This window comes from Nicotiana sylvestris, chromosome 9, assembly GCF_000393655.2.
Source record: "Nicotiana sylvestris chromosome 9, ASM39365v2, whole genome shotgun sequence".
Lineage (NCBI taxonomy): Eukaryota > Viridiplantae > Streptophyta > Magnoliopsida > Solanales > Solanaceae > Nicotiana > Nicotiana sylvestris.
In genome coordinates, this window is record NC_091065.1 from 114,626,841 (window position 1) to 114,698,929 (window position 72,089).

The following is a 72,089-nucleotide window of genomic DNA, read 5'->3' on the forward strand; positions in this document are numbered from 1 at the left end:
AGTATTCAGTGAAGTTGCTTAAGCCTAAAACCCTGAATTGTGCCATTGAACAGGCTAGAATGCAGGAGAAAGTTATTGAGGCTGCCTTGAAGAAGAACCAACTAGTAGCAAGAGTGACCACTGCTGCTAAGGCTTCAGTTCCAACAGTGGTGCAAAGACCAACTGCAGCTGCTCCTTCCAAACCAAGTCCCTCGAGGCTAACTCCAGAGGTGTATGAGTACAGAAAGGATAACCAACTATGCTTCAGGTGTGGAGAAAAGTTTGGTCCTGGTCACAGGTGCCAATTCAAACAGTTGTAATGCTTGACTGGAGAAGTGAGGGAAGTAGCTACTATACAGGAAGAGCCCCCACCTGAGATAGAGATTGAGTTAGACTTAGGGCCAGAAATACAAGAGGTTGTTTGCTTTAATGCTTTGTCTGGTACTATTATGGGAGTCAATACCATACTAGTCAGAGGAGTGTTTAGAAGAAAAGAGCTAACTATCTTGGTGGATTCAGGTAGCACTCACGGCTTTATTAATGAGATTACTGTCAAGGAGACTAGTTATGCACCAATGTTTTCTAATACCTTGAGAGTAACAGTAGTTGATGGCAATTACATGTATACCAACTCTGTTTTTCCCAAGTTCAGCTGGAAGATGGGTGGAAAATTATTTGAAGAAAACTTGTGAATACTACAGTTAGGAGGTTGTGACATAGTCTTTGGCAATGATTGGATGAAGAAGTTCAATCCAACAAAATTTGACCATGAAAAGAACTGTGTGACCATTGGGAAAAGGGCAATAAGGTTGTGTTACAGGGCATCAACCAACAAGGGCAATTAGGATGGACTAGTGGAAGCACTATAGGAAAACTAATAAAGAAGGGCCAAACTCTCATGGCACACTTGTTCTTGGTGCAAGCAGTAGCAACAAAGGAGGTAGAGCCTATTGATCCCTCCATCCAGACAGTATTGATCACCTATCAAGATGTGTTTGCTGAGCCTAAATCCCTACCTCATACAAGGGCCCTAAATCATGGAATTCCACTCAAACCAGGATATGCTCATGTCAGCTTGAGACCCTACAGGTATAATTCTTTCAAAAAGAAGAACTAGAGAAACAAGTAAGGGAATGATGCTTAATGGGATCATTAGAGATAGTCAGTCACCTTTTTCTTCACCAGCTTTACAAGTAAAGAAGAAAGATGGGACTTGGAGGTTTTGTATGGATTATAGAGGACTTAATGAGATAACCATCAAAGATAAGTATGAAATTGCAATCGTGGATGACTTGTTAGATGAGTTATTTAGGTCAGTTATTTTCTCAAAAATTGACCTGAGGTCTGGGTACCACCAAATCCGGATGAAGAGTGAAGACATTTACAAAACTGCTTTTAGGACACATTTGGGACACTATGAATTCCAGGTAATGCCATTTGGGCTAACAAATGCTCCAACTACATTTCAAGCATTGATTAATCAAGTTTTCCAGCCTCTGCTCAGAAAATTCGTGTTGGTATTTTTTGATGACATCCTCATCTATAGTAAGTCTCTACCTGAACACCTGACACATCTGGAGGCAATGCTCAAAATCCTAAGAGCTCAGACCTTGTATGCAAATAAATCTAAGTGTTCTTTTGGGCAATCAAAGGTGGAGTACTTAGGCCATGCGATCTCTAATGAAGGAGTCTCTACTGACCCTGAGAAGGTCAAGGCTATGGTAGACTGACCCACTCCTACTACCTTGAGAGGTTTGAGAGGCTTTCTGGGATTAATAGGCTATTACAGAAAATATGTGCTTAATTATGGAGTTATTGCTAAACCCCTGACTGATTTGCTTAAGAAGGAAGCCTTCAAGTGGAATGAGGAAGCTACAGCTGCCTTTGAAGCTCTGAAACAAGCCATGATCAACACCCTAGTCTTGGACTTGCCTGATTATTCTCAAGATTTTATAGTAGAGACTGATGCTAGCCAGAATGGTATAGGTGTTGTGTTATTACAAAGGGGAAAACCATTACTTATTTAAGTAAAGTACTTGCTCCTAGACACATAGGAAGGTCTATTTATGAGAAAGAATATATGGCTCTTTTAATTGCAGTAGAAAAATGGAGGCACTACTTGCAATATAAATATTTTATAGTGAGAACTGATCATTACAACCTCAAATTCCTACTGGAACAAAGCGTGACCATTGCCATTCAGCAGAAGGGGTTAACTAAACTACTGGGACTTGATTATGAAGTTCAGTATAAGAAAGGGGCAAAAAACAGAGTTGATGATGCACTCTCCAGACAGTTTGAGGGTCAAGAAGGTGAAATCTTGTCTGATCCAGCTGAGTTCATGGCCATTAGTGTAACCATTCCTACTTGGATTCAAGAAGTCAGTAATAGCTATGAAGGGGATACCTATGCAGCTGCCTTGATCTCTGAGGTAACAGTGGCTACTCAAGGACCTCATATATACCATTACACACCTGGAGTATTGAGAAAGAAGGGTAAGATTTACATAGGGGATCATGGTCCACTCAGACAACAGTTATTGACAACCTTTCATGACTCACCAATTAGAGGGCATTCAGGCTAACTTGGCACTCTAAAAAGGCTTTCACAATTATTATATTGGCCTGTTATGAAACAGATGGTGATTGACTATGTATCTGCTTGTGATGTGTGCCAAAGAAACAAGGAAGAAAATGTTCATTACCCAGGCCTACTGCAACCTCTACCCATTCCAGACCAGGTTTGGAAACATATCACTATGGATTTCATTGAAGGGCTACCAAAGTCCAAAGGCAAGGAAGTGATTTTTGTGGTAGTTGATAGGAGGTCAAAATTTGCTCACTTTATGACTCTTACTCACCTTTACACTGCAGTGAATGTGGCTATCAAGTTTTTCAAGCACATGCATACCCTGCATGGATTACCTGACTCTATAGTTTCTGATAGGGATAGGGTGTTCTTAAGCAACTTCTGGCAGGCACTATTTAGGTTGTTGGTCACTCAACTTCATTATAGTACTGCCTATCACCCTCAGAGTGATGGCCAAAGTGAAAGGGTGAATAAATGGATTGAGAATTATCTTAGGTGCATGACTTCTCATAGGCAAGTACAATGGAAGCAATGGTTACCCCTAGCTGAGTGGTGGTACAATACAAATTTTCACACCAGCTTAGGGTGCACTCTATTTAAAGTCTTGTATGGCTTTACTCCACCACAGTTATCAGTTGGGCCATTGTTAGATACTATTGTCCAAGCTACTAGTGATGCTGTTATGAGAAGGTCGCAGGTTCAACAACTGTTGCAGGATAATTTGATAAAGGCTCAAGAGAGGATGAAGTTATATGCAGATCAGAGAAGAACTGAAAGGGAATTTCAGGTGGGCGACATGGTTTTTCTAAAGCTCCAGCCTTATAGACAAACATCCTTAGCTCTTAGAAGGAACCTCAAACTTAGCTCCAAGTTCTATAGGCCATACAAGGTCATTGCCAAGGTGGGGCAAGTCGCTTACAAACTAGAACTACCTCCTACCTCCAAGGTACACCCTGTATTTCATGTTTCTCTATTGAAAAAGAAGGTGGGATCCAAGGTCACTACTCAGACTACACTGCTACAGACTGGAGAGGATGGAAAGTTTTGGGTTGCTCCAGTTGCTATTTTACAAAGGCAAATGGTTAAGAAGGGAAATGCAGCTGTTGTTAAGGTCTTAGTACAGTGGTCGAACTTAGCTCCTGAGGATGCCACTTGGGAAGATTATGGAGATTTGAAATCTAAATTCCCTCATTTTGATCCTTGAGGTCAAAGATCCTTTCAAGAGGAAGGGAATGTCATGGTCTGTAGAGTCGTTATAATTAAAAATGGGGCAGAGTTCAATTACAAAAGGCGGAAGGACCTCCTTGTAAAACACGGAAAATTTAGATGGTTGAAATTTGTTTAGCAGGTATAGATCAAGGGCTCAGATTAATTCACAAGGCATCAAAATAATGACTGCATGGAGAAGGGAAGGCAACGAACTTCTGGTAACTGAATCCTTCTCTCTCTTCTGATTTCTCTTCCCTCAATCCAAATTCTCTTCTCACCTAAATCTATTCTTCTTCTATTGTAGATTTGAGCTCACCATCTATGGCGTTCATAACTTAGTTTGTTTATCAGTTCATTTTCTTTATTTTTAGTTGTAATACTTTCATTTCAGTCAATAAATCGAAAATTGTCCCAAAATTACTTGTTGTTAAATTTCCTATAATTGTGGTTTTGGTTTGAAATCGAGCTAGAGCTTGACATATCCTTACCAGATGCACCAGGTTTTGGACAATTAGTGTCACTAGTTGATTTTCCAGGGTAAAATTGTAAGCTAGGCCCTATCCTTGTAGCACCACCTCCAGCCAGGATGTCGGGGAGTGGTCTGGTGGTAGTGGCAGCGATGTCACAATGGTGGGTTGTGGTTGATTTTTTGTCATTTTTTTGCTTTTTTATTTTTCTACTTTGGGTAATTGGGGGGAGGGGGGTTATGTTAATGAGCCGGTTCATAATTTCTTCTTTTGGTGTCAAATTTGGGTCAGTTGAAAGGTCGTCGGTTAGTGTATTTGCAAAATAGATTCATAATTAATGTGATATCTATTTGAGTGGACGAAGGGTGTCATGTCACCTGAGATTGGGTGGGTTCTCGGGTGAGGTATTTGAGTGTCCATGGAGTGTGGTAATTTTTCCCCATTAGAGTAGTCCGCTGAGAGAGAGGTTGGGACACGTAGGTGTTTGGATATGGGTAATTATTTGGGCTGGGTGTTTCCAATTGGGTGTGGACCCTAATTACTTGTTTAGTACCAGCTTGGTAGTCCAATGCCATAACTTCAGCATTATTTATGTCTGAGGTTGGGCAATGGGTAGGGGCCTCCTTGTAGGCATCCTTAAGTGGCCCAGAACACATTGGTGTCAGCTTCATCCGGCCCCATTCCCGCCTTGCATTTGGTGTTATACTTGGGTTGGGGCTGCGTGTATTGGGTTAATGGGAAGTGGGGGATGGGCTTTTATTTATTGACAGGGCCGCTGCGCCTATTGTAATTTTTGGACAGGGTATTAGTGGACTTAGAATTGTATTGAGCAATTTTGATTTCCAGAAACTTACTTGAATTTGCATCAAACATTTTTACCTGGATCTTTTGTGCTTTTGATGCATGATGCTGATTGTTTCCATTTCCATCGTTCCTTTCCTTCATTTTTTGTTGACCTCTTTTCTTTCGCCTGGGGTAGGATACTGTCTTCCATCCATCCTCCTCCCCTTCCTTGATGTTTACCCCTGAGTTTTTCGGTACCTTTTGTGACAGTGGTGGTTGGAATTTTTTGAAGTTGCAATTTTTGGTTGTGTGACTAATTCTTCTACATGTTGTACATAACGTACCTTCGCCTTCGTAAATCACTGCTTGCTTGTGGTCTCCAATTATTACTGATATTTTCACTGGGGTTTCCAGGGGTACTTGAATATTGATGCGTGCGTATCTTCCTCTAAATGTAGAGGAGGTGCATGAGTCAATTTTGAGTAATTTGCTAGTTTCTTGCCAACTTTTTCCAGTATTTCTTTGTCGTAAAAGTCTGTTGGTAGTTGGGGTAGACGAATCTTTATGGTTATGGTAGAGAGGGTGGCTTCTTGTGGCACAAATTTTGTTCCCATTTATGTACTGATAGGAAGTTCCCAGAGACCAACCATGGCCCTAGATGTAGTTCTTTAGCCATATTTTCTTCTAGACTAAATTTGACAATAAAGAAATCTCATCCTAGGTTAATCAAGATTAACTGTTCAGATGGTTTTCATAAGTCAATTAGTTTAGAACGAAGATAATGGTGAGGCATTCTACGCCCAAAGACCTTTATGATAATAGAGAAGCGCCATGAAAGATATAGGCGGTTCTTGTCTCCTTGGAAAAGGGCGATTGAGCCTTCAATGTTTTTTCCTTTATTATCTTTGATGTTTGTGGTGGAATCCTCGTCGTAATATTCCGTTTGGCTAACTGCCGGTTTGTCGAGAAGCATTTCTTTATAGGAATGTGGTGTTGTTTCTTCCACGTCCATTTGGTTGTTCTTATCCAGCGATTCCGGTGGTATGATTGGTGATATAGTGGTTGCATTCATGTGGGTATTTTTGAGAGAGAGTTTGTTACCTCTCAATGGAATTAGTACTTAGCAAAACCCTCGCTTTGTCTTGCTTGTTCTCACACTTATGTTATGACCTATGCAGGGAAAGCCGGATTATTACAATTTGAGATGAGGAGTTGAGCTATTCCCTGAAAGATGGACAAAGATAATTCGTGTAATGCATAGCTTATCATACTCTTTTTGAAAGGTAATTCGTGCAAAATGACTTATTTATTTTAAGGGCGAGTTTGCTCAGAATATATTATTATAGGGAAAGTTAAATTAAAATTTCTAGTGATCAGTTAAGCGCTAGGACGGGTAGGTCACGCCAATGCATCGGCCATGGCTATAATCATGCCATAACGCACAATTCCTTTTTATTGACGAATTATATTTGAGTAGAAATAGCAAGGATTGACCATAATAACAATTTAGTGGCTAGATCACATTGACATGTTCTTTTCTCGTTACACTCTATTATTAGTTATTGGTCGATGGAGATGAGTTAATTTTTATATCTATAGATTGATTTTTTATTAATAAATTAAATAGTAATGTAAAATTGCTATGATTATGCAAAAATTCATGATGGAAAGCGTTTTCTCCTTTAATTGGCCATATACAATATGAATTCGTGTGGATTCCAGATACGGATGCTTAACTTTTTTCTAAAGAAAACTTGTATGGGGTAAAATCGGTTAGCAACACGTAGATGAATGACGAGGTTACACGTGAAACTGAAGATACATAATATGTGAGCCAGTAAATAGTGGCCGTCGGATACAAATATGTGTTCGGTGCTGTATAAATTCCGAAGATATAGGAACCGACAGTGAAGATTTGAAAGGAAGACATCGGTTGAATAAGGCAGCATCAATGAACAACCGTTACAAAGAATCTCTGTATTAAAGACCAACCGTTATACAATTATCTGTGGGGTTTTATTCTCATTCAGGGAGGGCTTGATTTTAGGATCTTGTCTCCCTTAATAGAGCTACAAATAGAAGAATTTGTATCCACTAAGGGACATGAAAATTCTATCCGCAAAAGCTAAAATCAGTTCTTATTCTATAAAATTGCTCTCTTTATTTTATTCTTAAGATTGTTCTTCTTACTGCTATCGGAGAAGCTAAACTCATAGCCAGACTTGTATTTTCTTTTAAGTTATTTTTATAATCTTATTTCTGTTCTTATTTATTTCATATTTCTGGATCAAATTAATTCGTGTGTCTATAAATCACGTTATAAATTTAACTGTACCATTTACGGGTAAACAAAACTAAACAATATAGAAGAGAAAATAAAAACAAGTTAGTCTCCAATAATGTAAAAGAAAGAAAATCCAACTAGTAAACCAGTGCACTTGAAAATATCTAGTAGCCACAAAGTATATCTACGGCAGCCTCTGGCGCTTAATCAAAGAGGAAAAAATTATTTTAACTTTGACATTTCTATGGCCATGGCTGCATGGTCATGTTCAAACCAATCTCCAGCTTCACTCTTTCCTTATCCTTCAAATTTCTATACTAAACCCCTCATTCATTATCACCCTCTAGCAATTCTCTATTGCCCCAAAAATGGTTCTTTTTTGGACGCAAGTTATGCATTGGCAATTGAAAGAGCTAATGAGGTACTGAGAATTGAAGCAAAATCTTTGGTTTTTGAAACCAATATTGAGGAGGAGAGTAGCAATAAGATTGAGATAATAAATGAGAAGATTGAGTTAGCATTGAGAAGAAAGAAGAGGAGGAAAAGAAGAAGGTGTTATTCAGAATGTTTGGACATGGATAAAGGAGATAAGATTTCCATTTCTAAACCTGTAAAGACAGGTCTCTACTTAACCCTCAAAGAAGAGTCAGAGTATTCTTGGTACCTCAAGGTGCGACTCTGAAAATCATCAATTACACTAATTCCTGCTTCATAGAACTATACAATTGATTTAGTTCGTTTACGTAAAAACTGTCTTTTTGTAGTATTATTTTCTAATAGCTTAAACTTCATAGAAATCAACTTTGTAATAGAGCAATTTGATTGGCCAGTTGAAAATAAATACTACTACATGTCCTATCCTTAGAACATGTTTAACTACTACATGGCTTTTTAGTTCATAATTTTTTTCCCCTTAAATGTTGTGGTAGGAAGAAGCAAGAATGGAGACATTGAGAAAGAGGGTTGAAGAAACAAGTGAGATTGAAGTAAATCCAAATCAATTAGCTAAGGCTGCAGGAATGAGCAGAAGAAGGCTAGATAAGGTCTTGATTAATGCTAAGATATCACAAAAGAAGATAATTAAATGCTATACAGGGCTTGTTGTATCTGTTGCAGCTTCATATCAAGGCAAAGGATTAAGCTTACAAGATCTAATTCAGGTTTCATAACTGTAATTTGGTTTCATTGGCATTGGATATTCGGTTTTCCTTAATTTCTTCACTGCCAATTAATTACAGGAAGGAAGCATAGGTCTACTTCATGGTGCTAAAAAGTTCAATCCTAACAAGGGGTATAAGCTTTCTACTTATGCTTATTGGTGGATTAGGCAAGCTATTACTAGAGCCATAGCAAACAAGTCTCGAGTTATTAGATTACCGGTAAGCTAATGCATTATTAATTAAGGTCTTCTGTTACTAGTATTAATTTTCGCCATTGTGATGAGTGTCAAATTTTGTGATGGTTCTGGGCAATGGCCATCAACTTCTGCAGGCAATGAAATACTGTTAATTCAGGCTCATTTAGTCTATTAACAATATGCACATTAGGCCAACTTCTTCATGGACTTTTCCGGTTAAGTAGATATATGTAACTGCCTTTCTCCTTTCTTTAAGTACATGACTGCAAGATAAAACTTGTAATTAGTGAAATGCATTGGTTAGTCTGTTATATGCAGGGGAGTATATCTGAGCTTGTGCCAAAGATTTGCAACGCCAACACTGAGTTAAGCAGAAAGCTACAGCGAATGCCTTCCTACGATGAAATTGCAGAAGCTCTTGATATGGATGTTTCAACTGTTAGACTAGTTATTGAGAGAAACCGAGCACCAATTTCCATTGATCAAATAGTAACTAGCCAAGGATACATGTCACTGCAGGTTTGCCGCAAGCCTTTGTTGTTTCTACAATTGTTTTTCTTTGATTAGCGTCGTTAATGAGAATTATTTGCTTATAAGCTGCTGGAAAATATTAGTCTTGCCTACATGGATTAACTTGTCTGCACTTCATACCTGTAGTACTTGCAATGAAAAGAAATGAACTACTAGTAAGTGAAATATAAAAGGTAGCATTTTTCCTCAAAAAGGAAAATAATCATAATAATAGAAATTTCCTTTTAACTAGTAACTAGTAATAGATAGAGTAGGAGGAACTAATGCAATATAGTTGAGGAAAACACATAAACATGCTACTAGACACCTTTCATTTATTTTCTTATTGCTCCAATTCTTATAGGGGATGATTGTTCTCAAGAAAATTGGGAGGAAACAGAGAGGACTAATTCACTACGTGCGAATAGATGGAAAGAAATGAAGGGGAGAGGATAGGAAAGACATACTTTTTAATCTTTTTGCTAAAAGATAGAGCATATTTCTCCTTTCTTTGTCAACTATTTAACCACATTAATATTAACTTTATTATTCCTTGTCCTTCCATTATTTCATACTTGGTTTTTCCACCTATTTCCTTTCCTTCATATTTTAATCAGTTGACTTAATCCAAATATATGAAGGGGAGACTTGGAGCAACGGAAACTTGTCTCTGTGTGACCTATAGGTCACGGGTTCGACTATCTGTTATTTTTTGCATTTCGATCATCTTACTATCTTATTATTTATGTTGTTTTTACATTGTTTCTCGGTGTTGTCCCATCTTTTTTTCTTTTTATTATTGTGGTGCATATGTTTTTCTGAGTCGACGGTCTATTAGAAACAACCTCTCCACCTCCACAAGGTAGGGCTAAGGTCTGCGTACACACTACCCTCCCCAGACCTCACTATGTGAGATTATACTGGGTATGTTGTTGTTGCTGTTGTTCGAGCCGTGGAAGCAGCCAATAATGCTTACATTAGGGTAGATTGTCTACCTCGCACTCCTTGGGGTGCGGCCCTTCCTTGGACCTTGCATGAACGCGTGATGTCTTGTACACCGGACTGCCCTGACTTAATCCAAATAGATCTAGTTATTGAGCTAATATTGATCATGCTTGACTGATAATTACACACGAAAAACCATGGAAATGCCCAATTAAGTATAAGTAAAAACTCATGCCTTTCCTTCAAATTTTGATTATCTTGCAGGATATTATATCAGGGCCTGAAGACATATTACCAGAAGAAATTTTGAAAAGACAAATGATGAAACAAGACCTGGAGAAGCTTCTGCACAATGTGTTATGTGATAGAGAAGCAAAGATTCTGAAATTGCACTTTGGCCTCAATGGAGATACCCCTCAATCTTTTGAGGAGATTGGAAAAGTACTTAAGCTTTCGAGAGAAAGGATCAGACAGATTAATTGCACTGCCTTGTCAAAATTAAGAGAAAGTAGTATGTTAGACAGCTTTAAAATGTACATAACATGAATATATTCTGTAAAGCCAAGACATTTGTTAACATTATCACACGCAAAATTGAATTGATATATAATACTAAAAGATCAACAAAGAGTTAATGCAGAACCTTTTGCTCTGTGGTTTAATGATTTATTTAATTACTTTGGAGTTAACTTAACCAAATGGAGAAAAAGAAAACTTTATAATCCAGTAAAACTATGAAAAATCTACTAAGCTGAACGTAAATCTTTATTATGAAATGAATCAATGTCTAACTCTATTCTTAACTCTTAAGATAGTTAAAAAAAAAACCGTTTTGGATAACCAAAAGTTAAAACAAGTTTGGAGCAATATATATTATTAAGAAAATATAACATGCAACTAGCGTTTGTAGTCCAACGGTTAGGATAATTGCCTTCCAAGCAATAGACCCGGGTTCGACTCCCGGCAGACGCAATTAAATATTTTGATAAGTTTCGCAATTGTTCCTTTTTGCTTTCCAATCATTTCGAACTCATCCATGGGAAAAATAAACTGTACATTCTGTAACTCAAGTCCATATGGAATGTAGTTGCATACAAATTTTTTAACCATGAATTGTTTGGCCAAATCAAGAAAAGGGTGTGTAATTGGAAAATGTTACTCAAAATAATATGGTTATTACAAGTTGTCTAAGTGTAGACGGGAGTTTTCCCTATCTTGAAGGGTGGACACCGAATTATAATTTCATGGATTTTTTCGTTGCTATACAATATTTGAAACTTAATTACCAAATTTGTTCTAATTTTGTATATTACCCACCCTAAACAAGGATTACTTACAAAATATATACATTCCACCTTAAAAGACTCCAAATCCATTATTAGTACATTCAATCAAGGGATTTAGTTACACTTTCTTGTTTTTTCTCTCCTCTCTCCTTCTTCTCTCCGGATCAAACTTATATTTAGGGATTTTTGTTTGATAATTGTTGCAAAATACATTCGTCAAAGCCATGAGATACTGCTGAAGTTGTCATCTTTCTTTTTTTCTCTTTATTTTGCTGGTGGATTTAATAATAGAATAGGTGTGAATATTTTACAACCATTATTAGGCGGTGGTGGCAGTGTAGGAATAGAATTTCTGCGATCAAATTGGTAAATAAAACATCTGGGTTGTTGCCTTGATGGAATCTGCCGGGTTCGACTCCCTTAATTCTTTACATATATGTTACTATTTATAAAGATAAATAACGGATACTTGAAAGAGGAATTACATTGAGGAAGCAGAGCAAAGAACCAGCCAATGAACCCCCGATAGCAAGGAATGCCAGAAAATGGAAGCCAAATATAGATAAGGGAATATTTTTAGAATGACAAGCTTATTTCAGAACAAGTAGAGTAGACCTGCTATACTACTTAGGCAGCTTATACAGGAAGTTTATTGCATTGGTTTTTGAAGACTAGATTAGCAAGGGGTTTGGAGCATTTTGATTGTTATCTTAGCTAGAATGTAAGCTGATGTAATAAGATTGTGATAGAGCATATTTTTAGTTGAGTTGCTGGACTTGGTAATAAAAGTCTCTTTATTTACCCAAAAAAATAGATAAGTGAAACATACATCAGTTTTCTATTCATGTTGAACATATATTGACACTAGAACTCATTATCAGTTCTTGAGACCATCTTGCAGTGATTCTATGTTTGAGCATATACACCTATGTCTAATACAACACCTCATAGTCGTGAACTCAACACCTAAGCTACATGGCATGCATCATTCAATCATATAGTAATATTTTCTTGTTTGGAAATGAACAGTTTTGTATCATCAAAAATACATGCCTTGGCAGCAACAAGCGTTTGTAGTCCAACGGTTAGGAAAATTGCCTTCCAAGCAATAGACGCAACTCTATTTTTAATAATAGGGTTCGTCAAATTTTCCTTTTTGCTTTCCAGTCACTTAGAACTCATCCACGGGAAAATAAACTGTACATTTTTAACCCGCGTCCATGTAGAATGTGGTTGCATACAAAACTGGGGCATTTTTCCTATCTTGGAGCGTGAACAAGGAATTATAAAATCACTTGATATGTAATTTTTATGGTTGTCTTATACAATTTATGACTCTTTCTAAAAGTAAGGCGCGGGTTTCTATAAATATCTTCAGAATTTAAAATGCAGCGCCATTATCTATTTTCAACCATTGCAAACACCATGCAAATTTTCCTTCTCATCTTCGCCAACTAATTTTCGAGATATCTGTTCCAAACATTGGTTAATCAAAAGGTGCCCCTGTACTTGAATAATATGATACCTCGTTGACACGGTAGAGGAAAGTGTCCCAATAATACTGTTTTGTGTAGGCTTGCTTCTTGTTGGATGTTGGGAGATAAATTTTGTGTTGTTTCTTTACTCTATGCTTAATGGTAGATGCAGCTGGAATATTCAGTTTTAGTACCGAAGAGCTATATGAGAGAAAAGGAAGTATTCTGCCCTCCACAAGTCTAGAGAAACAAACCCACCTCGTTTTTTTTCTTTCTAAGAACACCTCGGATTGGAATTCCATTTTTCTTTCATAAAAGAGAGTTATAAATACTGAATGAATCATGCAAGGTTTTCGGGGAATATTTTTTTTTTTTAAAATACTAGCTTCAAAAGTTTGGAGGGGAACCTTGGCGTAGCTAGGGGTGTACAAAGGAAACCGACAAACCGCACCAACCCGATAATCCGAGTCAAACCGAGAAAAAAAATCCGACTATGGTTTGGTTTGATTTGGTTTGGTGTTGAAAAAAAAAACCCGACCATAATTGGTTTGGTTTGGTTTTAACTAAAGAAAGTCAAACCGAAACCAAACCAACCCGACATTACATATATAGAAATTTTAGATATATTTAATATATAAATATAATTATTGTGATGTAATTTATAAATATTTCTTAAAAGATTTCATAGTTTTATCTTTTGAGGTATTATTTCAAGGTTGGACTTAGAACTTTTGAATGTTCTAATAAGTTTTATAGCCATTAACATTAGTAAATTAAGTAGTGCTAGCAAAAGCCCAAACCAAAATCAAATCAATATTAATGCTAACAAAAGATATTCAATTCAATACTATGAACGAAAATGTATTGAATATCTATTTTTTGTTTTGCAAAAATTTAGATAAAAATGCATGACATATTTTTATTTTTCCGTTAGCATTTAGTCATGTAATTAATACTCCCTTATTAGTCTACTTATTTTAGCATGACTTAGTACTTTTAGATTATGTTTATTTTTATTATGGCTTTTTAATTAGCAATATTTATATTACATAATTTTATTGTCTTTATTGTTGAATATTTTAGGATAATGCCATGACACATCTCATATTTTGTATTATTTTCTTGGAAAATACTTTATATAATTGTATCTTACTAGGACTAAAAAAATATTTTGAGCACAATTTATTTGTTTTGTTCTACGAAGATTTTACCGGAAAAAAAAAATCCGAAAAAACCCGAATAACCCGAAAAAAAACAAAAGTGAAAAACCCGAGTTTTATTGGTTTGGTTTGGTTTTTAGATTTAATAACCCGACACAATTGATTTGGTTTGGTAATTGTAAAATCCGAACCAACCCGACCTATGTACACCCCTAGGCGTAACTGGTAAAGTTGCTGCCATGTGACCAGGAGGTCACGGTTCGAGCCGTGGAAACAACCTCTTGCGGAAGTGCAGGGTAAGGCTACGTACAATAGACCCTTGTGGTCCGGCCCTTCCCCGGATCCCACGCATAGCGGGAGCTTAATGTACCTGACTGCTCTTTTTTTTTAGCTTCAAAAGTTTGATTACTTGGCTATACATACATACATGAGTATAGTACATGTCAACTATTACTCCTTGTGCAGATTATGGAGAATATACAAGGAAGCAGAAGACAAGAAGATACACACTGAGTAGCTCAACAGATCAGTACCAGTGGCTATAGTGACCATCTTGCTCCTCTCGAACATCTTGACAAGAAGAATCATGACAATTACATGTCCCACTTTGGTTTTTAGTTCATCAAGCGAACTGATCTTCATCCATTTTGGCCTCTCCTACATGGCAACATCAACTGATTGAAACTGGAGAACAAAACAGAAAACCCTATACCTACAAGCGCACATGTTTCGTGGTTGATGTATGCAAGATGCATTCATCTTCACAAGTTTACATGTTACAGCACCAATTTCTGGTCATTTGCAAACTAGACTAGAATTTCAAATCTCCAACGCTCGTATAGAGGGTCATAAGAGTAGCAGAACAAACGAAAGAATATTACTAGCTTTCACGAAACTTATGCTTCTTGTGATTATAACAATTTTCAACTGTTCAATTAAATCTTTAATACCTCTTTTGTTAGTCTTTTAGGGATATTCAGAGTAAAACCATGTTTGTTAGTACATTATGATTGAAAAGTGAACCATATTAGATCATGTGACATGGCTGCAATTCCAGCTTAAACAACTCTCTTCTAAAAAAAGTAGTTTCCATTTTGAAAGAGAACCATCATTTTTGCCATCTCCAGTTTTCTTCTACAGTAATCAAACAGGATTGAATAAACTGAAGTTTATGAAGAAGGCAACAATATATAGTGGAAGTATAAGAAACGTAAAATTGGTAAAGGGAATTGAGAAAGAAATAAGGTACATAAGTCAAGAAGATCCTGAGTGCGACTACCTTCAGAGCAAACATCCCAAACAAGGAAGACTGCTTGAGGGCACGATCACTGCTTGGATGCACATCAGGAGAGACATTAGTGATGAACAATCCATACAAGCCCATCCCAAATATTAACATCACGGTCCCAGCAAGATAAACATCTGCATTACAAGGATAGTAAACTCAGGAACACTTAAAGAAGATATTACACGTTTAGATGTAAGGTACTACACACCAGGTAAAGTGACATTTTGGTTGGAAGTTCTGCAACTTTTATGCAAGTGACAACTGAATATTCTTTCACAACCACAATTTTTATATAACTAGGCCGTGACATCAAGAGCAGTGCATCGAATCCATCGGAAAAAATACTTTGCGGATAATTTACAGGACAACCAGAGGAAGTTACAATAAAAGTGCAAGTGTACACCAACAAAGCCTGGAATAAGAGAAAGAGTAACAGGTCGTATACTGAAGCACCATAGACTCACTTTAAGGGAGATAAGAAAAGGATTTTCTATCCATCGTCTGAGAGATATTGAAGCACCGTAGATGACTCACATTAGGAGATGAGAAAAAGAATTTCTATCCTTCTTCCGAGGGATATTTCAGATGAATATCAGATTCTGGTGTAACTTTCAGAATTTTCCATACAGTTCTGAAGTGTGATAAGCTTTTTCTGGACTGATAAATTTTGCATATAATCTTCCACTGTAAGTGACACTAAGCTAGAAGACTGCGAGTAATCCAGATGATATAGCAGCAACTAACTCTAATGCCGTGAATTCAAGAGCAGTGCATTCAAACCAAGGTAGAGTTACTTCACGGATAATTTACAAGAAAACTAGAGGAGTATCAATAAAACAGAGTTAAATTTCAAAGTATACACCAACAAAGCTGGGAACATTAGAAAGAATAACAGGTTGTATTGAAGAATCATAGATGACTCACTTTAGGGAGATGAGAAAAAGAATTTATATCCATCGACTGAGATATATGATAGGAGCAAACCTGTTGTTGTATGTGAAAGAAAGAAAAGTCAAAGAGAGAAGACAAATGATAGGGGGAAGAATTCATCTTTGAATTCTTTTCTTATGACGTAAGCGCTTACGTCGGTAGGTTGAATTCTTTTCTTATAACGTAAGTGCTTATGTCGGCAAGTTGAATTCATTTCTTATAACGTAAGTGCTGTTACGCAACGCCTTCCTGATGATCTTTGGAAGGGCAACGTAAGGCTAAGCAACCGATGTCAGTGCGGTTGCTGTCCGCCAATGAGGTCCTCGCCGCACGCTAGACTAGATTGTCAGTGCCGTGCGGGAAAACCAATGTCGTGGGCAATTGCGGAAGCTTGAGAGAGAGAATTGAGTTTTGAATGATGATGATGATTTTATTGCTGAATGAAAATGATGATTACAATGATGTGGTGTCGAGGGGGAGAGACACCAGAAAATGCTGATTGAAATGTTTGATTGTTTGGTCCCCCTTAATAATGCTTAAAAAAAATAAACCAACATTACAAGACTAGTCCTAATAAAGCTGTAGAAGCACACTGAAATGAAAATGATGAAAACTAGTCTATGATTACAATGAAAAGGACTTAGATTATTACAAGGAAAAACTAAGTCCGATGGCAGCATCCTTGTCTTGCGGGTCAGGGTCTGCGCGCGCGTTGCTGTGGGCGCGCGCGACACTTGATGTGCTGGCCTGAGGCTGGGCACTGGTGCTTGGCATCAGGGTCTGTGCGCGAGGCGCTGTTGGAATGGGCCTGCAGCTGGGCGCTGGCGAGGCATCAGGATCTGCGCGCGCGGCATTGTCAGGGCGCGCGGCGCTGTTGTCAATGACCAGCCCTTGGGCGCTGGCGAGAGGCATCGGTGGGGCGACAGAGGCACATGCGCGCTTGTCACTTGGCGCAGCCAAGACCACGGGGCCGACCATGGCGCTAGGCATTGTGAGGCTTGCTAGGCCGCCATGGGGCGCGGCCAAGGGGTCATGGGGCATGTCTGGAAAGCAGCCCATGACATTCTCCCCCACCTGAGTTGGCGCCGTCCTCGGAGCCTTATGATGATGATGATGATGATGATGATTCTGATGGTTGTTGGATGGGAGGTCTGCGCCCCTCTGTTGTTTGAGCTTGCTGTTGTAGCGAAGCAATGATTTCATGCGGCTGACATGGAAGACTGGATGGATCTTCCACCAGGATGGAGTTTTGACCTGGTATGTGGACTTCCCAATGCGTTTTTCAATGGGCAGGGGCCCGATGTATTTTTGTTGCAGCCGAGGGTCATGGGTCCTTTCTGCAAACAAGTACTGCTTTGGGATGCGTAGCATTACTTTATCCCCTGGTTGATGTTGGGAAAAGCAACGCTTTTGTTCGGTGAACCTTTTTGCCCGCTCTTGGGCCCTGGTGAGATAGCTCCGCACTATCTCCATGTTGCGCTCCCATTCGCTCGAGAAGTTGGCAGCTCGAGGAGATTTCGGCATGGTTGATGCATTCACCGTCTGCGGGAGAAGCGGTTGCTGTCCGGTAACAATTTCAAAAGGGCTCTTGTTTGTATGATGGCTCTTTTGAGAATTGAAACACAGTTGAGCAGCATCCAGGAGCTTCACCCAATGCTTCTGTGATCCGGTTGCGAAGTTGCGGAGATATTCCTCCAGCATGTCATCGAACCGGTCTGTCTGGCCATCCGATGGTGGATGGATGTCTGTGTTGTGACTCAATGTTGACCCAAAGCACCTGAAGAGATGGGTCCAGAAGTTGCTAGTAAAGCGTGAGTCGCGCCTACTAACAATGTTTTTGGGCAGGCCCCAATGTTTGACAATGTGCGAGAAGAAGAGTCGAGCTGTATCTTCTGCTGAGATGTTTTGCGGGGCTGCTATGAAAGTTGCATAGTCTGAGAACTGATCTATGACAACCATGATGGATGCAAGATTGCCGACTTGGGGCAATCCCGTGATGAATCTGAGGGAAACACTTTCCCATGGTCTCTGAGGGACATGTAATGGCTTGCGAGGGTCCCGGCTGTGATGGGTGATCCGACTTGTCCTTGTGGCATGGCTGACAAGTCTTCACACGATGATGAGCGTCACCAGTCTTTTGAGGCCGATGACATGATGACTGATTGTTGCTGCGAAGGGTAGCCTGAACCTGAGGTTCATGTCTGTTGACTACCTTCTCCAACTGCATGGCCGAGATGTTTTCAGCGGCCATCTTTATGGGAAAGCATGGTATGGTGCAGGGCTTGGCCCCTTTTTCTCCCATCATCAGGAGCATGTTGGCATATGGTACTGGTATGGTGTTGGTTTGCCTCATGAAATCCAAACCCACTATGATGTCGAAGTCATCTATGATTGCGATGCGCAGGTCGATGCTTCCTTTGTATGGGCCAAGTTTCACTGGGACATTTGTAGCTGTTCCACCCAATGTCTGAGGTGGTGAGTTGATAGCCTTGACGCGGCCTTTGCTCTTTTGTACAACAAGACCTAGGCGCTCTACTTGTGTTGATGACAAGTAGTTGTGGGTGGCACCCGTGTCTATCAAGGCGTGAAGGGGCTTGCCGTTCACTTTCAATTCGACGAACATTAGGGTCCTCGCTTGTTTAGGAGGTCCTTCGTCCATCTTTTCTTTCCCTTTCCTGGTGATCGGGACTGATGTTTTCTTAGGAGGAGATGCACTGGTCCCCGCTAAGGCATGAGGGATAGAGCCAACAATTGCATTGAAGGCGCCTACCTGGTCGTCGTCTGATGAGTCTGATGTGTCTAGCTCACCCTCGACCGTCTGATGAGCATTGACCTTGATGTTTGGGCATTCATTGTTCCAATGTGCCCCGCCGCAATGACGGCATTCTGAAGGAGGCTTTCTCCCCTGATTGTTGTTGATGGATGCAGCACTGTTGCTGTTGGAGGGAGGAGTCTTAGTTTTGGATGCACTCCGATCTCCCCCACTTTTGCTTGGGCCACCATTGCTGGGATGGTGCCCGTTGAATCCCCCTCGGACAGACGGCTGGGGCCTGTCGTTCTGAGTTCCCAAATGATAGTCGCCAAGGCATTCTGCAGCTTGAATGGCCTTGGGCAGGGTGTCTACCCGTTGTCGCTGTAGTTCCATACGGGCATGAGGTTTCAAACCTTCTATGAATGCGAAGAGTTTGTCTTTGTCCCCCATGTCGCGTATGTTTAGCATGAGTGCGGAGAATTCGCGCACGTACTCCCTCACTGATCTGGTGTGGCGGAGGTCCCGTAGCTTTCTCCTGGAATTGTATTCCACATTTTCGGGAAAGAACTGCAGGCGTATGGCTACCTTCAATTCGTCCCATGTCTGAAGAGTATCTTCACCGGCCTTGATGGCTTCGTGTTTGACCCGCCACCAAAGTTTGGCATCGCCCTGAAGATACATGGCAGCAGTCGCTACCTTTTTGGATTCCTCCAAATGGCCCACGGCATCGAAGTATTGTTCGATGTCGAAGATGAAGTTTTCCACTTCTTTAGCATCCCGGGATCCGTCGTATGGCTTTGGCTCCGGTATCTTAAGCTTTTGTGGAATGGGGGTGAGGTCTGCTGCACCCCTGATGTGATGGTTGCCTTCTCGAAGTAGGCTCTGTAAGGCAGCATTGACAACGTTGAGCTTGTCTGTCAAGTCGTTTATGGTTTGCTGCATGGCAGTTAGTCTGTCTGCCTCATGTTGCTGATGGGCTAAATCGTCGGCACGCTCCTGTTGGAGGTCCTCAAATTTGCCATGAATATTGGCAGTTTCAATGGCTGCCGTTTGTCGGTCCTCGTCGGAGTCACGACTGATGTTTGCAATGTCATTTTCGGCCTGCCGCATTCGGCGGTCCAGGTCGTCCAACCTTTGCACTAGGTTGTTGCTTTGATCAGGCACCGTTTCTACGATGGGTCGTAATCGGTCAACCGTCTCTTCTAGGGATGCTAGACGCTCCCCATGATTCACCATGGTCAGAAATGGTGATGATGGCAAATGTTTTCCCTCGTCCGATGTCGAGCCTAGGCTCTGATACCAACTGTTACGCAACGCCTTCCTGATGATCTTTGGAAGGGCAACGTAAGGCTAAGCAACCGATGTCAGTGCGGTTGCTGTCCGCCAATGAGGTCCTCGCCGCACGCTAGACTAGATTGTCAGTGCCGTGCGGGAAAACCAATGTCGTGGGCAATTGCGGAAGCTTGAGAGAGAGAATTGAGTTTTGAATGATGATGATGATTTTATTGCTGAATGAAAATGATGATTACAATGATGTGGTGTCGAGGGGGAGAGACACCAGAAAATGCTGATTGAAATGTTTGATTGTTTGGTCCCCCTTAATAATGCTTAAAAAAAATAAACCAACATTACAAGACTAGTCCTAATAAAGCTGTAGAAGCACACTGAAATGAAAATGATGAAAACTAGTCTATGATTACAATGAAAAGGACTTAGATTATTACAAGGAAAAACTAAGTCCGATGGCAGCATCCTTGTCTTGCGGGTCAGGGTCTGCGCGCGCGTTGCTGTGGGCGCGCGCGACACTTGATGTGCTGGCCTGAGGCTGGGCACTGGTGCTTGGCATCAGGGTCTGTGCGCGAGGCGCTGTTGGAATGGGCCTGCAGCTGGGCGCTGGCGAGGCATCAGGATCTGCGCGCGCGGCATTGTCAGGGCGCGCGGCGCTGTTGTCAATGACCAGCCCTTGGGCGCTGGCGAGAGGCATCGGTGGGGCGACAGAGGCACATGCGCGCTTGTCACTTGGCGCAGCCAAGACCACGGGGCCGACCATGGCGCTAGGCATTGTGAGGCTTGCTAGGCCGCCATGGGGCGCGGCCAAGGGGTCATGGGGCATGTCTGGAAAGCAGCCCATGACATTGCTTACGCAGGGCATTCAAATGCCTATAAAAGGGGTATGCATTTTCACTTGCAAATGATCCCTCAACTTCTTCTTTCTCTTCAATTAATAAAGAGCTATTCTTTGCGTGGCTGTGGAGTAGGCAAAAATTACTGAACCACGTAAATCTTGTCTTGTGCAATTTATTGATTTTCTCTTTTAAATATTTTTTCCCTTCTATTATCCTGACGCGCTTCCCAATAACTGGTATCAGAGCACAGACAGTGTAACTCTGGCAGAAAAGCACGGTATTGGTGCATGTACTATTCACAAGAATAGTGCAACACTATTGATCATCATTACTAACATTATTCATTAATAGTGATATATTCACCAATTTTTGTGTGAAAATGGCATCGGAAGAAGGGAAGGTTAAGATTGACAAGTTCAATGGCAAAGATTTTGGATTCTGAAAAATGCAAATAGAGGGCTATTTGTACCAGAAAAAATTACACTTACCTCTGACCGAGGTAAAAACCAGAGAATATGGCCAAAGCGGATTGGGATCTATTAGATCGTCAAGCTCTTGGTGTGATTCGTTTGACGCTAACACGAAATGTGGCGTTTAACATCATTATCGAAAAGACCATTGCATACCTGATGAAGGCGTTATCAAATATATACGAGAAGTCATCTGCTTCAAACAAAGTCTATTTGATGTGTCGATTGTTCAACTTAAAGATGATAGAAGGTGGATCTGTCACGGAACATATCAATGAGTTTAATATAATATTTTTTTCAATTGAGTTCTGTTAATATAACATTTGATGACGAAGTCACGACATTGATTCTACTATCATCTCTACCGGAGAGTTGGTATGCAACGGTAACTGCAGTTAACAGTTCATCGGGAAGTACCAAACTCAAATTGAATGATATTAGAGACTTGGTTCTAAGTGAAGATATTTGCCGAAGAGAATCAAGTGATTCCCCAGGATCTGCTTTTAATACCGAAAGCATGGGGAAAAGCAACCAAAGAGGACAAAGTCATGGTCGTGGCAGATCAAAGTCAAGGAGAGAGGGCAATCAAAAGAAAGAAGAGTCAAAAGAGAAGAAAAATAATAGGTGGAAGAATTCATCTTTAATTTTTTTTTCTTATGACGTAAGCTCTTACGTCAGCAGGTTGAATTATTTTCTTATGACATAAGCGCTTATGTCGGCATGTTGAATTCTTTTCTTATGACGTAAGTGCTTACATCGGCATGACATTCAAATGCCTATAAAAGGTGTGTGCATTTTTATTTGCAGATCATCTATCAACTTCTTTTTTCTCTTCAATTAATAAAGAGTTATTCTTTGTGCGGCCGTGGAGAAGGCAAAATTTGTTGAACCACGTAAATCTTGTCTTGTCTTGTTCAATTTATTACTTTTCTCTTTTAAATATTTTTTCCCTTCTATTAGTCTGACACGCTTCCCAACAAGATATTCAGATGAATATCAGATTTTGGTGTAAATATCAGAATATCCCATACAATTCTAAACTGTTGATAAGCTTTATTCTCGACTGATAAATTTTGTATATAGTCTTCCACTAGAAAGTGACACTAAGCTAGATATGTTGGGAAGCATGTCAGACTAATAGAATGGAAAAATATTTAAAAGAAAAAAGCAATAAATTGCACAAGACAAGATTTACGTGGTTCAGCAATTTTTGTCTATTCCACGGTCACACAAAAAATAGCTCTTTATTAATTGAAGAGAAAGAAGAAGTTGGGGGATGATCAACAAACGAAAATGCAGACCCCTTTTATAGGCATTTGAATGTCCTGCCGACGTAAGCACTTACGTCATAAGAAAAGAATTCAATCTGCCGACGTAAGCGCTTACGTCATAAGAAAATAATTCAAAAATGAATTCTTCTGCCTATCATTTTTCTTCTCTCTTTGACTTTTCTTTCTTTTGGTTTGTCTACTTTTCTTTCTTTCACATACAATAACAGATTGGCTCCTATCAATCTCCCCCTCAAACCTATGTTACATTAAGAAAGAAAATTTAAAAAAAGGATTTGCTATTCTCTGATGGTGCTTTCACGCTATCAGTCTTGAAGGCTAACTGAGGCAGTGCACAGCCTCAGTTTGTCAATACCGACAACTTTGGTCAACATGTCTGGCGGGTTCTTTGATCCTGGTATTTTTTTCAGGGAAAGAGTTCTTTCACTTATCAACTCTCTGATATGATGATACCTCAATTGGATATGTGCTTTGATCTTGCATGAAATACTGGATTCTTGGCAAGATGAATTGCATTCTGGCTATTGCTGAAAAGCTCACAATTGTCCTGCTCTTTACCTAGCTCTTTAAGAAAATTCTTAAGCCAAATCATCTCTTTTCCAGCTTCTGAAATTGCCATGTACTCTGCTTCAGTGGTGGATAGAGCAACACTTTTCTGAAGTCTGGACATCCAGCTAACAAAAGTACCACCCAAGGTGAACACGTAGCATGTGGTACTTTTTCGACTATCCAGATCGCCGCCTAAATTTGCATCAGCAAAACCTTGTAAGATAATATTGTTCTTTTTAAAACAAAGTGTCATACCTGAGGTGCCTATGAGATATCGCAATATCCATTTTACATCTTCCCAATGCTCCTTTCCTGGATCTAACATGTATCTACTGACAACTCCAACCGCATGGGTTATGTCAAGTCTAGTGCAAACCATATCATACATCAAACTTCCTACTGCTGAAGCATATGGAACTTTGGACATGTACTTACTTTCTTCATTTGTCTTAGGTGATTGGTCCTTCCACTGATTAAGATGGCTTCCGAGTGGAGTGCTTCTGATCTTTGCATCATGAAGAGTGAACCTGCTTAGTACCTTCTGTATGTACTTTTCTTGAGACAATTTTAAGGTTCCTTCATACTTGTTTCTGTTAATCCTCATATCAAGCATTTGCTTGGCTGTTTCTAAGTCTTTCATTTCAAACTCCTCTACCAGTTGTTGCTTAACCCTGTTGATCTCATTTATGCTAGATCCTGCAATTGGCATATCATCAACGTACAACAGTAAAATGATATAGGATTCATCAAAAATTTTGATATAACAACAATGGTCCATCTCACATCGTGTGAAACTATTATTAAGCATGAATCCATCAAATTTCGTGTACTATTATCAAGAAGCTTGTTTCAAATCATACAAACTCTTCTTCAACTTATACGCAAGGTTTTCTTTTCCAGAAACTTGAAAACCTTCAGGTTGCTTCATGTCGATGTCTTCTTCAAGGTCAACAAGCAAGATAGCAGTTTTAACATCTAGTTGCTCCAAATATAAATTTTTAGCAACTACGATACTTAGCACTAACCTGATAGTAGTTAATTTGACTACAGGAGAGAAGATCTCGGTGTAGTCAATTCCTTCCTTCTGCTAAAAGCCTTTTACTACTAATCGTGTTTTGTACCTCTTCTTACCATCATACTCTTCCTTGACTCTGTACACCCACTTGTTCTGCAATGTCTTCTTTCCTTTTGGTAACTATGTAAGTATCCATGTTTTATTCTTTTGAAGAGAATTCATCTCTTCTTTCATGGCTAGCTTCCATTTATCAAAGTCTTCCTGCCTTTGAGAAGCTAACTCTCTTTTGTTTCCCGTAAATGCAATCTTCGCACAAACCTAATTCAACATGTTTTAGGTTTGACAACTTTTCTTTGGATGCCAACAACTTCATGCCTTTCTCACTCATATGCCCGAGCCTCCTGTGCCACAATGTTGTATCACGACCACGATCAACTGTTGCTATAGTATCTTGTATTGCAGTTGCATACAGTGTTCCCTTCTTGAAGCCTCGTGCCATAAACAAATTTCCTTTGGTTAACTTTCATGATCTGTTACCGAATGCTGTTGTATATCCTTCAGTGTCAATCTGACCTATAGATATCAGATTTTTCTTGAGGCCAGGAACATGTCAAACATTTTGCAATTTCCATAGCGTGCCTTGTGAAGTCCTTATATGAACTTCACCTTTCCCGACAATGTCCAAAGGTTCCCCGTCTACTAGATAAACTTTCCCGAATTTTCTAGCAATACAATTATGCAATAATTCTTTACATGATGTAGAGTGAAAGGAGGCACCTGAGTCTAGAATCCAAGATTCGACTAGACTGTCTTGCACAACAAATTAGTGCATTACCGACTTGTTCAACAATCACATTTGCTGAATTTTCTTCCTTCTTCTTCTTTAGTTCTCTGCATTGACTACTGTTGTGACCCTTTTTATCGCAATTCTAACAAGTAATGTCCTTGTGATTTTTGGATTTCCCTCTTCTCCTTGACTTTGATTTGCCATGACCATGATTTTGTCCTCTTTGATTGTTTCTCCCCCTACGTTCGGTATTAAATTGAGATCATGGGGAATCACTTGATTCTCTTCGGCGAAGATCTTCGCTTAGAACCAAGTCTCTAATATCATTCAATTTGAGTTTGGTACTTCCCGATGAACTACTAATTGCAGTTACCGTTGCAGACCAACTCTCCGGTACAGATGATAGTAGAATCACTGCCATGACTTCGTCATCGAATGTTACATTAACAGAACTCAATTGAGTTAATATTATATTAAACTCATTGATATGTTCCGTGACAGATCCACCTTCTATCATCTTTAAGTTGAACAATCGACACATCAAATAGACTTTATTTGAAGCAAATGGCTTCTCGTACATATTTGATAATGCTTTCATTAGGCCTGCAGTGGTCTTTCGTTAATAATGTTAGACGTTGCATCTCGTGTTAGCGTCAAACGAATCACACCAAGAGCTTGACAATCTAATAGATCCCAATCAGCTTTGGCCATATTCTCTGGTTTTATCTCGATCAGAGGTAAGTATAAGTTTTTGTGGTACAAATAATCCTCTATTTGCATTTTCCAGAATCCAAAATATTTGTCATTGAACTTGTCAATCTTAAGCTTCCCTTCTTCTAATGCAATTTTTCACAAAAAAAATTATGTGAATAGTGCGTGTGAATAGTAACGGCGAATACTATTTCGTGTAAGAAAAAATATCCCAACCGTATAAGGTAGACAACAATCACTATTGGTGAATGTACTATCACTATTAATGAATAGCATTCGCAATGATGATCAATAGTGTCGCACTATTCTTGTGAATAGTACATGCACCAATACCGTACTTTTCTACCAGAATTACACTGTGTGTGCTCTGATATTAGTTGTTGGGAAGCGTGTGAGGCTAATAGAAGGAAAAATTATTTAAAAGAGAAAAGAAATAAATTGCACAAGACAAGACAAGATTTACGTGATTCAGCAATTTTTGCCTACTCCATGACCACACAAAGAATATCTCTTTATTAATTGAAGAGAAAGAAGAAGTTGTGGGATGATCTGCAAATGAAAATGCAGACCTTTTTTATAGGCATTTGAATGCCCTACCGACGTAAGGGCTTACGTCACAAGAAAAGAATTCAACCTGCAGACGTAAGCACTTACGTCATAAGAAAAGAATTCAACCTGCCGACGTAAGCGCTTACGTCATAAGAAAAGAATTCAAAGATAGAATTCTTCCACCTATCATTTTTCTTCTCTCTTTGACTTTTCTTTCTTTTGTTTTGTCTATTTTTCTTTCTTTCACATACAACAACAGGTTTGCTCCTATCAAGATAGTGAGAATAATATTAGATAAAATAGCAGCAAATAACTCTAATGAAAAGGAAAACTATTAAGGCAGGATAGGATGGGATAGCATATGTACTGGGATTTTGCCCAAATAATTTCAAAGGACCAGTAGTCATCAAAAGAGAGGTCATTAAAGATCCATTGAAATGCAATCATTGACTGTCTTCCCTCACTGAGGTGCTCTTCTACTATTTTCTGATTACAAGCAGCATGATCATTCAGAAACTCACCTATAGCTTCAACCAATCGCAGAACCATTTGTCCTGTGTGAATTCCTTTGACACAGCTGCTCCAATAAACTTTGTAAGCGTCAACAATGTAGACACAACCCTACAAAAGAGAGTTTAACTGTATGAACAACTCATAGAACCGGTAAAAATGGCAGTATCTCCTTTCCTGATGATGATATGCATAAGAATGAAGAATAAGATGCAGATTAGCAAGGATTAAGCGTATGAACCAAAACCAATGTTTTATGCCTTAAAACACTAGAGAAATGCTTTTAAGAACGAATGTACCTAAATAAATAATTAGCCGAGGATAACTATATTGCACTTAAGTAAACTATGGTCAGAGAATTAACTGATTGTAGAGGTTAAGATAGAGTTGCCCAACAGATGAAGGATAAACAGTATATTACATCTGCCACTTCATCATTTGATATATTGGTGCTATAAGCTAGTGAAAGACTACAAATTTTTGAAATGCAGCAGAAATGAGCACGAATAGGACTTCGGAAGTGGATTAGGAATAACCGACTCCCGTAGATACTATGTTTTCTATCGATGCAAGTGTATGATAACTGATCAAGAATTACAAGTATTAATGTTAGTCTGATTCTCAACAAGCCATTTTCATCAAGAAGTTTCACATACCTAATCACCCTTTAGCATGTAAAGATCAAATAAAATCTATGAACCAACATCTTGTCAGTTTATAGATTATCTATTTTCTAGAAACAACAAGTGCACTAAAGTATACAAGTTCATGCCTTAATTACAGACTTAAAAAGAAGTCTTGCCGTCATAAATTTAACCAGGAAACACAAAAATATAAACTTTAAACACCTATAGCAGATGATATCCATATATTTTCGAACTTCACATTGAAAAAAATAAGGGAATGCTTGAAAAAGGAATTACATTGAGGAAGCAGAGCAGAGAACCAGCCAATGAACCTCCGATAGCAAGGAGTGCCAGAAAACGGAAGTCAAATATTGCCTGCTCAAATACAGATGCGCAGTGAGCAAGAGATAATATGAAGCATACATCAGTTTTCCACTCATATTAAACAGATATCAATATTAGAACTCAATTCAGTATCAATTCTTGATACCACCCCAAAGGATAGAACAAACCATATCACTCTCCAAAGTCCAAACCTCAAGAATTATCTTCTGGTTGACAAACTAATAGGCTTTGTAAGCACGGTCACCAATTCAAGCAGATTAGTATTTATTCTTTCTTTGACCGAATAGATTTAAAACCTCATAATAATACTATAACTCTGTATTAATTCTTTAGACCCCCCAAAAAGAATGAAACCCACAACATCCTCTAATCCTCAAGAATTAGACAGTAAATAAACAAACAAATACTAGTAATAAGTACTATCAAGAAAGAGCAAAAAGATCAAATTTGTACCCTTTCAATAGCTGATTCGGTGTGCTGAACAAATCTAATAACTGGGTTTCCATTAGGATTTGCCAAAGCATAGTTGAATCCAGTATCCGGGATTTTAGAAGACTCAACAAAGGGAACTTTTGGTGGAGAATTAGTTGAGGATAATACACTCCCACTTTGTGTGGATGAAGATGATTCATGAGAAGGCGTAGCTGATGATGATGCAAATAAAGTAGGCAAACGTCTGTAATTTCTTGGAACTTGAAGGTTAGAGATGGAAAATGATACGTGCGCAACTGAAACTGAACTTAATGAAGCCATTGCAGCTGATCACAGAGATAATAAAATTGAGATATTTTTGTGAAGAAGAGTTGGAACTGCGTTTCTCAATCAGGCTTTGGCGCGTAGTAGTAAGAGTAAGCCACTTGGTTTGTGCTTCCGTTTTCTTTGTTGGAACAGGAACCTATTAAGTTAAAAATTAAATTACTTAATTGCCCTTTAAAAACCTAAAAATACCAAGCTTACAAAGAAAATTGAAAAACCCAATCTTAGCCAAGGACGCATTGCAAAATTAAAAGACACAACGCTTAGGCCTACTAAAAACTCCAGGTTACCCGATGCTTCAGATTTGAAAAAGAGACATGATTGTTATTGAAGTTGTTCCTCCCTGCCTTGTTCTTCTTCTCCACAAAACAGTATTTTGGGGGTTTTAAGGCAAAACATCCAAACAAACTTAAGGTAAACGATTATGTTTCTTTGTGCTCAATTTTTAAAGAAGGATTGTGCTTTCTTCATTCTTCTAATTCAGTTTGAGATTATTGTGTTCTGACTTTTAGAAGTTCAGTATATGTGCGTGCGTATATTTTGTTCTTTGGATGGGTATCCGGATTGAGATGAGAAGTTACTATTCAGTTAGGTGTCTAATGGTTGAACCAGTGTATTATAAAAAAACGTTTTTTCCAAACTATTTTTTTAATGATGGTTTGGGCTATGAAATATATTCTGGTTGTTTGCTATTTTATAAAAAAATTTAACACAATATGGATTCGCAAAAGATTGATTAAAGTAGTTTTTCCTAATTATTAGTTCCAACATTCTTTTGTTATGCTGTATTTGATTCTTCTTTAGTTTCAAAAAAATGGTTGGAAATGTAGGAGATGAAATTAATGACTCACAACACTTTTGGTTGCAACTATTAATAATTAAATAGGGGCAATGCAATGTAACGATCCGACCAGTCGTTTTGGGCTTTTGCACTTTGCTCTTCAGTTCTCGGGCATGACTTATCCTGTGTGGTATATTATGACTTATGTAAATTATTGGTGTTGGGTTTCAGGTTAATCAGAATAAATTTGGAAGAACAGTCTCAGTTGAAAGCTTAAAATTTGAAAGATTTGACTTGTTTGTATTTGATCTCGGATTGGAATTTTTATGATTTGGTTAGCTCTGTTAGGTGATTTGGAACTTAGGAGCGTGATCGGAATACATGTTGGAAGTACGTGGAAGATTTAGGCTTGAATTGGCGAAATTGAAATTTTGGCGTTTTCCGGTTGATATGCGAGATTTTGATATAAATGTCGGAATGAAATTCTGAGAGTTGCAGTAGCTTTGTTGTGTCATTTGGGATGTGTGTGCAAAATTTCATGTCATTCGGACGAGGTTTGATAGACTTTTTGATCAAAAACATAATTTAAGAGTTCTTGGAGTTCTTATGCTTAAATCCTATGTTAATTTGGTGATTTGATGTTGTTGTGAGCGTTCCAAAGTTTTGAACAAGTTTGAACGATGTCATGGGATGTGTTGGTACAATTGGTTTGAAGTTCCGAGAGTTCCGTGTAGGTTCCGGAATGTTTTAGGCCGAAAATCATAGCTGTAGCAGGTCCAGAAGGGTTGCAGGCCTCAGAACTCACCCGCGCGGTCCGCACAAAATGAACTGCGTCCGCGGTATGTGTTGTGTGGACCGTACAAAATGAAGTGCGGCTGCGATGAGGAACATTTCGCTGGTCCTACTTCGGAAGCTCATATCTTTTGATATACAAGGAATTTTGAGATGATTCAAAAATAAAAGTTGTTGCCCAGAAAGGTAAAAATATCGCAATTTATAAATCTGTAGCCAAAGTTATGGCCAAAATACTAAAGCCTATCATTGTAGAGGAAAACTTGTGCGGCCGCAGTCGTTTTTGTGCGGACCGCACTGGTTTTGTGCGGTCCGCAGAGCTAGAAATCTATGAGGTACTCTATAAATACGAGGTTTTAGGTTTTATTTGATATTTTGACCTAGAGAGCTCGGATTTTGGCGATTTTTCGAAGGTTTTTCAAGAAATTCATCGTGGTAAGTGATTCTAACTCAGATTTGGCTAGAGTACATGAATCTATCATTGAATTCATCATTTAATTCATGATTTGGGATGGAATTTGGGAAGAAATTGTAAAATCATTCAAAAATGTAAAAGAATGATTTGAAGGACCAAATAGTATCGGAATTGGATAATTTTCATATGGTTAGACTCGTAAGAGTATAAAAATTCTAGTTTTGTGAATTTTGTCAAATTCCGAGATGCGGGCCCGGAGGGTCGGGTTTGACCAATTTCGGGGGATTTTGTGGTAATTTGATTATTTTCAAATGTGCTTTGTTCCCTTAGCATATTTTGATGGTTTGGTACTGATTTCGGCTAGATTTGGAGCATCCGGAGGCCGATTCGAGAGGCAAAGGCATTGCGGGCTAGAGTTCGGACCGAGTAGAGGTGAGTAATAATTGTAAATGATGTTCTGAGGGTTTGAAACCCCGGATTGCACATCGTATTGCTATATTGAGGTGAGGCACACGCTTGACGACAAACGTGGGGTCGTGTACTATTGGGGATGGTGACTTGGTCCGTCCCGATTGATGATTTTACCGCGTATTTGACTGAAACTTATTTGTTATCATCATGTTTTGGGCTGATTGTCATATTTGGGTTTCGTGCCAACTATTTGAACCCTTCAGGGATTTTTATTATTATTTCCTCACTGCTTTGACTTATTAATTGAACTCAGTCATGTTATTTTCCACTGTTTTACTACTCAGCCATTTGTTACTCTGTTTTGAGACTTAAATGATATTTTAAATGATGTTTTGGGCTGAGAAACACTGTTTTACTAATGCCCGAGGGGCTTGTGAGTATTTTGACTAAGTAAGGCCGAGGGCCTAGTTGTGAGGAAACACTAATACTGATTGAGGCCAAGGGCCTGAGATATGTACGCCACGAGGTGGCTTGTTGATATTGTTTATGAGTCTGAGGGCCTGAGATATATACGCCACGAGGTGGCTTGATTGATATGAGTCTGAGGGCCTAGATTTGATGCCACGAGATGGCTTGATATTGCACTTGGACCGTAAGGGGCCCCTCCTGGAGTTTGTACACCCTCAGTGAGTGCGGGTACCCATTGTGATGTGAGACATAGCCCGAGGGGCTGATATTGTTCTATGTGATAGCCCGGGGGACTGGTATTGTTCTATGTGATAGCCCGAGGGGCTGGTATTGTTCTATATGATTGCCCGAAGGGTTGGTACCGTTCTATGTGATTGCCCGAGGGGCTGATATTGTTCTGAGATATTGACCGAGGGGCGGAGTTGTTGATATTGTGCCCAAGGGGCAAACCTTTATATGTTTATCTTTCATATTTACTTGTCATTTTACCTGTTAAACTATGGTATTTGTGCCCGAGAGGCAGATTTCTGTGCTTATCTAGACTAACTGTTTTTGGCATTCATTTGTGTAACTCTTGGAAAAGTCATTTTCAAAGAAGTTTAAACTGAGCCAAAATATTCTAAAGAGATTTTACAGCTTCACTTTTGAACTGCTTCTATACAAGATCTTGGTATGCTTTACGTGATTTCTTGCCTTCAGTCTTTAATTACATTTGTTACTCACTGAGTTAGAGTACTCACTTTACTCCCTACACCTTGTGTGCAGATTTAGGTATTTATACACCCGGTAGCGGGTTTTGGCTGATCGGAGGCAGAGTCATCGGAGTTTAGCAAGGTAGTTGTCGGCGTTCGCAGCACTGCTTCTCTCTCTTCATTTCATTAGTCTATATTTGTACACCTCAGACCTTCAGTTGTATTTATACCCTAATAGATGCTCGTGACTTGTGACACCCCGGTTAGTGCTGTGTCGGGGTGGATTTCTGCATTGTTATCTATATTTCCGCTATTCAGTATTATGTAAACCATGTTTAGACTATATTTGTGTTGATTAACTATTTTAAAAGGCGAATAGGGTTGAACTGGCTGGCCTTGTCTTCACGAGAGGCGCCATCACGATCGGGTTCAGGATTAGGGTCGTGACAGTTGGTATCAGAGACTAGGTTACATAGGTCTCACGAGTCATGAGCAGGTTTAGTAGAGTCTCGCGGATCGGTACAGAGACGTCTGTATTTATCCTCGAGAGACTGCAGAACCTTTAGGAAGAACTTCACATTCTTGAATTCTTATCGTGTGTCCTTGATTCAGCTTGAAAAGTAACTTTTGAAATTCCTTCCACGCATTCGTATGCGCGCATGAGCGCTCAGTATAAGATATACATCTATGGCTTGTGATTCCCCGATCAAGGGGCGAGATATGATCTCTGTGTGTTGATGTTGGGCCTAGTCTGGAGGACTTGAGGCCAGATTTTTGCCTATATCTTGAGCACCGAGGTGCTGATTGTGTGAGCAAGTGCTTTTGAATTTATATGTTCGGTATTTTTCCCTGTTAGTGGAAGTGACAGCTGGATGGCTATGTAATGAGAATGTTAGTGTTGTGAGATGTATTCGTATGATTTGGAAGTGACGAGAAAGGTCTGCTGGAGGATAGAAGAACTATTAGGTGCTTGATTTCTGTCTTGGTTCGAGTTATAGCCCGAGTTATGGGTGTGTGAAGAATCTTTTCATGTCTCCTAGTTGGAAGTGGGGTAGATTTCATGTTGCGGTATGAGTTCAGACTCAGGAAGACTAAGTGACTGCGTAATGGTTATGACGGTGGAAGGTATACATAAATGTTAGTTTAAGACGAAGCAGGTGGGTTATCTCTTGCGAAGTGTTCTGAAGTTGTGTGATCTTTATGTTGTTTGTTAGAAGATCCCATTTACAAGTGAAATATATGTGTGAATTTAATTTGGGTCACTAAAGAGAGTGGGTTTAATTGTTACGAGAGTAAATGCGAGATTTGTAGAAGATATGAAGTACCAGATGGTCCATGTTCCACGAGCTTATGAAGGATTGAATTAATCTTACTATGGTGTTATGGCAGCAATAAAGCGTATGCGTTATGAGTTATGGTGCGTGTTTTGATCTATGGCTTCGAGCCAAGTGGTGGAGTCCGCTATTGAATAGTTGATTGCATGATTATATGCTCTAATGGTTCCAGCTCGAGGCGTATTTGTGAATCAGTTATGGCTCGAGTAAAGGAAATTTCAATAAAGGCTATGTTATGCTTTATAGGTATACGAGAATCGAGGAATGACTTGAGTTGTGGTTGGTAAGGAATGCTCGGTGCATAGGGCAGGAAGTTTCTTGGTTATATTGGAATGAGGTTACATTCTGAAGTGTCAAAGTGCTAGTGAAGCACAGGTTGTTTGGTTCGTTTAATCAATCTAACTGCGGTTTGAGTAGAGTGGATGACTCTAGAGAATGATCCTATTGTGTTCAAAACTCTACATGCAATCATTGGAGGCTTTCAAGTTGTAATTATGGCTAGAAACTGAGTTTTCAGTGGAAGATGGCAAGACTTGTGGTATTTTCTATATTAATTATGGAATTCTATATATCAGTATCGGGAAGGTGAAAGTAATGGCTGTGGGAAACATTTAAGAGAGTACTCAGCGGCTTATGAGCCTTAGACTGTGTGGTTTTATGCTTGAGTCTCGTGTAGTAAGTCTGGGTTGAGGAATTGTGGTACTACAACAAGAGGGGATATCAGGTTGAAGGTAAATCAGAAGGAAACTCGGATAGATGGGATAGCTGGGTAGTAGGCCAGATCGGTATGGTAAGGATATGATTAGTTCCTTGGGTGTGTACGGGGTAATGAGTTCCTACAGGTATTTCACGGCAATGCTCTTAGGTTTTGATGGCTTGCGTAGCTTGGTCGAGTTAGAAGGATTCAGTCCTGGCAGGTCTGGTTTGTGCAAGGGGAACTCAGAGAATTCTTGATAGTTTCTACCTCGGTTGGAGATGTATATTTTCTATGGACATGAGGAGCATGGGATGCATAGTGATTTTTTCTAGATGGGATCAATGGAAAGTTCTTGACTAGTGTAGTACATAGATGTTTGTGGCTCGGAAGGGAGATGAAGTTCTCATGTTATCCTAGGATGGTATGGTATATGCGGTATGTTGTGGAGGATTGAGATTTGCATGTGTAAGGTTACAGTTCAGTTCTGAATGGAAGGCCATAAAATTCTTCAGGCAGTTTCAGATGATTAGAGAAATAAGCTTCAGATGATTAGGGGGATGATCTCCAGATGATTAAGGAAATGGGAGTGATTTAACGAGGGTATATGTTTCAGAAAAGGCAATGTGATTAAGTTGATGGTACTTCGGTAGAATTGCCGCACTTTCTTGTTAGATCGATTGCTGATATTCGAGTTTGCTTGGTGACATAGGGGAATTTTACAGTATCTTTCGTGGAATGATTGGGTATTTGAGGTGCGGTATGCATTCGGACAGCGGAATTGGGATCAAGTATGTTGATTCATGTGCCATATGGATGTGGAGACAGGGAAGTTCTCACATTCAGGCTATGTTGTAATTGTGAGTCGTGTGTATCGACACTATTTAGTGACTATCGGGGTTTGGAGACCCGAGCGGATTTTTCGTTGCTGGGTATGTTAGATTTTAGATGTGATATTGGGTTCAGACTGGTTGTCTTCGCGTTGTGCCATTTTGGACTATTGCGCTAAGGTGGCACTGTTGGCTATGCCGGAAATGCCACGGATTGAGTGGCGAGGTTCGATGGAGTATGTCCTAGTGGAGTGGTTTTATTTTTCGAGGACCCAGCGGACGGTTGGGAAGAATTGTCTTTCTTAGGTGGGCTTTCGTGATAAATGTCAGTGCAGAGGCTTCTCCCATTGATTCGGTTCCGGTGGTGAGGGACTTTTTGGATGTGTTCTTGTAGTCGGGCATGCTGCCGGGCAAGGTTATTATTTCGGTGTTGATTTGATAACGGACACTATATCTTATGGCACCGGCAGAGTTAGAGGAGTTGAAGGAACAACTTCAGGATTTCCTTGATGGGGAGTTCATTGGAAGGCCAATGTGGATGCGTGTTCTAACTTGAGTCGGCTTGGTTGGCTCCGAATTGTATTGCTAAGAGAGGTGTTGTGATTTTTCGGTTATAGGCATCTAGGGTGCGGTTTTATTGGGGTTTCATAGTGGAAGTCGAGCGGGAAGAGAAATTGGGTGTTACTCGGTGAATGGTGTATTGGTTATGTCCTTTCGGGTTTGTGTGGTGTAGGTTATTTGCTCTACCATGGGTATGATGATTTTCTTTGGTTCCAGACATCAAATTGTGCGTGGTTGTCGATTTCGAGCATAGTGACTTGAGGCGGTTCATGTAAAGCAGTGTTGGATAAGATCGCGCATCGCAACAAAGTTATGTGAAGGTATGACCTTGCAGGTTAGATTCGTGTGTCCTGTTCCTATGATGCGAGACGAGTTCTCAGCCTTGTGTTGTGGTGGCACTAGTGAGCTTGAGGTGCAACTCTTTCATTTGAATCATTTTCATGATTGGAGGTATGTTCTGAATGTTGCTTATTTGTGTGTGTATTATGCAAGTGGTGGCTTAGGCCTGTACTGATGTGTCATGTCACCAGAGTAATGTGTTGGATTAGAGGAGATCATTAGGATCATTAATGAATACGAACGGATTCGATTTCAGCATGTTGGAAGGATAATATCGAGCTTCGGCTCAAAAATTTGTTGTGGTACTTGCCAAAGAAGGAGTGGCTTCTTGAATGGTTGATCTGGGAAATGGTTATGGTTTACCGCATGTTTTGGTGATCATTGACAGTATATGAAAGTATTGGGGTGAGACTTTAGTTGATAAGAGTTTTTCTATCGGTATTCGGGTGTTGTGTGCAGCTGCTGTAATTAGAAGTTATCACTACAAGTGTTTGAGTCATGTGGTATATCAAGTGATTGCACCTGAGATTGCAAGTATGGGTGATTACAGCTTGTTCGGGCTTATTCTGAATATAGATGCGAGATTCTAATCTTTTGAATGATTTCAGAAGTGGAAATGTGGTTCTAAGGCTTATGGGTTAGATTGGGTTGTGAAATTTCAGTTAATGTGTGTTATCGGACCTATGTGAGATAGGGCGACGTGGGATCACCCCCAGGTATGTGCATGGTGAGGTTATTCAGCAATTGGTTGGCTTTTGGAACAACTCCGGGCACGTTCGAGGACGAACATATGTTTAAGTGAGGGAGGATATAACGACCCGACCGGTCGTTGTGGGCTTTTGCACTTTGCTCTCCAATTCTCGGGCATGACTTGCCCCGTGTGGTGTATTATGACTTATGTAAAGCATTGTTGTTGGGTTTCAGGTTAATCAGAATGAATTTGGAAGAACAGTCTCAGTCGAAAGCTTAAAATTTGAAAGGTTTGACCAAGATTTGACTTGTTTGTATTTGATCTCGGATTGGAATTTTTATGATTTGGTTAGCTCTCTTAGGTTTATTTGGGACTTAGGAGCGTGATCAGAATGCATGTTGGAAGTCCGTGGAAGGTTTAGGCTTGAATTGACGAAATTGAGATTTTGGCATTTTCCGATTGATAGACGAGATTTTGATATAAAGGTCGGAATGAAATTCCGAGAGTTGCAGTAGCTTCGTTGTGTCATTTGGGATGTGTTGCAAAATTTCAGGTCATTTGGACAAGGTTTGATAGACTTTTTGATCGAAAGCATAATTTAAGAGTTCATGGAGTTCTTAGGCTTGAATCCTATGTTAATTTGGTGATTTGATGTTGTTGTGAGCGTTCCGAAGTTTTGAACAAGTTTGAACGATGTCATGGGATGTGTTGGTACAATTGGTTTGAAGTTCCGGGAGTTCCGTGTAGGTTCCGGGATGTTTTAGGCCGAAAATCATAGCAGTAGCAGGTCCAGAAGGGTTGCAGGCCTCGGAACTCACCCGCGCGGTCCGCACAAAATGAAGTGCGTCTGCGGTATGTGTTGTGCGGACCGCACAAAATGAAGTGCGGCCGCGGTGGAGAACATTTCATTGGTCCTACTTCGGAAGCTCATATCTTTTGATATACAAGGAATTTTGAGATGATTCAAAAACAAAAGTTGTTGCCCTTCATGTCTAGTTCCCAGAAAGGTAAAGATATTGCAATTTGGACATCTGTAGCTAAAGTTATGGCCAAAATACTAAAGCCTGTCATTGTAGAGGAAAACATGTGCGGCCAAAGTCGTTTTTGTGCGGACCGCACTGGTTTTGTGCAGATCGGTCGATTTTGTGCGGTCCGCAGAGCTGGAAATCTGTGGGGTACTCTATAAATACGAGGTTTTGGGTTTTATTTGATATTTTGACCTAGAGAGCTCGGATTTTGGCGATTTTTCGAAGATTTTTCAAGAAATTCATCGGGGTAAGTGATTCTAACTCAGATTTGGCTAGAGTACATGAATCTACCATTGAATTCATTATTTAATTCATGATTTGGGATGGAATTTGGGAAGAAATTGTAAAATCTTTCAAAAATGTAAAATGATGATTTGAAGGACCAAATGGTATCGGAATTGGATAATTTTCATATGGTTAGGTTCGTGAGAGTATAAGGATTCTAGTTTTGTGAATTTTGTCAAATTTTGAGATGTGGTCCCGAGGGGTCGGGTTGGACCAATTTTGGGAATTTTGTGGTAATTTGATTATTTTCAAGTGTGCTTTGTTTCCTTAGCACATTTTGATGGTTTGATACTGATTTCGGCTAGATTTGGAGCATCTGGAGACCAATTCGAGAGGCAAAGGCTTTGCGGGCTAGAGTTCAGACCGAATAGAGGTGAGTAATGATTGTAAATGATGTTCTGAGCGTTTGAAACCTCGGATTGCACATCGTATTGCTATATTGAGGTGAGGCACACACTTGACGATGAGCGTGAGGTCGTGTACTATTGGGGATGGTGACTTGGTCCGTCCCGATTGATGATTTTACCGCGTATTTGACTGAAACTTATTTGTTATCATCATGTTTTGGGCTGATTGTCATATTTGGGCTTCGTGCCAACTATTTGAACCCTTCAGGGATTTTTATTACTATTTCCTCACTGCTTTGACTTATTAATTGAACTCAGCCATGTTATTTTCCTCTGTTTTACTACTCAGCCATTTTTTACTCCGTTTTGAGACTTAAATGATATTTTAAATGATGTTTTGGGCTGAGAAACACTGTTTTACTAATGCCCGAGGGGCTTGTGAGTATTTTGACTGAGTAAGGCCGAGGGCCTAGTTGTGAGGAAACACTGATACTGATTGAGGCCGGGCCTGAGATATGTACGCCACGAGGTGGCTTGTTGATATTGTTTATGAGGCCGAGGGCCTGAGATATATACACCACGAGGTGTCATGGTTGATATGAGGCCGAAGGCCTAGATTTGATGTCATGAGATGGCTTGATATTGCACTTGGACCGTAAGGGGCCCCTCCCGGAGTCTGTACACCCCTAGTGAGCGCGGGTACCCATTGTGATGTGAGACATAGCTCGAGGGGCTGATATTGTTCTATGTGATAGCCCGAGGAGCTGGTATTGTTCTATGTGATTGCCCGAGGGGCTGGTATTGTTTTGAGATATTGACCGAGGGGCGGAGTTGTTGACATTGTGACCGAGGGGCGGAATTGTTGACATTGTGCCCAAGGGGCGAACCTTTATATGTTTATCTTTCATATTTAATTGTCATTTTACCTGTTAAACTATGGTATTTGTGCCCGAGAGGTGGATTTCTATGCTTATCTGCACTAACTGTTTTTGGCATTCATTTGCGTAACTCTTGGAAAAGTCATTTTCAAAGAAGTTTAAACTGAGCCAAAATATTCTAAAGAGATTTTACAGCTTCACTGCTTTCTTACTGGTTTTGAACTGCCTCTATACAGCATCTTGGTATGCTTTACGTGATTTCTTGCCTTCGGTCTTTATTTACATTTGTTACTCACTGAATTGGAGTACTCACTTTACTCCCTGCACCTTGTGTGCAGATTCAGGTATTTATACACCCGGTAGCGGGTTTTGGCTGATCGTAGGCAGAGTCATCGGAGTTTAGCAAGGTAGCTGCCAGCGTTCGCAATACTGCTTCTCTCTCTTCATTTCATTAGTCTGTATTTGTACACCTCAGACCTTCAGTTGTATTAATACCCTAGTAGATGCTCGTGACTTGTGGCACTCCGATTAGGGCTGTGTCGGACTGGATTTCCGCATTGTTATTTATATTTCCGCTATTCGGTATTATGTAAACCAAGTTTAGACTATATTTGTGTTGATTAACTATTTTAAAAGGCGAATAAGGTTGAACTGGCTGGCCTTGTCTTCACTAGAGGCGCCATCACGATCGGGTTTAGGGTTAGGGTCATGACATGCAATTTACTTTCATATATATTTTTTTAGATTTTGATAGCAAGAAAGACTGTTTAATTATTTAAATCCAAGATGCTTGACTCCTTTTAAAAAAAAATATGATTAAGATAAAAGTAATCAATATTTATTTATGTTTGTTCTTGAAGGACATATAGATAGTGGTATTCTGAATGAAAAATAATTCGAAAAATATAATGTCAAAATTTTAGTAGGATGATAGAATCTGTCTAAACTACTTTTACGTTTTGGGTTAAGACCATCTACGCGTCTCAATTACAATTGCACCATTGTTCCAATTACAGGTTCAATTGCCACCCATGGATAGCTGGAAAAACTGTTACGACTTCATTAATGAATGTTGTCTGTAGTTCATTTTAGCTGAAGGCTTGTTTAAAATAAAAGATGTTTGATAATCTTGAGACCGGAGGCATAACTACTGATCCATAACCTTTGTAATTCTTGTTGTTTCCATCTTTCATATTAAACATTAGTAACTTCTTTTCACATTCTTCATCATACTATAGTGTACAATTTGGATCATAGTTAGCAACATATTATTCTTGATTATGTGATTTCTTGGAAAGTTGTAAAATTAAAACAAAGTATTAATGTGAATATTGTCATGTTATATTCAACGATGCAATTGTAGACTTGCTTAGGTCCTTTTTGGATCATAGCTAATTGACTACTGTCACACTTACCGCGGAATATGTTTGTTGAGAATTTTTTAGTATTAATATTGTCAATATTATATGCAATTAGCTTGTGTTGCAAGTGTAGACTTCCCTTAAGTACTTTTTGGATCATAGCTAATTGAACACTATAGTACTTAGCACAAAATATGTTTGTTACAGATTATTTGGTATTGTCACAGCAAAATTATTATTAAGTTCCATATAGACTTAAAGCAGTCACTCCATGTAGGAAACACATCAAATGATTTATTTGTCTTAATTCTAATGCCTTATTATTTAATATGAGTGTTAAATTCGTTATCTACATGAAAACTAAATTTTGATGTTATTATCCTTCTAACATATTTCTTGGTAATTATGCTTGAACTTCATTAAGATATTCATATATGTTGTCAGCTAAAGTTGCTCGCTTTTCCAATCAAACCACAAGATCCTAGAGCCTAGATTACCTGATTATTCGAAGATTAGTAGAATAGTTTAGCTAATTGATATTTTGGCTTTCTTTTCTTTCTTTTTTCTTCATTATTTCTTGTTATTTAAATGATTTTCCCCATGTTTTGGCTGCTTTCTTCCGTGGCATATTTCAATTAAAAGTTTTAAAATAATTTTTTTTTGTTATTCTTTATCAAGAATTTATGTACAAAATAGTTATTGATTCATCTTGATTAGTGACTAAGCTACCCGACTAAAAAAAGTGTATTATGCCACTTTTTTATTTGATCTACTTTAACTCATTTTTTTTGTTACTATGTGACTTTAAGGATAGATAAAGTATTAGACTACAGGGCGCGTCATGAATATTAGATTTGAAATATGATTGTCGTGCTATATTTATACAATTATAAATTATAATTCAATTCTTTTGTTAAAATGACAGATGAAAGGGGTCATAATTTCAATCAAGCAAAGGTTTCTTGTACGTGCAACAATGATATCAATTATTTTTTTTTGATATTAGTAATTATTAAATATCTCTATTATAAATAACTAAAAAAAATTTAGCAGTTTTACACCATGAAATGAATTATGATTTACTAGTCACCCGAAGGAAGACCTATGTTGATCGAATTTCTATACAACTTCTACAAGTTACAACTTTCATCCGACAATAGCTTCTTGATATGTATGCGACTGTAAAAGTAAGAAGTCTTCAATTTCTTAAAGACAAAGCAAGAATTTCTAGACGTGAAGTATCCGCAACTATAGCCGGCGTTGCTCATATTTAAATGTAAACTACATGTTGTCCAAATATAAAGAGGCAAGGAAAATATCAAATTAAATATTTGGTATGACAATCGTATTTATATAACTAATATTTGTTGTTTAAATAATATTTAATCCTGTTATATTCAATAATTTATTAAGGCAGAGCTTCTATTTCCTTATCGTACATATATTTTAATATTATTTACATTGTTTTAAAATATTTGTACTTATTACTATGGGATACACGTGCAACGTACGTGTCCAAAGACTAGTACTACTATAAAAGTGGGAAGCCATAAACTTAAAAGTTGAATTACTAAAATACCCTTATAAATTAATTACATATCTCAATAAAAAAAATATCACGTTAATTTGAAGGTTTGTAATCTTTCACATTAATTACTAATATTCACAATAGCTTTAAACTAACTGTTCCTATTTTAAATTTGTTTTCCAACCGTTGCTAATTTCCTTTTACAAGCATTCAACTTTTCCTTCACAAATTACATAGATATATTTCAGACAAGAAGGAGAAGAGTAGTTCCAATGTTCGAGTGGTTGAAAGTTTTATCAAGAAAACAAGGGATAGTAGTGAATAAAAGTTTTTACTATGAAAAAGTTGAGGTCATTGTGATTTATGGAACGAAGGTAAGAACGGAAATATAGACATATTCTTGCCTTCTTGGGACGGAAAGAATTCCTAACAATTAGTAAGAATCTACAATTTCACTTCCTCTTTGTCCAATTCTGATACTAGAAGTTTTGTTTTATAATTGGTGAAGAAAAAAAATTATATAAATAAAGGAGTATTTGTTCCATAATAAAAATTTCTCTATTATTTTTCCTTTCATGCTTGCCTTTTATTTTATGTAGACAAGAAACAATATATTGAGCCTAAGTCATTCATCATTAAATTCAAACACCAATCATGGTGCGTATAGATAAAAGAATATAATCGGCACCCGCCCTGTTACGACCCCGGTTCGCCCTTCGTGAACCATCATGACGGCACCTAGTCTCTACGACTAGGTAAGCCTAAATTGCAGAAGAAAAACCAAAATTTGCGGAAGTAAACAATTTAAAACAGAAATAAGGTAATAATAGTGTTTAAATGTGCCACTCAGCATACACCATGTTTAACTCTCAATACCAATACGTAAATCTAAAACCCGAAAACTCACGAATCACAAGCTAAGATCAATACTACATAGCTCTAACTCCAGAATGTCTAATAAGAACAGAAAAATACAGAAGGGCTAACTACTAAAATCAGGAATAGAAAGGGATTTCTCGGTCTACGGACGCGGCAGATGTACCTCAAAGTCTCTAGAGCAGTCGTCTCCTCAAGGATGATATGCCTGAGTAGCGGTACCTGGATCTGCACATGAAAAACATGCGCAGAAGGTGCATGAGTACACCATAGCGGTACTCAGTACGTGCCAAGCCTAACCTCGATTGGGTAGTGACGAGGAAGGTCAGGGCCCAACTGAAATTAAATAAATATAAAGATGACAGGATAAGGTAAGTAGTACAATTGAGAATTTACAGTAAGAATCTATATAGGATAATAAGAGTACAATAACGGAAATAGAAATAAAGGCAAACACCAGGAAATACCACTCATAACCAGGATGATAGCCGGGGATCTCTTGGTATCCCGAGGATCTCTTGGTATCCCGAGGATCTCTTGGTATCCTCAATATATGTTAGGGATCTCTTGGTATCCTCAATATACGTGTCAGGGATCTCTTGGTATCCCGAGGATCTCTTGGTATCCTCAATTATATGCTAGGGATCTCTTAGTATCCCGAGGATCTCTTGGTATCCTCAATATACGTGCCAGAAATCTCTTGATATCCCGCACCTCAGTTCAGATCATAAATACGTACAGGGGATCTCCCGGGATGCCGTCCCGTAGTCCCACAGTAAAAACACACAGTAGCCACACAAGAATACCCAATTAAGCTAAATTTTGTACCAAGTTAACAGTTAATTCTAGCCTAACATGCTTCACGCAATGCAATTAAGGCAGTTTAGGCAAATAGGCAATTAAGTCAACTAAACATGCTTTTCTAAACTAGCAACATGCTAAATTCGCAAGTACAATAAAACAGGAAAAAAAACTCAATTGAAATACTTAAGGAAAAACTGGATTTTTAACAATTAGCTCAAGTACGTGCTCGTCACCTCACGTACAAGGCATTTCAATTATCAAATATATCATATCCTAAGGGGGAGGTCCCCCACACAAGGTTAGACAAGCCACTTACCTCGAACCAGCTCAAAATCAACCTGAAACCACGCTCTTGCCACGAGTACTCGACTCCAAATGGCCCAAATCTATTCAATTCAATTTCATAATGTAAATAACACTTCAAGTAACTTATTCTATAATTAAATTCTAAGCTAATATGCGAAATTATGTAAAATGACAAAAATGCCCCTCGGGCTCACATCTCGGAATCGGGTGAAATTTATATTTTCAGAAATCTCGTACTCCCACGAGTCTATACATAATAAGAACACTAAAATCGGAGTCCAAATGACCCCTCAAATCCTCATTTAAAAGTCTCTTAAACTCAAGCCCTAATTACCCATTCTTCCCAAATTTTTCACCACTAATTAGGTCTTTAATCACATAAAAACGAGTTATGAAGTCAAGTATGTTACCTCCAAGTGATTTCCTTTTGTTGTCCTCAAGATTCTCTCTCAAAAGCTTCAAACCCGGATGAAAATGGTGAAAGAATAGCTCAAATTCGCGAAGACAACTATTTATATATTCTGGCCAGCGATTTTTGCATCTGCGGCCCTGGGACCGTATCTGCGGTCCCGCTTTTGTGGAACAAAAGTCGCATCTGCGACAATTAATTAAAATCCCAAATTCCGCACCTACGACCTTCTCATCGCATCTGCGGTTACGCAGGTGCGTAAATCCTTCCGCATGTGCGGCCTCTGCTACTCCTCCTTATTTTCGCTTCTGCGGTGACAACGCCGCTTCTGCGGCTCCGCACCTGCGGTTCCCAAACCGTAGGTGATGTTATGACAGGCACCAACAAGTCACAAACAACTATCCAAACTTGTACCAATCCTTAGAACACCTAAAACAATATCGGAACCACGAATTAACCATGGACTCAACCCTAAGAACTCCAAAATTCTCAAAATATGTTTTCGATCAAAAGGTCTATCAAACCTCATCCGAATGACCTGAAATTTTGCACACACGTCACATTCAATACTACGGAGCTACTCCAACTTCTGAAATTCCATTCCGACCATCGGATCAAAATCTCACTATCGGATCGGAAACTCCAAAAATTCAACTTTCGGCATTCCAAGCCTAAATTAGCTACGGACCTCCAAAACATAATTCGATCACGCCCCTAAGCCCGAAATCACCCAACGGAGCTAAAGGAACCATCGGATTTCCATTCCGAGACCGTCTTCATACTGTTCCGACTACGATCAACTTTCCAACACTTAAGCTTTCATTTAGGGACTAAGTGTCCCAAAACTCTCCGAACTCAAAACCGAACATCCCAGCAAATCAAAATAGCATAATTAAACTTGGGGAAAGAAGTTAATAGGGGATCGGGACATTAATTCTTAAGACGACCGGCCGGGTCGTCACATCCTCCTACACTTAAACATTTATTTGTCCTCGAACGAGTATAGAGACATACCTGAAGTAGTGAAAAGATGAGGGTAACAACTGCGCATATCCTGCTCGATCTCCCAGGTCGCCTCATCGACCAGCTGACCCCGCCATTGAACCTTCACTGATGCAATATTCTTTGACCTCAGCTTTCTAACCTGGCTGTCCAATATTGCCACTGGCTCCTCAACATAAGATAGATCCTTGTCCAACTGGACTGAACTGAAATCCAACACGTGCGATGGATTACCATAATACCTCCGGAGCATCGAAACATGGAACACCGGATGAACTCCGGCCAAGCTGGGAGGTAAGGCAAGCTCATAAGCAACCTCCCCAACATGCCTCAATATCTCAAAAGGGCCAATAAACCTCAGACTCAGCTTCCCTTTCTTACCAAATCTCATAACGCCCTTCATAGGCGATACCCGAAGCAGAACCCGCTCTCCAACCATATAGGAAACATCACGAACCTTCTGGTTCGCGTAATTTTTCTGTCTGGACTGGGCTGTACGGAGTCTATCCTGAATCACCTTAACCTTCTCCAAAGTATCCTGAACTAAGTCTGTGCCCAATAGTCTAGCCTCACCCGGCTCAAACCAACCCACCGGAGATCTACACCGCCTACCATATAAAGCCTCATATGGTGCTATCTGAATGTTGGACTGATAACTGATGTTGTAAGCAAACTCCACCAATGGCAAGAACTGATCCCAAGATCCTCCAAACTCAATCACACACGCACGGAGCATATCCTCAAGAATCTGAATAGTGCGCTCGGACTGTCCGTCCGTATGAGGGTGAAATATTATACTCAACTCCACCCGAGTACCCAACTCATGCTGAACGGCTCTACAGAACCGTGATGTGAACTGAGTACCTCTATCTGAAATGATGGACACTGGAATACCATGCAGACGAACAATCTCCCGGATATAAATCTCCGCCAACTGGTCTGAAGAATAAGTAGTACACACGGCAATGAAATGAGCGAACTTGGTCAGTCGATCCACCATCACCCAAATAGCATCAAACTTTCTCAAAGTTCGTGGGAGCCCAACTAGAAAGTCCATGGTGATCCGCTCCCACTTCCATTCCGGAATCTCTATCTGCTGAAGCAATCCACCCGGTCTCTAGTGCTCATACTTCTCCTACTGACAGTTGAGGCACCGAGCTACAAATCCAACTATATCCTTCTTCATCCGCCTCCACCAATAATGCTGTCTCAAATCTTGATACATCTTCGCGGCACCCAGATGGATGGAATATCGCAAACTATGGACCTCCTCTAGAATCAACTCTCGAAGCCCATCAACATTGGGTACACAAATCCGACCATGAATCCTCAATACCCCATCATCACCAATACTCATATCTCTGGCATCACCGTGCTGAACCTTGCCCTTGAGGACAAGCAAATGAGGTTCATCATGTTATCGCTCCCTGATACGATCAAATAAAGAATATCGAGACACCACGTAAGCTAGAACTCGACTAGGCTCCGAAAGATCCAATCTCACAAACTGGCTAGCTAAGGCCTGAACATCCATTGCCAAAGGCCTCTCCGATGCTGGTATATAAGCTAAACTCCCCAAACTCTCTGCCCGATGACTCAAAGCATTGTCCACCACATTGGCCTTGCCCGGATGATACAAAATAGTAATATCATAGTCCTTTAGCAACTCTAACCACCTTCGCTGGCGCAAATTTAGATCCTTTTGCTTGAACAAGTGCTGCAAGCTCCGATGGTCAGTATAAATCTCATAGGGAACCCCGTATAAATAATGGCACCAAATCTTTAGGGCGTGAACAATGCCAACTAACTCAAGGTCATGAACAAGGTAATTCTTCTCATGTATCTTCAACTGTCTAGACGCATAGCCACTCACCCTACCATCCTGCATCAACACCGCTCCGAGGCCAACCCTCGAGGCATCACAATAGACCGTATAAAACTGATCACGGCCTAATCCGCACTACTATTGAGTAGCGAGAGAGGGTCGGAGCAGCTTTTACCCGATTTAGGGTCGGGATCGATTTCCACAGAGAGCTAGACTTGGTAATCGAGTATCTATGTAGTTTAGGATTGCGTATATGTTACAAATTACACTTCTAATCATTTTTGGGCTTTTCGTTTTACTTCCACTATTATCAAACTACAAATGATAAATGCAACTAGATTAAGCTAAGAGTTAATGCTACGGGTTGTTCAAATTGTTTAAAAGGCACTAGGGCAGTGACGTTCGCCTAGGTGGTCAATTGATGGGTACTTGAATCTAAGGCACAATTGACATAGTTGGGGAGTATGATATAACCGTTGCACAATATTACTCACTCTACACCTCTCGATGGTTCGAGTGATTTTGGCCGAATTGACTTTCTCAAGACCAATTGGGTATGCAAATTTGCACAAGCAACTAGGGTTCAAGTCGGGTATTACTCTCTCGAGGTTTAACCCTTTAATTGGGGTATCAATCTCTTGAGTATGACCCAATTTCGGAGACTTAGGCTCTTTTTCTCAAGAAGAGCCCAAGTCAACTAAGCACAAACTAGTGTTTGCAACCACTAATTCAATAATTAACCATGAAATGGCACAAATATCAAACACCTATAGTCAATCTAGCTCTAAAATACAAGACCCATCAATTACCCACACTAGGATTGAGCCACAATCTTAGCTTATGGGTCTAGCTACTCATAATTGAAGAAGAAAAATAAGAAATAGATGAAGAACAACTCATATTAATTAATTGCTAAGCTAAATAACAAGATTCAATGACGAAAAGTAGATAAAATTTCCCAAAATAGCTAAGAATCTCGAACTCATGAGTGCAGCTGCTTAATTACAATATCTGATACCCTAAAAAAATGGAAAAGAAGCTATTTATACTAAGCTGAAAATTTTGGACAAAAATGCCCCTGCGGGGTTAGTGCGGATCGCACAAAATGGTGTGCGGCTGCACTAGGGCTCTGAATCTGAAGATATGACTCTCTGAACTCAGGCACTGCGGATTGCATAGAATGGACTGCGGCCGCGGAGGCTTCTAGTGCGGTCCGCACAAAATGGAATGCGGACCGCATTGACTTGAATCCTTGAAATTGGCACTAAACTGATCTTGGGTTCTGCCGCACTGAATTGAGTGTGGCTGCATTGCCTTCAGTGCGGACCACACAAATCCTAGTGCGGCCGCATTGCCTTCAGTGCGGCCGCATTGCCTTTATGCCTTGAAAGTTATGCTCTCTGAACCTCACAGTGCGGACCGCACAAAATGTAGTGCAGCTGCACTAGCCTTGCTTTGCTTGATCTTTGTCTTGTCTTGGTACTTGTGCAAGTTTCACTCCTTTTGAGCTGATCTTTGACATCTTGTCACTTTGTTGATCAAACCTGCAATTAAATACAACTTGTGAGCCTTTTGGGACTATTTTGTATGAATTTCTATTCAAAACATAAGCAAGAAGGAGTATAAAATGCGTTAAAATCCCTAGTTATGAACTCCCCCAAACTTAAGCTTTTGTTTGTCCTTAAGCAAACAAAATAAGACCCACCCCTTAAGGGAAAATCCAAGAAGTTTTCAGCTGACCTAAAGTAACATCATATAGCATCAATTGGGACTAACAATTACCCTCAATACAAATGAATCATTAACAACTTTTACTCTTTGAAACACCATGGATTAAGTACGACACAAGAGCATCAAGAGTTGGCTCAACACATCAAAGGACTCTTTCTATTACTTTGGTCATTGTGGAGCCCAAACTCACACATCCTCAACTCTCCCTAAACAAACCTCACCTTTAGAATAGTGGCACTCAAAACAAGGTTAATGTAAGTTCACTCATCTCTCTCAAGAAAAAGCCACAAGACCAGCTCTAGGTACCATATGTTTGCCCCTTATGTGAGTATCCACTAATGTAAGCTTCATTTAACTCAAGATCATATAGGGCTTTTGTGGAGACATTGTGAAGGTTTTTGGTTCGGGGTAGGAAATGTTTTGGTCTAAGTAAGTTCCATCTTCCCTTAAGCACTTCTTTAGATTCATTTGGCACACATTCACTTGACTCTTTGAGTCATTTCACTTCTTTCTAAGGGGTTAGAAAGACACACTGTCACTCTTTCTTATGCATTTCAAACCTTTTCTCCTTTTCCAACTTTCCACACCTTTCATTCTTTGCTTTTCTTGAATCCCTTTTTATTCTTTTTCACATTGAACATTCTTTTTGTCCTTTTGCTTTTCTTTCTTTTTCATTGTTTTTCCTTTTCTTCATTTTTGTGCCTTTTTACCACTTTGTTGCAATCCTCGTCTCTCCCCCCAAACTTAAACTTTTGCCAAGTGCTAAAGGAAAGATCGGGTGCCAAGAGAGGGTATCTTTTAGAACGAGTATAGGCTTGTATCATGGTTCTTGAAGAAAGAAGGTCTAAGGCTCAAAAGGGTTGACTAGGGATCTTATCATTGGTAGGTTATGGAAGTGTTCAAGCTATCATTTGGACCAAGGAGAGCCTATAATCATGTCTCAAGTCAAAATTCACTTAGGATTTTGCCTCAACAAACATTCAGGGAAAGTTATAGACCAATGGCTCGGGACATGGACTTGCAATACGATTACTCACCACACAAGCTATGGGATTGCTAAAGACACAGAGTCAGGGGCCCACAACGACCTTAGATAAGATTTGAGCACACAATGGTCCCGAAAAACCACTTGATGATTATCGGTCAACACAAGAGTCTCAAGGTCACTACTTTCACCATCCTAAATACAACAATTTGTTTTTGACCATAAGATCAAAGGCAAATGTGCTAGGCCCAAGTGAAGCTTTGCTTGAGGCACCCTTAACTACTAACAACTATAAACGAAAAGAAAAAATGGACTCAAACCCTTAAGAAGGTTGTCACGCCATCCATCATTGGGAAGAGCCACTCGGTTCACACAACACTCCACCTTTGGAAAGAACCGTGGCATTAAGAAAACTAAAGGCTTATTGCAAACTTGAGAAACAAGAAGCTACGAATCACAAATAAGAAGCTAAGAACGAAAAATTTGCGGAAAGTAGAATGAATGTATACAAGAGGGGATTTGAATATACAATAGATGAGATGAATATGTACAACGTAACATAACTTTATATACAGACCCAAAGTAAAATAAAAGTGCGATAAATGTACGAGATGTTAAAATTATATACAACCCAAAGGTGAAAAGATAAAGAAAGCATAAAAAATGTAAATGTCAAATATATACAATCATCCGAATGTAGGGTCTACCCCTCAAATGAAAGCTGCTATTGTCCCCAATGCCAACTAAACCAAATAAAGCATCAAAAGAGAAAGGAAAAAGGATATAGGGACTCCCTATGGCCTGTCTGTATGCATAGGCTCCTGAGTGGTCCTAGGGTCCTCACTGTGCTCGGGAACCTCAGACTGGTTCCCGATGGCCTGCTGCTATGCTACTAGGACCTGGGCCTGGACCTGGACAGGCTCCTGAAGTGCATCCCGAGGCTGACTGGAGGAAGCCTCCGGTGGGTCGGCCAACTGGATGACTGCATCATCCGCTCTAGGAATCATCCTCCTCCTCTTAGGAGGCCTCTGTGACTGCTCTGGCTGGGAATGAGCTGCGGGTCCTGGGTCCTGGAGAAGTAAGTCTAAATACAGCTGATCTACCTTCAGTTTGTCAACATCAGCTCTCAACGCCTTCACGGATTCCTTGGAGGCCCGTGTCTTCCTCAACTTTTTGTGCTCCCGAGCAAGCTCCTTGAGAGCTTTGCTATATGAATCAACTGCCTCAGTCAGTACATTCTGAGTGTCGAGGAATTTATTTTGGTTTTCTAAAATCTCTTTCAAAGCATCCTCTATCGACTGGGAAACCTATGGGGCTGGAGGTGCTGACTAAGCCTCTACCGTAGTAGTCAGGATGGACAACTTAGATGAGGCAGTCTGCATCCAGTTGTTGATACTTAGAAGTGCCTAGTTTAGTCGGTGGGTAGTAATAGGATGGTCCAGGGAAGATGGAATCTTCGGGTTCGCTGAGGTGGATAGACCAGGAGGGGCAGCAGTGGAAGTAGAGGCAAGCTCGGCTGGAGTCACTACCACAACTGGCTCTTTAGACTGGCTAGTTGGAGCAGTAACTGTACTCTTGAAGTTCTTGCTCTTGGGGTTGTCATCCCCTTGCATGCTGTACCAGGAGAAAGGGGCCTTCTCTTTGACTTTGATATCGAATGACCTCTTATCCACTTTCATGTCCCGAAAGTACATAGTGAGGAAACTGGGGAACAAGTAGTTTCTATCATGCTCGGCACCCATAATAGTAATAATCCACGACATCACATTCCCCACATTGATTGGGTACCCTACCATGATCGAAGCCACTAACACAGCACGGTGGAAAGGGATGGAGTTGTCATGTGTCGTGGGGTCCAACCTGCTACATACAAAGGTCTCCCACCCCTGTGCCTCAAAGTTCAAACTCTGTCTCAAGATCTTGACTCCAACAGTCAACCAGTCGGGGGTGGTACCTGGGATTGCTAGGTAATGTGCTAGCCGGGGACGAACCTCCTCGCCCATTTCCATCTTTACCATGTACAGTCTCTCATCTTCCTCATTAAACCCAAGATAGTCATTGATTGTCTTCCCGTCGAACAACACCTTCAGATTTTGAACCTTGGTCACTTTGGAGCCCTTTTTGATGTAGGCTACGTTGCTGTAAAATTCCTTAACCAAGTGTACGTTGGCATCCCCACACTCATCTAGAAAATGTTACCATCCCACTCTTGTCCTAAACTGCCTACTCACGTTGGGGTTGTGAGGTAGCAAGTCTCTATCAATAAAACTCCACTCCGGGATTAACTTCCTCACCGGCCACCATTCCCGGAATTTGTGGTATGTTACCTCACTAACAAACTGGTCCTGCCACACCTCCAACTTCCTAGTTCGGGTAATAACCCCCACTTATGGTTCACCGCCTTCTCCTACTTCTTCATTTCCCCTACTTCCTCCTCATCACCTACTGCACCCTCTCCAGATAAAGAAGCTGTGGGAGAGGTGGAGTATTGCCCACTACCATCACCTGAGCCCTCAGACAACCCAGAAGAGATGTTCACTAATGCTTGGGCAGTGGGGGATGCTGGAGGTGTATCTCTCAGTCTATGTCTCTCCAGCTAGTCAGGGATGTATTCTGGCACAGAGTCCGAAGAGATCTCTCGGGAGGGCTCGACTCACTCCCCGACATGTAAATGGCTCTGTTAGCAGCTTTTATCGCCTTCCACATGTTTTTGATGTTTTGCCTAGCTTGGGGAGTGAGTCTAACCATTTTGTTCCCCTCCCCGGGAGGATCCTCCTCTAACTGGTTGTTTAGATCCTTTGCTTCGTTTTACCATTATCTGAAAACACAATTCAAATGACTTTGTTAGTATCTATAGCAACATGCAAGAAACAGAATTGCAGACAAAAGAAAAGAGTTGCAGACATGTTGCAGAAGGTACCCAGTGCGGACCACACAAAATGGTGTGTGGCCGCACAGGGGCCAATGTGGACCGCACAAAATGGCCATGCGGTCCGCACAGGGGTGGGATTTAGACTACCCACCCTCTGTATCTAGCCAGTGCAGATCGTACTACCCAAAGTTCAACTTTCAGAAGTTTCATCAATGTGATCCGCATAAAATGGTACTGTGGACCGCACAGAAACGACTGTGGTCCGTGTTGAGTGCCCAGTTGTGGCACTAAGTTAGGGTTTAAAGAATTTTTTATTTTAAGCATAATTAATACCTAAACAATGCCCCTAAGTGATTTCCCATTGTTTTTAACTACAGGAGCCTACTCTAATCAAGAAATTTACAACCCTAACCTAATCAATCGAAGAAAAACTATGGGAAATATAAATAGGGAAGCAAGAAGAACTAAAATTAAAAGAAATTAACAATTGAACAATTAAAAGGCAAGTAATGGTACCAGATGTGAGATGAAATGAAGTCAATCAGTTCCAACATTTAATTACGATCAAAGGAAGGTGATGAACAGTGTTTGTATTAGTCTGAGAGTAAAAAGATCAAAAAGTTTGAACAGGAGGGCCTCAGGCCCTATTTATAGAAAAGGATCTGGGCCCAGTCTCACCAACTAGTGTGGACCGCACAAAATGGACAGCGGTCCGCACTATACTGCTTTTGCCAAGTTCGACCAAGTAACCCACTGCGGTCCGCACGAAATGGACTGCGGCCACAGTGGTCCACTTCGGACTGCACAAAATGTAGTGCGGCCGCAGTGGCAATCTTTAGAGAGGTCATCATTTCACCCTTCACTGGTGCGGTCCGCACTAAATGTAGTGCGGCCGCACTAACAACTTCAGAGACCTGGCACTTTTTTCTACTATGTCCTGCACTACACCAACACAATCCTGTAACATCTCACAACCAGTTAGCCCAAAAATAAACCCTACAATGAAAATCAAAGAAAAACAAGAAGAAAAACACATGGATTGCCTCCCAAGAAGCGCCTGATTTAACGTCGCGGCACGACGCATGTTACCATCACATCATTTTAGATGAAGAAGCGCCACCACATGGCTGTCATCAAATTTTCCAAGATAATGCTTGACCCGGTGCCCATTAACTCAGAAGACTTCACCATTTTTGTTATTTAAATCAAGAGCACCAAACGGGGTCACACACACCACTTCAAACATGCCACTCCATTTTGACTTGAGCTTTCCTAGAAACAGACGTAACCGGAAGTTGAACAAGAGAACCAAATCACCTACTTTGAACTCCTTTCCATGAGCATATTTATCATGAAGGTACTTCATTTTTTCCTTATATAAGGACGAACCAGAGCAGGCATGAAATCTGAATTCATCAAGTTCATTGAGCTGCTCCACACGAAGATTGGCTGCAACATCCCACTCAAGATTTAGCTTCCTCAAAGCCCACATGGCCTTGTGCTCTAACTCAACCGGTAAATGGCAAGCTTTCCCAAACACCAACCGATACGGAGACATACCAACCGAAGTCTTGTAAGCAGTCCTATAAGCCCATAGAGCGGCATCCAACTTCTTCGACCAATCGGTCCTATTTACATTGACCGTCTTTGACAATATGCTCTTGATTTCCCTATTGGAGACTTCAACTTGACCACTTTCTTGAGGATGATAGGCGGTAGAAACTTTGTGATTGACACCATATTTTGAAAGTAAAGTGTCGAAAGCTCTATTGCAAAAATGAGACCCCCCATCACTGATGATTGCACGCGGAGTACCAAACCTTTTAAAAATGTTTTTCTTGAGGAATGCAACAACACTCCGGGCCTCATTGTTAGGCAAAGTCACGGCTTCAACCCACTTTGAAACATAGTCAACTGCCACAAGAATGTAAGTGTTCCCACAAGAGCTAACAATTGGGCCCATGAAATCAATGCCCCATACATCAAAAATATCAACCTCAAGGATTGTATTGAGAGGCATCTCATCTTTCTTCGAAATTCCACCCACTCTTTGGCATTCGTCGCATCTCTTCACAAAATCACCCACATCTTTGAACAAGGTTGGCCAATAAAACTCACAACTAAGAACTTTAGAAGCCGTCCTTGCCCCGCCATGATGGCCACCATAGGGAGAGGAATGACAAGCCTCCAAGATATTCAATTGCTACTCCTCCGGGACACACTTTCGGATCACACCATCCGTGCAAATCTTGAACAAGTACGGCTTATCCCTATAGAAGTCCAAACTATCCTGCTTGAGCTTCTTCCTTTGGTTAGAAGAGAGCTCACACGGGATTATACCAGTCACAAGGAAATTAGCAACATAGGCAAACCATGGCATATCATTCATCGACACCGAAAGGAGTTGTTCGTCGGGAAAGGAATCATTGATCTCTAGGCCATCACGAGGCCTTCCCTCCTCCTCCAAGCGGGACAAGTGGTCTGCCACTTGGTTCTCACTACCCTTCTGGTCCACAATCTTCAAATCAAACTCTTGAAGTAATAAGACCCATCACATCAGTCTAGCTTTGGAGTCCTTCTTCGTCATCAAGTACCGAAGTACGGCATGTTCTGTATGAATAATAACCTTAGCACCGAAAAGATACGGCCGGAATTTTTCCATAGCAAACACAATAGCCAAAAGCTCTTTCTCAGTCACCGTGTAGTTCACTTGAGCATCATTCATTGTCTTGCTCGCATAGTACACCGGATGAAATATTTTGTTCACTCTTTGACCCAAAACCGCCCCAACTGCATCATCGCTCGCATCACACATGAGCTTAAAGGGCAAGCTCCAATTAGGTGTGGTAATGATAGGAGTGGTGGTCAACTTATGCTTGAGAAGTTTAAAGGCTTGCATACACTTTTCATCAAATACGAACTTAGCATCTTTTTCCAATAACTTACACAAAGGATTCACTACATTCAAAAAGTCTTTGATAAAATCTCCGATAGAACCCCGCATGCCCAAGAAAACTTTGGACTCCCTTGATGGATGTAGGGGAGGGAGCCTTGAAATCACATCGATCTTTGCTTTATCCACCTCAATGTCATGCTTCGAAATTTTACGCCCAAGAACGATTCCTTCTTCCACCATAAAGTGGCATTTCTCCCATTTGAGGACAAGATTGGTTTCTTCACAACGGGCCAACACCCTATCAAGATTCTTCAAGCACTCACCAAATGAATCCCCCACAATACTAAAATCGTCCATGAATACCTCCAAAATGTCTTCCACCATATTGGTGAAAATGGCCATCATACACCGCTGAAATGTAGTCGGTACATTACACAACCCAAAAGGTATCCTAGAGAAAGCAAAAGTTCCATATGGACAAGTGAATGTGGTCTTATCCTAATCTTCCGGCATAATCAAGATTTGGTTGTACCTAGAATACCCATCCAAGAAGCAACAGAAGGCACGCCCAGCAAGTCGGTCTAACATCTGGTCAAGGAAAGGCAACGGGAAGTGATTCTTGCGGGTCACTTTATTCAATTTGCGGTAGTCCATGCATACTCTCCAACTAGTGAATGTTCTTGTAGGAATCAACTCATTTTGAGAATTTGTAACCACGGTCATGCCACCCTTCTTCGGTACACATTGCACTGATGAAGTCCAAGAGCTATCAGAGATGGGGTACACAACCCCGACATCCAACCACTTGATCACCTCTTTTTTCACAACTTCTTGCATTGCTTCATTCAATCTTCTTTGATGCTCCAAGGAAGGCTTTGCATCATCCTCCAAGATAATTTTTTGCATACAGAATGCAGGGCTTATTCCCCGAATATCAGCTAAAGTCCATCCAATTGCTTTTTTCTACTTTTGAAGCACCGCCAATGTGGCATCAACCTGCATGTTAGTAAGGCAAGAAGAAAGAATAACTGGAAAAGTAGAATTTGAGCCTAAGAACTCATACCTGAGGTGTGGAGGAAGTGGTTTCAACTCCAACACCGGAGGCTCCTCAATTGACGGTTTGGTTGGTGGAGTCTTTCTATTCTCGAGATCCAAAGACAATTTCCTAGGCTCATAAGAATAAGAGCCCACTCCATGTAAAGCATTCACGCACTCCACTCGGCTTGCTTCCTGATTGACATCAAGATTCAACAAAACAGCCTCTTATGGGTCCTCCACATTGATCATTGCACTGGTGTCATCAATTATCACTATTGTGATGAGGTCAACAAAAGAGCACACCTCGGTACTGTTGGGCTGCTTCATAGATTTGCACACAAGAAAGATCACCTTTTCATCACCCACCCGGAAGGTGAGTTCCCCTGCTTCCACATCTACCAATGCCTTCCCCGTAGCTAGGAAAGGTCTGCCCAGTATGATAGGAACTTCGTAGTCCACTTCGTAGTCCAAGATCACAAAGTCAGCTGGAAAGATAAATTTGTCCACACAGACAAGCACATCATCAATAATACCTAAAGGTCTCTTCATTGATCTATTCACTATTTGTAACCTCATGGAAGTCGGCCTAGGTTGCCCATTACCCAAAGTTTTGAAAACTGAGTAAGGCATCAAATTGATACTAGCTCCCAAATCACATAGATCCTTGGAAAATCCGCACTCCCAATGGTTCAAGGAATGGTGAAAGCACCGGGATCTTCAAGCTTCGGGGACATTGAATGCACTATAGCACTAACTTGGTGAGTCATCTTTATAGTTTCACAATCCATAGAATGCTTCTTTGTGACCAAGTCTTTCATGAATTTTGCATAGCCCGACATTTGTTCAAGAGCCTCCACCAAAGGGACGTTAATGGACAAGCTCTTCATCATGTCAATGAACTTCTTAAACTAATTATCATTTTTTTGCTTCGCGAGCCTTTAAGGATAAGGTGGAGGTGGCCTTGGAAAAGGTTCCTTGGCTTTAGGCACAACCGGATCCGACATGTCTATTAAGTGTTCCCTAGACGGGTTCACGTCATTTTGAGTTTCTACCTCGACATCTTGAATATCAATCCTCACTTCATTGTTCACATTTTCATCAACCACATCTTCAACTACCAAAGGGACTTCTTCTTCTTTCAACTCAACATCATCACCCAAAACTTGCTTTTGCTTAGAGGCATTCACATCACCACCTCTCCCACTTCTTGTTGTAATTGCCATAACATGCTTATTCCCACCCTTTGGGTTTACTACCGTATCACTTGGTAGAGCACCCTTAGGGCGAGTATTTAAAGACTGAGAGATTTGGCCTAATTGCACCTCCAAATTTCTGATAGAGGTATTGTGGGAAGCCAACTGTGCATCAGAATCAGCATTCTTTTTCATCATTTGTTCGAACATCATTTCAACTCTACCCAAATCATTGCCAGAAGGACTAGGACCTTGAGAAGGAAAATGGGGTGGATTGTTCGGTTGTTGATACATTGGGGGCCTTTGAAAGCCTTGCCCCAGTTTCCTTAGATCCATCCACCTTGATTGTTATTGCCACCCCAATTGTTGTTATTACCATTCCAATTTCCTTGGTTGCCTTGATTGTTGTTCTGATTGCACCAGTTGTTGTTTTGGTTGTTGTTGCCCTAATTACTATTGTTTTGTTGTTGATTGCCCCATTTGCTATTTCCTTGTCGTTGATTGCCCCAATTTCCTTGAGGTCTCCACTGTTGTTGGTTGGAAGAGTTGCCCTGTTGGCCTTGATAATTGTTTACATATTGAACCTCTTCACTTTGTTCATCATAACCATCATTTTGAAACTCATCACAGTCATCATCAAATTGCTCAGAATTCCCTTAGTTTTGTTGTCTTCTTTTGTTGACAAGCATATTAACATCCTCCATGACATTCACTTGGCGAGGATTTTGAACTTGTTGCAACTGTGCCTTTGCCAATTGGTTCATTGTAGTTGTAAGCTCAGTATAGCTTGCCCGTGATTATGTAGTTCCTTGTGCAAATGAATAACTGTGGGGTCACGTTGAGGCACATTGGCTCTACTTTGCCATGCAGAAGAAGTGTCAACCATCTCCTCAAGTACATCGCATGCCTCATCATATGACAGCTTCATAAAATTGCCCCCGGCAAGTTGGTTTACTATGCATTGGTTTGTGGTATTAATGCCCTGGTAAAAGGTTTGTTGGATCATAGCCTCGGTCATATCATTGTTGGAGCATTCCTTCACCATCGTTCTATACCGCTCCCAAATCTCATGCAAAGGTTCCATGGGCTCTTGCTTGAAAGCCAATATCTCATCACGCAATGCCTCCATATGCCCCGGCGAGAAAAATTTAGCAATGAATTTATCCGCCAACTCATACCAAGTTGTGATGGAATAGTTGGGAAGTCTCTCGAGCAATCTAATACCTCCCCCCGAAGTGAGAATGGGAAAAGTCTCAACGTAAGAGCATCCTCGGATACATTTGTCTGCTTGCTCCCCCAGCATGTATCCATGAACCCCTTGAGATGTTTGTAGGCATTTTGATTTGCAGCGCTCGTGAAATACTCACGCTGCTCAAGTAAGGTCAACATTACATTGGTTATATGAAAATTGCTCGCCCGAATTCGGGGTGGGACAATAGCACTCGCATAGCCCTGGTTTACTCTGGGAGCCACTCTTGGAGGTGACGGAGGAGGGTCTGGAATATCACCATTCGGATTAGTATTGACATTGCGGCCTCTACGTTGTCTTTGAGGTACAATAGGAACCTCATCTCCCCTGACATCATCTACCTCCTCCCCCACAATCACGTTTCCAAGAGTGTCATTAGCGTTGTTCGCTGCCATTAGGTACCTGAGTTGTGACACAAACAAGTAAGTAATAAAGAAGGAAAGAAGAATAATACACAAAACTAACTAAATAGATAGCCAAAACCGTTAGCTCCCCGGCAACGGCGCCAAAAAGTGATCACGGCCTACTTCGCACTACTATTGAGTAGCGAGAGAGGGTCGGAGCAGCTTTTACCTGATTTAGGGTCCGGATCGATTTCCACAGAGAGTTAGAATTTAGAATCGAGTATCTATCTAGTTTAGGATTGCGTATGTGTTCCAAATTACATTTCTAATCATGTTTGGGGTTTTCGTTTTACTTCCACTATTATCAAACTACAAATAATAAATGCAAATAGATTAAGCTAAGAGTTAATGCTACGGGTTGTTCAAATGGTTTAAAAGGCACTAGGGTAGTGACGTTCGCCTAGGTGGTCAATTGACGGGTACTTGAATCTAAGGCACAATTGACATAGTTGGGGAGTATGATATAACCGTTGCATGATATTACTCACTCTACACCTCTCGGTGGTTCGAGTAATTTTTCCCGAATTGACTTTCTCAAGACCAATTGGGTATGCAAATTTGCACAAGCAACTAGGGTTCAAGTCGGGTATTACTCTCTCGAAGTTTAACCCTTTAATTGGGGCTATCAATCTCTTGAGTACGCCCCAATTCCTTGTTGGACCAATTTCGGAGACTTAGGCTCTCTTTCTCAAGAAGAGCCCAAGTTAACTAAACACAAACTAGTGTTTGCAACCACTAATTCAACAATTAACCATGAAATTGGTACAAATATCAAACACCCATAGTCACAAGACCCATCAATTACCTGTTGATACCCAATTTTTCCCTATGTATTTTTACATGCAAATACTTTCAAAATAGGATATATATATATATATGCATATATAAGTATGTCCAAGTGTTTCAATAATTTTCCTAATTTCTAAAAGATTTTTAAACTGATTTATTGCCCATTTTAGCAGTACAAAAACCAATAATTATTCCCAAAATTATCATTTTGGTGAATAACTTACCTTATTCTCATATTTATACGAAAATATAGCTAGGGTAAGTTTTATACATTTTTTACAAATTTATTTGGTATTTTAAAAGCTAAATTGCATATAATTGCAATTTTAGCCTATTTTAAGATTAATAGCATTTTATAATTATGAAATTGGTTCTAATATTTTTAAATTAATATTTGTATATCATTAATTGACTCAGTACCTTTAATTTATTTTCAGAAGTCATTTTACTATTTTTATAAAAATAAAAAGGGAAAAGTGGCTATTTAAAATCTGGCCCATTTTGTTTCAATTATAGCCAAAATTGGTTCCCCTAATTGACCCAATTTCGGACCAGCCCAATTCCATTTAACCCAACCCTTAACCCATTTAAAACTACCTAACCCAAACCCCTTTTAATCCAGGCCGTTGATCAATTTGATCAACAGCCACGATTTCTCCTTTCCTTTTTTAATCCATCCACACCCCTAACCCTAACTCATTTCATTCTATCAGCCGCCGTTAACTCTCTCGAATGTTCTTGAAACCCTAATCATCTCCTACTGTCTTCTACCTTCAGCTCATCGGAATCCATGGCCTCTCAGGCCATGGATGGCTTAAACTCATCTCCATCTGCTCTTAAACACTTGGTGTTCGAAATTTTGAGGTCTGACCTCAATGGTGTCCGTTCAGATCCTCTCCGATTCAAGGTTCTATGGCCTCTCCGGCCTTGCTCTAGCATATCCAAGCATTATGACCTATTTCTAACTTATCCGACTTAGATCGGACCTTTTCCAAGCCTTTATCGCTTTAGGGTTCCTCTGAAACCCTAGCTATTCGAGGTTTTCTCTGATTGTTTTCTTAAATCTGTTCTATATTTGTGCTCTACTTGAGTTTTTAAACGTTTTCCCTAATATTTCTTGCAAAAATTACATCTTTCCGATTTAGGGTTTCTCTGAAAAGCTTAAAATGTTTCTCTGCCTTTTCTTCTTCTTTTCTTTGTGTGTGTTTGTCTATACTATGTTCTTATGTTTTCTTTTCTACCACACATGTTCTTCTACTATGTTCTTAAGTTTTCCTTTATCATGCATTTTCTTCTGTGCTTTATTTTTCTACTGTGTTTTGTACCATGCTCGCATGTTTATCTTGCTGTATTTTCCTATATGATCTTTTGCTATGCTTTTCCGGTATTTTTGTGTTCTTCTACTATATGTATTTCCTACTGAGTTCTTAAGTTTTGTGTGCCTTCTACTGAACTCTATTTAAGTCCCTTCTAAAAGGTTTTCTTAAACACGTTTCTTTTACTATCGTGACTATTCTCTCATTATGCTCCTACGCTCTGTCTGCTTTGAATATTATTTGTATTTGCTTGTCTTCTCATGAGATTCTGAAAGGAAATCTCTGAGTCTGTTGCCTCCTCATCTCTGTATTTGACTCGAGTCGAAAACCCTAGAATTTGGGGGTTTCCTCCGAGTTTGGTCATATGATCAAACTAGGGTTCTGCTTGAGGACCCTAGACTCTTTCAGACTTATTTCTGGGTCTATGACAAAGTGTGAACTTCTTTTGTTTGCACACAATTCTGATTCTCCTACACTAGACTCTTCTATTGAATAGCATGACAAATTTGTTCATGTTTAACGTATCTGTGTGCTTTTATATATGAGGAATCTTTCTTCAAAATGGTTTTCCGACTTGTGATTGATTCAGAATTCCTTTTAATAAGTTTAACTGATTGGTATTGATTTTCCTTAAGTCGAAATCCTTCCCATCTTTCTGACCTGGTTCATTCATACGAAATCCTCAATTTCTGATTTACTAGCTGTCAACTGATTTCCTTTCCTTATTTGCACAAACCATGTACTATCAAGACTTTGTCCTTAAATAAACCTCTATGTATTTACCCCTCTTGTACTGCTTTGGAAAAGTGTTTGATTGACCCCTTTCCTTAATTATTTTGCCCGTTTGAAATCAGAATCCCTTAATTAAAGGGAGACCTTGTGTAATTGATTTTCAAACTATTTTTATTACCTATTTCTACTTGCTTTCTGCACTATAAAAGGGCACGACCCTTCTGCACTTTAGGACACCTTCAATTCAATACTTCTACACTTCACACTTCACAATTCTCTTCTAAACTCATAGCATTCTGATTGCTCGTTTGCACTTTGGCTTTACAAGACTACTGCTTTCTCTTTGTTTGTTTTCTCTGAAACTGGCATGTCCTAATTTTAGTTTCAACATCACCCCAATGTGTTTACTTAAAGTTTTTATATCCATGGCTACTTTACTGCTTATGTAGAGTTCAATATTTAACTTAATATGCCTATGTTCTACTGCCTGTTTCTACTGTGAATCTTTGCTCTCTACCCCATTACCCCTATGTGTTTGTAAGTGGTGACTTAGGGCATGGCAACATGAGTTGTTGCCCATGACTTGAGTTCTGAACCAATGAGGTCCTAACCTCTAACAGGCTGGAGGGTGTGCCAGCATATCCCATTGCTGAGTATGCCCATCAGCCTGCTTCTCTTGTGTTCTTGCAAATTCCCTTCTCCTCTATACCCCTATATGCACTGATTTTTAAGTTGTTCCCTTTTCCCCATTTTCCCTTTCAGAACTTCACTTCTGCACTTGTACTCTTTCCTAGCTTCTAGGTTCTGCCCCCTCTTGTGAGCCCTGCCTTGAGACCTTGAGTTCCCTCTGAACTTGGACACTTGAGGGCTGGCCCTTCCACACTGCACTATGTTCTTAATCTGGTAGCATTTGGGTGTGAGCACTGCCCGGAGTCCATATGAGGCTCTTAGGGAACTCTGACACACCCAAAGATGAGAGAAAGGCTTTGGATCATGATCTTTAGAGTTGGTTCATCTCATATTTCAGACATGGAGTCTGAATTAGGCTCCCCTTGGTTGTACCTTTAATTTTTCTTTTCTTATTTCATTCTGGGTTGTAATAACTTGTAATAACTATTGGGGATGGCTAGTGAAAAAGGAGGGAATCATGCCTGCAAAGGGGTAGATATCATGTTCATAGGGAATCATTATACTTCTGTACTTCTGCATTTCATATAGATATCATGTTCATAGGGAATTATTATACTTCTGCACTTCTCCATTTCATATAGATATCATGTCTATAGGTTTCTGCACTTCTGCATTATATAGAGACCATGTCTATAGGTTTCTGCACTTCTGTATTATATAGAGACCATGTCCATAAGTCATTTCTGAAATTCTGCATACCATATAGATAATATGCCTATAGGACTTCGTGCAATTTGCATGTGCATCTATCATTAGGCAAACCTATTTATAGGAGTTAAATAACTAACTGCATATAGATGACCTGCCTATAGGATTTCTGCATGTCAATAACAATGTTTTTTAAAGTCAACAACGCCTAGAAAGCATGCCTATAGGAATTAACAACCTAGTAGGAAACGTTTTCCTTCACCTATAAGTCTAAAATCGGCAATATCATTGTCCAACATCTGCAGAATCTTTTGTCAAAACTCATCTTCCCTGAATAACTGACGACCTCTTCTAAAATCAGTACACTTCATCTTTTCTGAAACCAGTAGATATCATGCCTATAGGTTTCGTCTAACACTTAGGCAAGCCTTAGGATAAAAGTTATGACTGCACCAGTTTTCTTTGTTAATTACAACCAGCGGGAAGGTCTAATTCGGACTTCTTATCTGAAAGTATGTGATAAATCAGCCTGCTTTCCCCTTTTAAGTTTTAATCAGACCTTAATCAGTACATGCAAAACTTGCTAAACTAGATGCTTTTCTTTGATTTGAGGAGGTTTATTTGAGCCATACCTGTCTATGTGTTTTCCCAATACTTGTTATACATGTTTTGTTTGTCGCCTTAGTATTTTTACCTTTTGAAACCACAAATAAGCCAACGTTTCCACCATTATAGGATTAGTAGTCCAAAACACCTCCGGGGCTGATAGAATTGGGGCGGGAGTAGCATGCAATAAGTAAACGAGACTATTACGTGCTTTAGCACCTTAACGGGGTGGGAAAGGGTAGATATGGATGTGATGACCACGCGATAATATCACGTGTAACCCCTCGTCGAGGAGGGATTACCGGACATTGTGTGGGGTGATCCATATTATTTATAAACTTAGGACCCCCCCCCTTTCCTTTACTTGTTTATTTCGTTGTTTACCTTTCAAAATTTTAAACCGTTTTTCTCAAATTTCAGCTTGCCTTTCACTTCTTTTAATTTTATCTATTTCCAACCCGTATGTGTAAACCCCCTCATATTTGAAACACTTATTTTCTTACTTAAAGTCACAATTATAGTATGTCCAGAACTACACTAGTGGATCCTGAGGGGTTCCTAACACCTTCCCTTCGGGAAAATTTCAAACCCTTACTCGATCTTTGGTTTTCCTAAATAAAACTCTTCTTAGTGTGCTAATGTACTTTAATCATTAGGTGGTGACTCTTCCCTTTTAATACCCGTTAAAAGAGTTGTCAATGTCATAAACCCTATTTCGCGAGAAAAAAGGGGGCGCGACAGCATGGCGACTCTGCTGGGGACATTTAGGCTTTTACCATTTCAGACTATTATTGTGATTTATGCTTCTTTATGCGCAATTATTTGTTTATTTCTATTAAGCATTCAATTATCTTTTCGATTGCGAAACTGACTCGTCTCTTGTTTCTTTCCCTTGTCTCCTTTACCGCTTTCCTCTACTGCACTCCTTTATGACTGTTTTAAATTATTGTAATTATTACTTTATGAACGTGCAAATACGTGATAACTTGTTTAATCATTGAATAAACATGTTTTCAACATCATATTCCACTCGTGCCAAACAAATACCATAGCAATGCTTATAATGAGTGGTTGCGATCTTTCGATATTTTCACCCTTTAAATCTAGCAAAGGCGTATTTGCAGTAAAACCGGTCGATCAACGGTGTAGTCGACGGTTTTGTGCCTTTCCCTCTTGAGTTGTCCGCTCAAGGGTATCAGTCTAAAACCCATAGAAACCTTACTCTGTTTAATTGTGCATGCATCATGGTCAAACCTAGCTGAGTCAATTATGTTGTCCGCATAATGACTCTTTAAGGTAGCCTTATCCAAAGTCCACTGGGTTTCCCAAAAAATCAAACGGACACTATCACGTTTTGTGCATTTATTTGGAGAATTAAATACTTTTATGCCAATTATTGGTATTTAATAGTCGAGTCTAGTGGGGTTAAGGGCCTGACCCTTTTGTCTTGCAGAAACATGAGGCACAAAGTCCCCAGATTCGGCATGGTCACAAACATTCACCCAAGGTTGCTAAGCTGGTGGGAGGAACTTCATTCCAGTGATCAGACTCTTGTCCGAAAATACCTATTAAATCTACCTTCTCTCCTAGAGGTCCAACCCAACAACAAAATTATAGAAGCTGCTACTCTGTTCTGGGACTGTGATAGGTCTGTGTTTCGCTTCGAGGAGATTGAGATGACACCCCTGCTAGAGGAAATAGGAGGATTGACTGGTATACCAAGGGAGACTCCAGGTTTGTTAATGCCGGAAAATTGCAAGGGTGGAGGTTTCCTCAAAATGATGGGCCTAAAGAAGAATCCAGACTTGACATGTTTGAAGGAGTCTTACATTCCCTTTGATTATTTGTACGAAAGGTACGGTCACAGAAAATCCTACCGTACTTATTCGGATGAGTTTGCCCTTACATCATTGGGGCATATTCACCAAAGGGTCTTTATCTTCATGTTCTGTTTCTTGGGGACGATAGTGTTTCCAATGAAGAAAGCAAGGATCCACACCAGGCTAGCCATGGTCACCATAACTTTGATGGAGGGAATTGGGGGACAACCATTTAGCATAGTTCCCATAATCATCGTAGAGATATACCGAGCCATGGAAATGTGTCAACAAGGAGCCCCACACTTCGAGGGCTGCAACCTGCTACTCCAACTCTGGCTCATGGAGCATATCCAAAGGAGTGAATATCAGCAAGAGATTCAGCATAGAGACTGGGACATCATATAGACTTCCATCAACCAAGGCGAATGAACTACATGCCCAACATGTTTGCTCAGCCAGAAGATGCCAAGGGATGGGTGGAGTGGTTTGAAAATCTGACTGGGGATCAAATACAATGGATGTTCGAGTGGTTCCCTACTGAAGAGTTCATCGCCCGATCCAGGGACGCACCATTTCTGATACTGATAGGTTTGAGAGGAACTTACCCTTATGTCCCTCTCCGGGTTATGAGACAGGCTGGTAGGAAACAGGTTATACCAAGGGTTGACAAGATGAGTCACTTCCTGGACGACTTCCAAGCTGATGACAATCCTTATAAGTTCCAAGCTCAGCATATGTGGCATTGCAAGATCATCATGGGGAGAGATACTATCAAGCCATATATCTCTATGCTGGCTGCACCCCATACTATTCAGGATGGCTGGAGGACAATCACAATGGTCTGGGGCAACCTGGGTTTGTTCGAGGTCACAGAATCATCGATGAAAGGGCTGAAGCACAGGTCAAATACAACCAACTGCGCAAGAGGATTCGGGAATGTGAAAGCGAACACTGCGAGATTCAAGAAGCCCACCAAAAGCTGATTGAAAAATGGAAAGACATGGCTGTCAGCGCCAGCAAGCGGCTAGGATACCTGGAACGGGGTCTAGTGGAGTTGGAAAGAAAATTCATCAGGAGGATCGAGGACTTCCAGAATACTGAGGGAAACGAGGGTGAACACCTGGCTAGAGCCTACTTGCTGCTGGAACTTCGTGAGCTGGTAAAGCTGTTCGATGGAGCCAAAAATGCCGAGTCTGGGGAAGTTCCTTCTGGGACCAAGTAGATAGGAGTCTTTACTTTTCGTTTTATGAATGTAATAAGGCCCATGGCTACTAGTGACATTTTATTTCCTATTATTTAGCGTCGTTTTGGGATTCATCTACTTTTTATCAATAAAATGAGGCATTTAGCATTATAAGATATCCAAATTGACTTGTCGCTAGGCCTACCTCGGGTACAAAGAGGTTCCCCAAATTAGGACACAATTTACATTCTTGCACTATGTGTTTAAATGTCGCAACATTGTTTCTTATAATCCTCACTGACTTGTTACCCTTTTGTTTTTATTTTTGTTTATTTATTCCCCTCCCCCAAGGTTAGTTCGTGCACTCTGGCATCGTCATCATATTCCACAAGATCAAAGGGCCCTCCACCCACTCGTCCTCCAAGTCCTGTCAAAACAAGAACAAAGAAAAGATGGAGGATCTGAACAACTCAACTGAACGGGTAGAGGTCACTCATGGTACTCAGGTCTCCAAAGAAAGTGCGTCCCAACTAGAGCAAAAACTATTGAAATTTCAGGAGGAACTTGATCAGGTCCGGAACTTGGCGAGCTTATCATTTTCCCTCACCACCCCAGATGTCAATTTTCCTAACGCTCAGAGGGGTGGGCATATATCGGGTAAAACCGATAACCCAATAAGAATGATATAATTTACTAATTTACCCTTAAGTATATACTAGGGTTATTTATTTTCTTAATTCCCTCTTCACTCTTCAGTCTTCAGTCGTTTGTCTCTCAGTTCTCATTCTTGTTTCCGTCGCAGCCCCCAAGAGTCAAGACGCAAGACTCACCACCAGTTCTCCGCCAGACATCAGTAGATACTGCACAGAAGTGGGAGCGTGCTTTTGTTAAGAAACAACAAAAGTTGGCAGTTTACACGTTCTGGCAGTTTGATTTCTTTGTTTTATATATTGCAAAACTTTTTAGTTGTTTTATGTTATCGGGTAAACCGATAACCGAACCGATAACGATATATAACCGATTAACCGATAACCGATAACCAATATCTTATCGGTTTGGTTATCGGGTTATGATATTTGTAAACCGATAACCGATAGGCAAAACCGATAATGTTCAAAATCGAACCGAACCGACCGATACCCACCCCTAGCTCAGAACCCCACACCTCCACAAAACATCCCAAAACCACAAAACCATCCCGCTCCTCACCACTACTGCAACACCTGTCATACTTCCAACAATACTCCACTGCTCATCCCAGAACCGGTGAACTCCATAAATGACCATTTTCGCACTCATAACACCCCCATCTACGTGAAAACCATGCCACACTCGACCCAACCCATTTCAAGCACACCTGAGTTTGATGATAAAGACTCACTCATCAGGAGTCTGGCTGAAGAGCTTAAGAAGTTGACTAGCCGAATTCAGGGCATCGAAAGAAGCAAAGGAATTGAGGGGCTAAATTATGAAGATCTTTGTATACAGCCCGATGTTGAACTGCCCGAGGGGTAAAAACCTCCGAAGTTTGAGATGTTCGATGGTACAGAATATTCGAGAGTTCATTTGAAAATATACTGCGATAAGCTGGTCGGAGTAGGAAAAGGAAGAAAGGATCCGCATGAAACTTTTCATGAGGAGTCTGAAGGGAGATGCTCTGTCTTGGTACATTAACCAAGATCCGAAGAAGTGGTCGAACTGGGTAAGAATGACTTCCAATTTCATGGACAGGTTTAGGTTCAACACAAAAAATGTGCAAGATGTGTTTTACATCCAGAACCAAAAGAAGAAACCCGCGGAGACATTCCGCGAGTATGCTACTCGCTGGAGATCAGAAGCTACTAAGGTCAGACCGGCTTTAGAAGAAGAACAAATGAATAGATTTTTTGTCCGAGGTCAAGACCCACAGTACTATGAAAGGTTGATGCTGATTGAAAGCTAGAAATTTTCTGACATCATCAAGCTAGGTGAGAGGATCGAGGAAGGCATCAAAAGTGGTATGGTCAAAAGTTTTGAAGCCTTGCAGGATACTAGCAAGGCTCTACAGTCTGGTGGCACGTCCAAGAAAAGGGACGTGAGTGCCATAATGGTTGCACAGAGAACCAAATCCCCTATCAAATACCAAACCTACCTGATGCCTCCATTCACATATCAACCTACTCCAAATTACCAAGCACCCTCACCCTCTTACCAAACTCCACCACCTACTTACCAATCACCTCCACCTCCCACATATCAGCCTACTTCACCCAGATATTCCCAACCCTCACATGTCTACCAAGCCTACAATGCTCAACCCTCTCAATATTATTGTGGCAAAGGATCGCAGAAGGAGCCTGCTCTGATGCACATAAGAATGCCTTGTTGAAGGTGTTGAGTGAGGCATATGTATCAAGCAACATCACTGGAGGAGAAATGACAAACATGGTAGGGCAGGTATTGGAGAGTCACAAGATCACTTTTCATGAAGATGAGTTTCCACCAGAAGGGTTGAGTCACAACAAGGCGCTGCACATCATTGTGCAATGCGAGGATTATTTCATCACCAGAATCCTGATTGACGGAGGGTCCAGCCTCAACATTTGTCCGTTGGTAACACTCAGGACATTGGGAAAGGGGCTACATGAGATCAAGGACGGGGCCATCAATGTCAAAGCTTTCGACGGTTCCCAAAGGTCCACTATTGGGGAAATTAGCTTGTGGGTCCTACTTGGTTTGATGTTGAATTTCAAGTAATAGACGTGTCGGCATCTTACAACTTGCTTTTGGGACGGCCTTGGATTCATGCCGCTGGGGCTGTAGCATCAACCCTACATTAGGCAGTGAAGTTTGAGTGGAATCACCAAGAGGTGATCATTCACGGCGACGGTAGCAATCCCATATACAGTCGCCAAACCATCCCAGCGATCGGAGGTAGAAGAAAGATAGGCGGAGAGACCTATCACCACATCGAGCGAGTCAACGTAGTTGATAAGGACAAATGGTGGGACAAATAAATCGAAAGCATATTGAACTGGACCGGATATGAACCTGGTAAGGGACTTGGCAAGAACCTCCAAGGAATCACCAAACCTATCAAGCTGAAGAAGCATGGCACCACTTTCGGTCTGGGATAGGAGTACACTTGGAAAGAGTTCAACAACTGGTCGCCACCATGGCGCGACCCTTACTACCCACTGGATCAGTCGATACCCCATTTGGGATAGACTTTCCAGTCAGCCGATGTTATATATGGGTCGGAAGAAGAGGAAGCACTGGCAGCAATGAGGAATTTATTCGTGGAAGATGATGACATGGATTGTTGTGTCATTTTCAAGGAGGAGGGGGAGGAAGACCCTTCCATACAGGTTGTAAACCGAGGAGCATGCCTCAACAATTGGACCATCAGAACCACCAGAGCCCGGAAAGCCTCGGGGTAGCAAGGCTGAACAAAGCATCATGCACTATCTTTCATTTTTACTAGTTGATTTTCCTTTCGTATTTTTGAATTTTCGCAATAAGATCTTCAATATTCAAAATAGTTATGGAATTTAGCAAAACATTTTCTCTAAAAATCTTACTCTTATTATTTTACTTTACTTATACAGCATTACTATTTCTTATCTTGATGAACCAATGACTATGACATGCAACAAGACAACGCAACAAACGGACATAGATTCAGAGGAAGATGACGTACCAGAAGAGATTGTTAAAGAGGTTGAAAATTTTGAGAACAAACCTAAGTCCAACCTGGATGAGACCGAGATTGTTAACTTGGGAGATGCAGAGAACGTCAAAGAAACGAGAATTAGTGTCCACTTATTGCCATCAGAAAAGAAGGAATACACAGAATTTCTAAGGGAATATGAAGAAATATTTGCTTGGTCGTATGATGACATGACTGGTCTGAGTACATCTATTGTGGCTCACAAACTGCCAACCAATCCAACATGTCTGCCGGTAAAGCAAAAGCTCAGAAAGTTTAAGCATGAATGAGTCTGAAAATCAAGGAAGAAGTCATTAAGCAAGTCAAAGCCAAGGTTCTCAGGGTAGTAGAATACCCAACATGGTTAGCCAACATTGTGCCAGTACCAAAGAAGGACGGGAAGGTCAGAGTCTGTGTCGACTACCAGGATCTCAACCGGGCCAGTCTAAAAGACGACTTCCCTTTGTCGAACATACATATCCTGATTGACAATTGCGCCAAGCATGAGTTGCAATCATTTGTAGATTGCTTTATTGGATATCATCAGATCTGGATGGACGAATAAGATGTTGAGAAAACAGCTTTCATTACGCCGTGGGGAATGTACTGTTACAAGATGATGTCGTTCGGCCTGAAAAATGCAGGGGCCACCTACATGAGGGCCATGACTACCATTTTCCATGATATGATACATAAGGAGATCGAGGTGTATGTAGATGATGTCATCATCAAAACCACGAAAGCCACTGAACACATGGAAGATTTGAGGAAGTTCTTCAACAGACTAAGAAGGTACAACCTGAAACTGAATCCTGCGGAATGTGCATTTGGGGTTCCTACTGGAA

General features: G+C 40.3%; 2 protein-coding genes, 1 long non-coding RNA gene and 1 other non-coding gene across 4 annotated transcripts; 3 read left to right on the plus strand and 1 right to left on the minus strand.

Moving 5' to 3' along the window:
- The first annotated feature begins 7,505 nt into the window (after nucleotides 1-7,505).
- Nucleotides 7,506-10,765, plus strand: LOC104231679 (RNA polymerase sigma factor sigD, chloroplastic). The gene is made up of 5 exons (XM_009784715.2): nucleotides 7,506-7,981; nucleotides 8,241-8,471; nucleotides 8,550-8,690; nucleotides 8,987-9,187; nucleotides 10,388-10,765. Exons 1-5 carry the CDS (start codon nucleotides 7,556-7,558, stop codon nucleotides 10,667-10,669), a joined length of 1,281 nt encoding a protein of 426 aa, XP_009783017.1. The 5' UTR covers nucleotides 7,506-7,555; the 3' UTR covers nucleotides 10,670-10,765.
- A 258-nt stretch (nucleotides 10,766-11,023) lies between these two features.
- On the plus strand, nucleotides 11,024-11,095 carry TRNAG-UCC (transfer RNA glycine (anticodon UCC)). Its single transcript has one exon. It is a non-coding gene; the product is annotated as a tRNA-Gly (tRNA).
- Nucleotides 11,096-14,468: 3,373 nt separating this feature from the next.
- Nucleotides 14,469-29,161, minus strand: LOC104231678 (uncharacterized). Its single transcript, XM_009784714.2, has 6 exons — nucleotides 29,038-29,161; nucleotides 28,445-28,886; nucleotides 27,944-28,021; nucleotides 27,032-27,131; nucleotides 15,324-15,466; nucleotides 14,469-14,701 (listed from the first exon to the last, which is right to left on the minus strand). Exons 2-6 carry the CDS (start codon nucleotides 28,742-28,744, stop codon nucleotides 14,495-14,497), a joined length of 828 nt encoding a protein of 275 aa, XP_009783016.1. The 5' UTR covers nucleotides 28,745-28,886; nucleotides 29,038-29,161; the 3' UTR covers nucleotides 14,469-14,494.
- LOC138876858 (uncharacterized) lies at nucleotides 29,037-32,649 on the plus strand. Its single transcript, XR_011402169.1, has 2 exons — nucleotides 29,037-29,161; nucleotides 32,380-32,649. It is a non-coding gene; the product is annotated as an uncharacterized lncRNA (long non-coding RNA).
- The last annotated feature ends 39,440 nt before the right edge of the window (nucleotides 32,650-72,089 follow it).

What these genes read in the sequence shown, in the direction of transcription:
- LOC104231679 (XM_009784715.2), top strand. Translation starts at nt 7,556, where the DNA reads ATGGCCATGGCTGCATGGTCATGTTCAAACCAATCTCCAGCTTCACTC. An exon ending in CTCGAGTTATTAGATTACCG is followed by an intron (nt 8,691 to 8,986) that starts GTAAGCTAATGC and finishes TGTTATATGCAG; the next exon opens with GGGAGTATATCTGAGCTTGT. An exon ending in AAGGATACATGTCACTGCAG is followed by an intron (nt 9,188 to 10,387) that starts GTTTGCCGCAAG and finishes ATTATCTTGCAG; the next exon opens with GATATTATATCAGGGCCTGA.
- LOC104231678 (XM_009784714.2), bottom strand. Translation starts at nt 28,744, where the DNA reads ATGGCTTCATTAAGTTCAGTTTCAGTTGCGCACGTATCATTTTCCATC. An exon ending in GCGATTGGTTGAAGCTATAG is followed by an intron (nt 15,467 to 27,031) that starts GTGAGTTTCTGA and finishes CTTGTAATGCAG; the next exon opens with ATGTTTATCTTGCTGGGACC. An exon ending in TTGGGATGTTTGCTCTGAAG is followed by an intron (nt 14,702 to 15,323) that starts GTAGTCGCACTC and finishes GTTGCCATGTAG; the next exon opens with GAGAGGCCAAAATGGATGAA.